This window comes from Phoenix dactylifera, chromosome 2, assembly GCF_051530095.1.
Source record: "Phoenix dactylifera cultivar Ajwa chromosome 2, Ajwa_hap1_PhDact_Kaust_v1.1, whole genome shotgun sequence".
Classification (NCBI taxonomy): domain Eukaryota; kingdom Viridiplantae; phylum Streptophyta; class Magnoliopsida; order Arecales; family Arecaceae; genus Phoenix; species Phoenix dactylifera.
In genome coordinates, this window is record NC_143191.1 from 49,845,896 (window position 1) to 49,917,984 (window position 72,089).

At 41.0% G+C, this 72,089-nt stretch overlaps 3 protein-coding genes and 1 non-coding gene across 5 annotated transcripts in view; 2 read left to right on the forward strand and 2 right to left on the reverse strand.

Moving 5' to 3' along the window:
- The first annotated feature begins 2,156 nt into the window (after positions 1–2,156).
- TRNAS-UGA (transfer RNA serine (anticodon UGA)) lies at positions 2,157–2,238 on the forward strand. The gene has a single exon. It is a non-coding gene; the product is annotated as a tRNA-Ser (tRNA).
- Positions 2,239–2,321: 83 nt separating this feature from the next.
- Positions 2,322–10,545, forward strand: LOC103716182 (tRNA/rRNA methyltransferase (SpoU) family protein). 2 transcript variants are annotated; one of them, XM_008804082.5, is made up of 4 exons: positions 2,322–2,645; positions 2,735–2,839; positions 2,945–3,071; positions 10,023–10,545. In XM_008804082.5, exons 1-4 carry the CDS (start codon positions 2,421–2,423, stop codon positions 10,241–10,243), a joined length of 678 nt encoding a protein of 225 aa, XP_008802304.1. In that variant the 5' UTR covers positions 2,322–2,420; the 3' UTR covers positions 10,244–10,545. The 2 variants fall into 2 exon arrangements, with proteins under 2 accessions (XP_008802304.1, XP_008802305.1); XM_008804083.5 differs by having other exon boundaries at positions 2,325–2,645; positions 3,005–3,071.
- A 53,897-nt stretch (positions 10,546–64,442) lies between these two features.
- On the reverse strand, positions 64,443–65,546 carry LOC108511432 (uncharacterized). Its single transcript, XM_017843745.5, has one exon. The coding sequence runs from the start codon at positions 65,481–65,483 to the stop codon at positions 64,680–64,682; it is 804 nt and encodes a 267-aa protein (XP_017699234.4). The 5' UTR covers positions 65,484–65,546; the 3' UTR covers positions 64,443–64,679.
- Positions 65,547–70,296: 4,750 nt separating this feature from the next.
- The window catches only part of LOC113461963 (protein DMP3-like), a 4,161-nt gene continuing 2,368 nt past the window's right edge, over positions 70,297–72,089 (reverse strand). The window contains exon 2 of the mRNA XM_026801965.3: positions 70,297–70,783. Coding sequence (XP_026657766.3) covers positions 70,297–70,783 — 487 coding nt within the window. The remainder of the gene's footprint in view (positions 70,784–72,089) is intronic.

Genomic DNA, 72,089 nt, shown 5'->3' on the forward strand with positions numbered 1-72,089 from the left:
CTTCCCCTCACCAGCGTCCCCGGTTTAAGGGAGCCAGAGCAGTCGAGCTCTATTTTCACCCTTGCGAAACCAAACCTCCGACCCTGTTCCGTAAACCCATCTAGAGCCAGTGGGTTTCCAGCCCTTGCGGAAATTTTATTGATTGTCTCCTTCCTCCAGTAATCAAGAGGTAGTCGTGGCAGCCGGAGCCAGACGACCACCCTACCCACCCCCACAGCACCAGGCACGAAGTTTGGTCGCCACCTATCCATCGCCAGAAGCTGCCCAGCCACCGTCCAGGGGCCGTTCATCACTGCAGCTTCGCGGTCACCCTCCTTAGCAAACCGAAAGACAATGAAGCCATCCATAAGCGGGAAGTACTCCACACTGTAGTCCAAGCGACCCACCCTCCTGATCTCCTTCGCGATCCAGTCACCTGGAACTGTCCTCCCCAGGCTTCTTACGATGACCGCAGTGCTCCGCCATTCCGCCCGTGCACCCTCCAACTCCTCCTCCGTGATGTCCACCACCTCGGAGAATCTGTTCTGCAGCAGCTCCAGCTCACAGGAAGATAGCTGGTGACAGGACCAAGCTGGCTGCCGGACGGTTCCTTTCGCAACGTCCGCCCAAGACCGGTCCTTCATCGCACCCCCCACACCCTGCGCAGCATATCCCCCATCCTTCCCCGCCCCCGGTCGAGCCGAAACCCCCTTCCGAGAGTCCATACCACCACCCCTATACTATTCGGCCCCACACCAGGTGTTTGGGGAAATACCCCACCCACCGCACGGAAATTGGCGCACCTAGGTACGCATCCCGAGTCACTCCCTCTCTCTCCTCTCAAGTTGGCTCTCCCTTCGTCCTCGCACTCCAAACAGGGCCTTACTTTGACCATTTGGGACTTTGTCTAAGGTGACGTGCACTATATGTGCATAAATACTGATAAAGGGCATGAAAAGAATCACCTAATAAATTAAGTATCCTAGGACACTCTTTTTGAATCTCCCTTTTCAATTAAAGTCAACATCTTCAAAATTCAAGAATTCTACCTTTACGATGTGGAGTCGGCAGTGCATGCTACATGTGGCTGCTCAAAATAAATTATAAAATTTATATTGAAACAATATTATCCATAAAATCTTATGAAGAGAACCTCCAAAGGTCATTAGTTAGGTTTGAATAATAAAATTGAGATCCATCGTAATTATTTATAAGTTTTAGGACCCTTTTATTTGAATATTACAAGTTCCTCTAGAATTTAACTGGACATTAAGATACTACAAAAGGAAGGGCTAAATCTATTCAAATTGACACAAAAAAAAATAATCTTATGGCAGGTCTAGCATCTAATAATAGACTTTTGGTTGTCAAATGCTTCTAATGGCCATAGGGTGCTATCAAGTAGCCTCCAACATCTAGAACTTGGAATAATATTTAAATTGTCTGGATCATATTATCTAATTGTCATCATGCAATGTCTAGTTAGCAAAAATAGCATGTCAATATAAGCTGCATCACTTTCACATTTGAAAATGTGCCTCATTAAAGCTTGACCTAACCAATTGAACTAAAAGAATGATGCATAAAGAAGCTCTTGAATCAATAGTGAAACTATTATAGATTAGTAATATGAGAATAAAAATGTTCTTTGTACGTGCAATATTCAAAAAATATGAATATATTCACCTTGTCTAAATTCAAAATAATAGTAGCCAAAAATCAAAACCAATAATCATAAAAAAGAGTCTAGCTAATTATTATGTACTTATCTAATCAAAATAAATGGAGTCTACCTCTTGTGCTAGAATATAGAACATTTTTTAGTAATTTTAATAGTTTAAACAAGCCCTTATGATTTGGAAGGTTAAACAAGCTATAAAGATCTATCGGTTTGTAATCTACATAATTGGAAAATAATGTGTATTCTAATTATTGATCCACTCTAGTTCTTGACATATGTAAATGGCTTCCTTTACAAATTTTTTTTTAGTAATATATGATTCTATATATAAATAGAAAGCTAAAGCCGAGGCTTGGCCCAATTTTAACCGAGCCTGCAAACGTCGGCCGTGCTTACTGCTTTCACCGTTGACCCAAAAGAAGAAGAGCTTAAGCGGCCTGTCTGGTTACCGAGTGGTTTCATCTGATCACCATACAAGTAATGACATGCAGCGGTCGTCGATATGTCCGAGTGGTTAAGGAGACAGACTTGAAATCTGTTGGGCTTTGCCCGCGCAGGTTCGAACCCTGCTGTCGACGAACTTATCGTTTTTTCCAAATTAATTTTTCTTATATATGATAATATTTTATATATACTATTTTTCCTGATGATAAAATGGAAAATAATGTAGAATTTTTTCGTTTAAAATCACTTTCGCTCTGGAGTCCAACCTCTCCCTTTCTCCCCGCCGCCGCCGCTTCTCCCACCACCACCATCCACCATGGCCGCGGCGCCGACGGCCGCGTTGGAGAGCCTGGTACTTGTGCACAACGTGGCGAAGCGGCACAACGTGGGGACGCTGGCCCGCAGCGCCACCGCCTTCGGCGTCTCCGAGATCGTCCTCGTCGGCCGCCGCGACTTCAACGCCTTCGGCAGCCACGGTTCCACCTCCCACCTCCGCTTTCGCCACTTCTTCTCCCTCTCCCAAGCCCGCCTCTACCTCAAGGCATCTCTCTCCCTCCCTTCCCCCTTCCTTCTTTAGGGTTCGTTTCTCCGTTCAATTCGTTTACACTTTGCTTGTTTTGATTTCATTAGGAGGAGAGGGATTGCGACATTTGTGGGGTGGAGATCACCGACGGCGCCATCTCAGTGACCCAACATCCGTTCAAGAAGAGTACTGCTTTCCTCCTCGGCAACGAGGTGCTGTTCTTGTTTCTTGATTTTTAGCATAAAGTTTGCTCCTTTTTTATTTATGGTATTTATTCCATTAGTTTTTACTGAGGTTTCTGTCTTGCTTCCGAGAAGGGTACGGGTTTATCGGAGAAGGAATGCGAGATTTGTGACTTCTTTATTTACATCCCGCAGTATGGTGGTGGGACTGCATCACTCAATGTTACGGTTGCAGCATCAATTGCTCTACATCATTTTGGAGGTAGGATTGATTCTTGATCTCATTCTTTTTTTTATTTACATCGACAGAATTAAATTGTGTTTATTGCTTTTGATCTCAAGAGCGGGCAAGGGTTGTTAATAAAAACTTGTTCTATGCAATTTCTGGTGAAAATAATAATTTCTCCCCCTCTTTCCTTGTATCAAATGGAGTGAGGTTGGAATAAGAAGCTGGTACCAAATGATAAGAAATTCTCTTCATGACATGAGGTCTTGCGACTTAGATAGGAATAAATTTCTATTGACAAATAAGAATCTTTTCCTCTTTTTTACTTTATATCAAATGAGGTTGGAAGAAGATACTCTTTATGACAGGAGATTTTGTAACTGTAATAGGAACAAATAACATCCAGTGGATATAATCATGTGAAAAGTGACGGTTACTCAGTTACCAAAATAAATTCAGAAGGAAATTCTGATGAAATTACTCATTGCTTCAACCTAACGTGTATAGGGTGAAAACAAAATTATACTAGAATGGAGCAATGCAAATCTGAATTGCATAATCAAATCTGAACATGTTAGCGATCGGAAGTAATCACATTTTGGCAAAACCTTTCTAGTGATTCTTAGCTTCTTTATCAATCTCTTCATTTTTGGGGTTCTTCGTAATCTCCCTCTCAGTAATGGATGTTCATAGAATGACAATTGGCAGCATACCAACCATGTATGCTGCATCAGGATCATTGAACTTTTTCCTTTGAGATCCACCTATAGGAGGCTTCCTTGATCAGCATTAAGGACCAACAGCTCAGCATTGTCCTTCATGCTGTTGCTGTTTAGGGGGGTTGGCAGACATGTATAAATCGTTGCTTACCAAGAGGTTGGTAATGCGGCTTCAGAACTAGCTTCCTAATGAATTGGAGGGTGAAAGCTTTTTCACTAGTTAAGTTTTCTTATGAAAAACCTGTGCATGCGGGACGAATTGAGTACTGGGTCATTGGTCACAATTTTAGTCATGTTGATAATGCAGTAGAGGGTGTTTGCCATTGTTAATTCATATCTTGTGTAAATTGTTGGACTTTCAACAGAGTCTACAATGATCATATCTGCTTAAAATGAAATAGTTGCTTAAATATTTGATTCTTTTAATCATGGAGTTCATACCTTTTCTTTTAAATCCTATCTTCCCAAGTTAGAGATGTGTCTGCAATGACTAATTTTGTTCATACCTTTTCTTAAATATTTGATCATATTTATTTAAAATGAAATAGTTGCTTAAATATTTGATTCTTTTAATCATCGGAGTTCATACCTTTTCTTTTAAATCCTATCTTCCCAAGTTAGAGATGTGTCTGCAATAACTAATTTTGTTCTCATGTACTTGTTTAAACCAAAGTAGTTGCTTGAATATTTGCTTCTCTTAATCATGGAGGTCATGCTTTTCTTTTTATACCTTATTTCTTCCAAGTCAGCATTGACTTTGTAATATCTAGTTTTAGTTCTTCTTTGTCTCTTTATTGGGTTTACCCTTGGGCTTTGAACTTATATTAATCAAACTCAACACACTGACAATCAGACATTGCAAAATCTATTGATAATCAATTAATCATCAGTAAAAACCAGCCTATCGAAGATCACGTCTAGGTTAGGTTTTTTCCCCTACACATTCAATCTGGAAACATGAAACACATCAATCCTAGCAGTTTGAGTAGTCAATCCTCCTAGAATTATTAATACATTGGCTTGAGTAAATGTTCATATTCTTGATCATCGTCATGCTGTCTTAAAAATGCTTCATGAGGGATTAAAAACACTGAGCTCCTTTTTGATTATGGGTGGGGATAAGTGGAGTTTATCCATTTACGCAGCCAAAGATGAAGCATTAGCCAAGAAGTCATTATTTTGGTCAACGGGTCATTAACACATCTAACTAGGCTAACTTTATCCTGTCTAAAAGGTCCTTTCCCTATTAATAGCTTATTCTCAAGTTAACCCTTATTCTGACCAAATAGCATTTCCACTTAACCTGCAATGGTTACCAGCAATTATATAACTCTGATGAAATATGATTTAGACTTAACCTAGAAATAGAAGCACTTCAAGGGGATATTTATGGCTATGCCACCTTTCATCTTGTAACCAAACACAACCTTGATAATTTTCTTTTGGGTTTACCATTCCTTATGTTCCTTGGGATAGTCAATGTAGGTAAACTTTCCACTATGTTGACTCATACTTTCTAGTTGAGCTATGCTTCCTCATATGTGCATGTAGTGGTTGGAATCATGATACAATGGTGAACCTATGTACTCATTGTGGGGTCCATAATGCACAAATACTATTAGACCACACTAGGAGTTTGTTGCTAGAAAGCTTGGTACTTTTAGAGCATGAGTCACTTGAATGTGTTGATTGCTTGCTTTAAGGCTAGGCAATAGCATCTCTTATCCAAATAACTAAGTATCGTGCCATGGCCAGACCATAATTCAATTGTTCTAGTGCTTACGTTTGATCAAGGATTACCACGTTGTGTCTAACATCCTGCCAGTGTTTGCACAATATACTTATTTTGCAGCATAATTCAGGTATATTACAAGCTCTATATGGAAAATAAGTATGTCTGTTAAAAGTTTCACAACTAGCATGCTGATATATACCACATATTCTGTTTTTTCAAACATTTAGCCTATAGACATGATCTATTAGTCTTAACTAACCTCTAGAAATATAAGATCATAAGTCATTGTATATATTTGTGATGGTTGCAGTTTAACATGTGCACTGCGCAGCTTCAATATATGTCATATAAAATGGTGTCATGCCTTTTTACATTAATAATAGAAGTAAGTTCAAATATGTGATAGAAACTACAAAGGAATGTAACTTGCTCTGCAGTGCAATATATCATTTGCAAAAAGAATACTTTACTATTAGAAACTCAGATAGTATGGAATATCATGTTTCATTTGTATATCAGATCCTTAAAGCCTCATGTTATATAAAAAGAATGAAATTCAAGAGGAGCCTTTGCCTATAGGGTCATAGTTTTGCAAAAATGCTAACCTTAAACTTGCTTTTAGCCAAAAGAAAATAAAAGGGTCCCTGTAATATTTTGTAATTCTCCTTAATGTTGTGATATTGAAATCAAGTCATAAATCATAGAGTCAGTTAGATTGAATCAGATCATGGATTAAGCTGCATACCGTAAGTTTTTTTTTCTAATTTTTCTAGTTTCTTTTCAAAATATCAAAAGTATAAAAGAAATTGTAAGAATTTGAAATCTGAGTCAACTATAAAATAGGTAAATAGAGGATAAGGGGCCATGCATATATGGTCTAATCTTCACCATCATAGACCCGTATATAGTATGTATTTAGAATCAACCATTTTCTTTGATTATTAAAGATATTTATATCCTACCTCTCAATTCAGTTATCCCTTTTTATTGGTAAGAACTTCAATTATTCATTTAAAACGAAGGTTTTAGAAACACAAGGATGAGATTTTAGAATATGGTTGTAAATAGTGTTATCAAAGGCACTCTCAACACTTGCCTAGGCGCTCACGTGAGGCAAGGAGGCCCTTGAAGCAAGTTTACAAGGGAGATGCCTAGGCAGGTGCCTAGGGCAAAGCAAGAGGTGTTTAGGCAAGTGCCTCTCCAATGTCCATTAGTGTTCTTTCTATCCAATTTTTGCCCATTGTTCTAGAGTTTATTAGCTTTATTTTGACAGTTATTTTGGTATATTGAAGTCCTTAAAAATAAAAGGGCTACTCTAGGTTATTCAATGATTTACCTTTTGGTATTATGTTTTGTTTGAAAACATCAAACTTGTCTTGGAAAGTGGTATTTACTATCATATTTGAATTTTGAAGCTACTAAAGGATGTCCAATATCTGATTGTTTAAAAACATGGCATAAGGAGTGATACTTTGTTGTGATACTTTGAAAGATGTGAAGTAAGATTTTTGATGCTGAAACTTGACTAAGTAATCTTATAATGTTTGTATCTTTTTCAAATGCATATAATATTTATTTCTAATATATTTTTTGAACATTTTTAAATTAGCATCTTGCAAGCACTTTTTTGGTGCCTAGCGCGTAAGGCAATTTGGTGTCCTGTAGCCTTAAGGGGACCGTTTGCTATACACAACCTTGTTTATAGAAGTACAAATGTTCACTTCTTACTTGTAAATCCATTAACTCCTATAACAGGTTTGCTAACTTTAGTACTCAAGAATTACTAGTGATAGGTAGGAGTGCAAACAAGTTGAACATGAGCAAGCTAGGCTCATCTCAAGCTCAGTTGTGAATAGATTATGCCTATATTGAGTGTAACTGAGCTAGGAAAATCATGCTTAACTCAGATTATTAGACAAACTAGCTTAAGCTTGGCTTGGTCAGGCTCAAATTAAAAAAAAAAATGCCAGGTGGTGGATAGCTTCATTGACGAAGTGGGCAGCTGTCCGTTAGGTGAACAAAGAGGGTTAGCATTGACTAGAGGCTATGTAAATCACTATGAACAAAAGAACAAGGTGAAGGAGAGGTTGAGAATGGAAGGCAGCGAACATGGTGATGGAGGAAGTGGTGAAGAGCCAGAGGAAATCTTGGGTGAGTGGAGATGAAGATGGCTAGGACCAGCATGCATTTGCTCCATTCTCTTTCTAAGAACAGGCTCAGCCATTAGATCAAAAGATCTAATGGCTGCAACATCTTAAGTTGTAAAGGATGATGACTAGGTTTATTTTTACACCGTTTGAGAGAGTGGAAAAGAGTAAGGTAGTTGGGTAAGGAAAATGATATCAGAATTTGGCTGAAGACCTCTAAAGATGAGATCCAACAATTCAGGAGCAACTTAGGATGAGGTTAATGCCATGAAGTCCAGTAATTCAAAATAATAGGTATATAATTTTATAATTAGTATATGTAACAAGAATGATCAAATGTGTTTTGAGATATATTGCGCCAGATACAAGCAAGCTAAGATTAGCTTGTGCTCAGCTCATCTACTAATTGAGTGAGCCCTTTTTGAGCTGAATTCGAGCCGATGAGCTGTTCACAAACAGCTTCCTCCACTTTGACAGCCCAAGTGACTAGATACTGTTAAAAGCCATTTAGCTAAAGTTATAGGAAATGGACTTGGGATGATATTTGTGTAAAAGCATGATCAAGTTGGACTTATGATCCAAGGAACTGTATAATCCATTATACAAATCTAGTTCCTATGATCCTAAGTCATAACTGATCCTAATCCAAGGATGAGATCCAGATTGGTTAGGGCGATTTGACCCAGATCATAAGATATGTATCATGCATTGTAAGATTTTGACAAGAATTGTTCGATCATTTATTTTTTTTAGTTTTTTCATCGTATTTTATTATTTGGTCTTCCTTTTTAGTTCCCTGCATGCTTGAAACCAGTTCATAACATATTGATTGTTTCAATAGCCTAGGACTAAATCCTAAGTCCCACAACTGCACTAGATTAACCAACTACCATGTGGGTCCCGTTGAAACTGCTTGTGTTCTCATCTTGTTTTCCAATCAAAGGCAAGCTCTATGAAGAGGTATATATAAAATAGTTGCTGACTATTCTTTTAATAATTCAGCCCAAAGGATAATAAAATACCATAACAAGAAAGATACACCATGCTGTGTTCTCTCAAAACATCATTGTTTGATGTCCTTGTAAACCAATTGAAGCAGCTGTACCAGGTAGTCTTCCGAAGTAAGTCTCCTTGGTATATATGTTGCCATCTCCTCTTCAAACCAGTGTTTTGGTAGGATAGTCAAGTGACCACATAGCACGGACGCAATTAGTATTTTTATCTATAAAACAATAAATAAAAGACATTAAATACAACAAAATAAGAATAATAGTTGCAATATTTTCTGGATAAATAATATCAGTACGAATAATAATAACAACAATCAGTGCTTAGTATTTAATACTAATAGCTTTATAACATAGTCAAAACCCACATCCAACCTAACAATCGGTTTTTACATGCTCCATCTACATAGGCCACCTAAGAGTGGACCACATATTTGGTCCCATAATGCTAAATGAGCCTTATATGCAGCTGCATAATGATAATCAATATTCGGCTGCATAGTATTAATTGGATTGCCTTTTCGGCTCATGTGTGGTAATGCCTAACATGCTAACCACACACAGGAAATTCAGTGCAGTCAAGAGTGGATCTACATATGCAACCATATGCACTGCACTTTAGAATACTGCTTCAAACTGTTCCAGTAAGCTCAATATCTGTTTTAATGTCTTTCATCTTGCCTGGCCAAACAGCTCTGCTATTAATGTAATAAATTACACCTTGAACACCAGATTCTAACCAAAATTTTCTCACAGCTAATTGAAGAGCTATTCTGAAGCCATCGTGCATATCAATTAGTTATTTTTTTTTAGTTTTCATCCAGAAAAGGTCAAATCTGCTTTTGCCCATACCAGCCTACACATTTCATCCCTAAAATTCCACCATATCTTGCTCCTTCATCTTGCATACATAGCACAATTACATCTTTCCATTTCCTCAGAAAATTTGATCACTTCTATCCTTCCAAATTTCCCAAAGGCCATGACCAACTATACATTTCAGACATAAGATAACCAAATGACTATTTGGCTGGGTAAAAGTTTGCTGAAACTTAATGTATGTGGATTATGGCTGTCTAAGATAGTGTTAAATTAGTTGGAAAAGCTGACTATGTAAGGAAGGCAAGAGACTGATTTGCATATTTGCCTGGGTTAAGGAAAATGCTGGTCCTGTAACATTTGTCTCCGAATTCTTTATGGTTAGCCATCAATAGTATCAAATAAAATATGATTTTTTTAAATACTAGCTATCAATGTCTTGTGGCCTCATCTTACTATTAAAATATTTAAGATGTTTAAGCTCCATGCCTTAGTGAATGGGCAATGTTCTGGTATGTTTTTATTTCCTATGTAATCCCCTAAGCATGGCTTCCTTCCAGTTTGGGCAGGCTTTCCTGAAAGAAGCCGAGAGGGAAACAAGTTCACCGTAGCTGAGAAACCTCTCAAGCAGGTTAGAAGGAACTATTGTGCAGATTCAATTGAATCTGTGATCGAGGAGAGGAAGAGTAGAAAGGAAATTGCTGCCTGTGATATTTTTGAAGGGAACGGCACTAATGACTTGCAGGCAACAAATCTTTTAGAAGCACTGTTTGATGGTTAAGTAGACCAACTGCTGCTTCAAGAATTTTGTATTCCAACTGCGGTGGTGAACTAAAGAAGGTGGCTGTGAATGTGATACGACAAGCCACATGGCAAGAAGGAGCTGCATATGCACTAACAAACTGAAGAATTATGCGTGTCGGTCATTCTAATCTGTAATGATATAGTATTATTTAATTTCTCATGTGTTATGTTGATGTCAGGTTTTTACATGTTTTAACATCAGGTTGATTCCTAAGGATTCAAATGACTATCCATGTTTTAACATCAGGTTGATTACTAAGGCTTTTACATGTTTATGAACTACACATGCCTTTTAACTTCTTACAGGCCTTCAAATGACTGATCCCTAAGGATTCATCCAATATATCATAAGTATTATTTAACTAGCAACTTCATTCATGTTTGTAGATTGCATATCAATATGTAGACCTGCTACTTTTAATTTTTAAAAAAAGAAAGGTCAGAAAAAAGATGACCATCACATGTATAATTTCCCTCAATTATTAAAAAAAAAAATCAGAGGACAAAATGTAGCATTTTATTTAAACTAAAAAAATTAATTTAGAATATAACTGCAAAACCTATGACTAAACAGGAAATTTCCTTAACTTTTGATACATAAAAATGCGATATGTAAGGTTGCTGTGGTGTTCCTTCTTCGCACAATGTCCTCCAATGTATTAACACGTCAAATACTAACTTGGAACATAATTGGACATGCGTACCTTGGCAAAAGCCACAGGACCAAAAAGAATTTAAGATAACAGAACTACGATTCACAACTGAACAACCAAAAGCATATGAAAAAACAAATAAATAAAGTAAAGAGGTAAGGCTGGCTAACTTGTCAAAACCTTCTCCATATATGCAGTGCCCGCATTTGATTTCATAATTTATATCAGAGGTCCTAGTTTCCTAGTTGTAATAGAATATAAATGGTATGTTACAAAACGGTGAATTTAAGCTGCAGGTTTTGGTTTCAATAATATCGAACTATAGTTGTCAGAATATCAATTTTTCTGACTGTACGTATGAGGCATAATAGTAAGTAAGAAGGTAAAGCGGGGGCAAATGTACATATTCATGGCTATCAAGAGATGGAAAAGATGTGCATGCTCCACTTGAAAATTGCTTAACCCCTCAGGAACCTTAGAATTTAAGAAATATAACCACCATCTCTGTAATAAACGGTTGTGTCTCTTGCCTTTTTTTCCCGAATTCAGTAAGTCATCTCCCTCTTATTGTTTTTAATATTTCCATTGTGATGGAGAATCGACACCTATCTCCTCGAACTGCATTTAATTGTAAAAGACTTAATACGGTCCAATCTAAACTGATAACTAAACAATATATAAAAACAGGAAGATAGTTCAATCTATGCTGATAATTTGTAACCTCTGATGGCTGCATAGAGATCAACATGGCTACTCATGCCTGACTCGATTGGTCTACCATAAATTGTATCTGATAAGTGCACTGCATCGCATGTGGACTCGTGCAGCAGAGTGCATGAACCATAAATAAAAAGGAAAAGAACTAAAAGTAGCAGCAGCAACGGCAACATAGAAAACATTACCTGAATTATGCTCTGATGTGCAAATTGCAAATAAGTTCAAACTCAAGGATTCAAGAAGTTATCAGGGTACGGATGAAGGTTTTAGCTGCTATTGCTACCATAACCATCTCTTCCAAATATAAAAAGAATTAACCATGATAGGCTGTGAGATAATCCTCAAATATTCATCATGCTCTTGTGCTTCCTCCACTTTGTAACTCCTCATATTATTTACTGGAAGCACTTGTTGGGAGAGTTTTTTTTTCTGAAAATTCTGAAGAGCCCTATTCAATTGAGCAACCCCTGACAACTACAGAAGCACAGCTTGGTGATATGTGCAGACCTCGCACTGCTTTTTTTCAGTTATGAAGCCTTCCAATTTCTTGATGCATCGGAGAAGCTAAATTTGTAATTTATCTCCAACAATTACTTTTTATCGTTCCCTTAATCAGGAATTGTGAATGAAGTATTGGGTGTATTATTTAAAACTTTTCCTTCAAAAATTGTCATTCAAGGTAAGATGGTTTGGTTCACCATGAAGATAGTCTGTGTAGAAGTGAACCTTCTGTTATATATGTACCAGTTCACACTTACCATGACAAGGTTTATCAGCCTTATTCCATATAAAGAAGAGACGACGAGCAACCTTGTTTGCTGCCTGAATACTCTATCTGGGGGCATTCTATACTTACCAGGCCTGAACTCTCTTTCTATAGGTTAGCTTCCATATTCAGTGCATCTGCATCCAAAGCCATATTTCTCATCCTAGCTTCCTCAAATATGTAGTACTTTTGAACCTATTGCAATCAATCAGCCCATACTTAGAATACAATGGCTAATGCTCAGAGGATTCACCAAATCTCCAAATGCAATAATTTCCTTTACCATGCCTAATCTGATTTTGAGCAAGATTTCAGGATATATTCTTTGCAGCCATCACACATCTTGGTTGAGATCCTTCTCCTGCATCCGAAAATCTAGAGATTCACAAAAGAAGAGCTTCAAATTCTTCCCAACATATTTGTTTATCCAGATCTGGCCCCTCCCCTAACCATATCCTCCCTCCCCTCATTCCTAAACTCGGGAATAGGTATTAAGAAAGTGAAAAATATTAAATCCGATATCTTTGATGGTAATCAACCATCCATGGTATATGCAACGGCAGAAATGACCCAAAAACATGGCACAAAATGATAATAAGAGAAGGAATCTCAGGATAAAAACTCAACATCAACATAAAAATAAATGTACGCATATATTCACGACAAATGAATCTATTACAGATATTCTTCTTACACATTGTAAGAGTACATTTGGAAATACATGGATCTCTCAATCGATATTCTTGATCAACTTGAATCCGAGCAACATCAACCAGAAGAAGAGACGAGATATGTCATGGAGCTGATGAAACTAGGGTTTTGCTAGAGATAGCTCCGGCGGTGCGACGGCATGGCGAGACGGAAACGGAGGCTAGGGTTTTGCAGAAGAGGATGCCTTGGCCTTCCCCTTGCCGTGTTTCCTTGCCACCTCCAATCCCTCTTGCTTCCGGACCTTGATTTCTTGCCCATCGCAGCTTTCATTGCCTCAGCGTTCAACCCTATATTTCCCCTCATGGAAGGATTTTTCTCCGTCGACATGAAGAGATAACAGGATCGAACCCTGAGCCTTACGGGGAAATACAGAGTTGCTCCTGCTGGTACGGAGACGGGCATACTCCATGGTCGCCGTCTCCAACATGGCCATGATGGAGACGGACGGAAGGACGGATGACCCTGACCTATCTTCCTCGAATTCTCGTGTTTCGTAGGATGAGAAGTCCTGCCCTAAATTTTATGGCCTGCTCGGGAGGGGTGGCAACAAATCTGATATGGTCGTGTCCATGCCCAACTCTTAGCAAATCAAGTCTAATATGGTCGAATCATGACTATCTTTTATTTTGCCTTTCTAAGCAAATTTATTAGAAATAATTAATAACCTCATCAAAAATGGAAGCAAGCGATGGGCCCAAATCCAGATCCAAATCCAAGATGATGATACTCATGCTACATCCGACAATATACTAATCTGGTTGCATTTGGCCAGCTTGCATACAAGACCAACAAAAATTTTTGAAAAATTATAATTTCTCCAAGACATCCCCCGCTCTTTTAAAAAGTCTCAAACCGATCCTTCGGCTTGCGAAACTATTCCAAAATGGCCCTTTTCTTCATCTTCGCCGTCAACAATATGGTAGCAAATATCATGAAGCGGTTGTAGAACACATATATTAAATAGGGTAGAATCTTAAAGAATCTTTCGTGCGAAACAAATCTCGAAGCATCCTTAGTAGATGACTCATGGTTAAAAGTCATCAATGGCACACATCTCAAAGCACTCCAAACCACTTATAAACGGATCTCAAATAATCTTAGTATATGATCTGTAGTTAAAGATCGCCCACCGTGCATATTTCAAAGCACTCCAAACTCCTTCATTCATCCATCTGCAGAGATTTTGAAATATTCTTAGTATATGGCCTATAGTTAAGGATCACCCATGGCATAGATCTCAAAACACTTTGAACTTCTGCATTCTTCCGTCTGCATAAATTTTAAAGCATCCTCAGCATATAGCCCACAGTTAATGATCACCCGCAACACCAATCTCAAAGCACTCCAAACCCTTTCGTTCATCCACCTGCACAAGTCTCAAAGTTTGCTTAGGTTTGGAAATTGTAATGGGTGCTTAGTAAGTTGGAGCTGCATTTATTTTGGGTTTGAAAATTGTAATGGATGCTTAGTAAGTTAGAGCATGATTAATGCTTAGACTAGTATAAATAGACTATGTGGTAGATGGTGAAGGCCAGATTGTGATTACTAAACTATTTGATATATGATACAGCTTGAGCTTGTAGCTCACTTTATCCATCCTCTTCTCTTGTTGTGAATGATTGTTCATCCATTCATCCTTTCATTTGGCCTTTCCAACCCCCCACCCACCCTTATCATTTGGTACCAGAGCTTGTGATTATGCTCTTGGGTTATTCTCTTCCTTCTCATGGCGGCACGAGGAGGTAGAGGACGACGTGGCAACCAAATGAGGGACGAAAGGGATGATGAACTTCAAGCACTTCGAAGACAAGTCGAAGAACTTACTTTGCGTCTTGAACGCCAAGAAGCTCGTAATGAGCGAGGTGGTTCAAGCTGTGGGTCTTTTATTGACGAATCGGATGTGAATCCATTTGCCAATCATGGAGGACGAATGGAAAGGATGTTCCATCGTGATTCTGACACTTTGAAGATTGATTTACTGGAATTCCATGGTCGCCTTCAACCCGAAGAGTTTCTTGAATGGCTTAGCGCCATTGAAAAATTCTTTGAATACAAGGAGACACCGGAGATTCAAAGAGTGAAGCTTGTTGCTACAAGGCTTCGTGGTTATGCTTTAGCATGGTGGGATAGAGTTCAAGAGATGCGGCTTCGCAAAGAAAAGCCTAAGATTTCTTCTTGGGAGAAAATGAAATGTAGGCTTAAGGAGAAATTCCTTCCGGTGGATTTTGCTCAAATTGTCTTTTCTCAATTCAACAATTTTTGTCAAGAGTCTAGAAGTGTGATTGATTACACTGAAGAATTCTACAAGCTAATGGCTCACAATGATCTTCAAGAATCCGAAGAACAACTTGTGGCGAGGTATGTTGGAGGTCTAAGAATTCCAATTCGGGATGAAGTAGAAATGCATCGATTATGGAAACTCAATGATGCGTATCAACTAACCTTGAAAGTAGAGGCTAAGCTTTTTCGTAGTGGAAGGAAGAAATTGTGGAGGTACAAAGTCTTTACCCACCCTCCAAAGGAGACTCTTCTCATGGTAAGGGTACTAATTCAAATTTCTATGATCGTGGCAATAAATCTAATTCTTGTTTCAAGTGTGGAGAGGTTGGTCATTATCACTACACTTGTCCAAAGAAACAGGTTGATGTTCACATAAATCTTATGAAAAAAGAAGACCTTGATAGCTCAAAATAGCCCGTGTATGATGAAGAAGGTGACATTAAGCATGTGGAGGTTGAACTAGAAGAAGGTGAAAGTCTTATGATCTATAGAGTGCTTGCAACTCTAAGTTTTGATTCAAATGAAGTTTGGCATAGTTCAAATATTTTCAATCTTCAAGAAAATGTTTGTGACATTAAGAAAGAAGAATGTTGTGTGGATTGGAATTCTCCACCTGTATATGATGTTTATCCAGATGAAGAACAAATTCAGAATAATAGTCTAATATTCTCAGAGCATTTGTCTTTGTCATTAGAAGAAATTTATCGTGATACTAATGTCGTTGTCTTGGATGAGAGTAAGGACTTGCTCTTACTCTCTTCTCAAGGAGTAGACCTTTTCAATGAAGTCTTTCATAAGACATGTAGAGAACTATGCTTCAAAGAGCTTAGAGATTATTTCAACATAATGATGTGGAACCAAACTCCATCTTTCAGAAATCATGAGTTCAAATGCTTGAAGGGTTCGTTTGATTTCAGAAAGTTATTGAGTGATTTCCTTAATAACAATCCAAAGATCCTATATCAAGAGGAGATATTCATAGCACTTTCAATTGAAGATGATATTCTCAAGGATCTTTGGTCACGGTTCGAGGCTTTACCAGACTTTGGAATTTATTGGCAAAAGATGGACACGACATTTTTGCAAGCCAAATTGAATTATGGGTTTAGATTCTACATTCCTCTTGCATTTCATATGCATCACATATTGGCGTATCATAGCGATTTTGGATGACAACTCGAGGACGAGTTCTTTCTCACCCGGGGAGGATGATGTAGTGTAGAAGAAGCAACCTTTGGTCATGAAGTCAAAGTCTTATTTCTTTAATTTCTAGTAAGTTGTGTTTGTATTTATTTTGGGTTTAGGAATTGTAATGGGTGCTTAGTAAGTTGAAGCTGCATTTATTTTGGGTTTGGGAATTGTAATGGATGCTTAGTAAGTTGGAGCATGATTAATGCTTAGACTAGTATAAATAGACTATGTGGTAGATGGTGAAGGACAGATTGTGATTACTAAACTATTTGATATATGATACAGCTTGAGCTTGTAGCTCACTTTATCCATCCTCTTCTCTTGTTGTGAATGATTATTCATCCATTCATCCTTTCATTTGGCCTTTCTAAGCCCCCACCCATCCTTATCAACATGGCTCGTAGTTCAGAATCACTCATCATATAGATCTCAAAGCAGTCCAAACACTTCATTCATCCACTTGCACAAATCTCAAAGTAACCTTAAAGGATCACCCATTGCACAAATCTCAAAGCACTCCAAATTCTATTCATCTATCTACATGGATTTCAAAACATTCTTAGTATAGGTATATAACTTAGGATCACTCATTGTGCGGCTCTCAAAGCACTCCAAATGCCTTCATTTATTATCTACCTGCATAAATATAATTGCACGCATGGTATATAGCCCAAATTACAAGAACAAATACGTATATATTCAGAAAAACGAGATGTGGAGCTTTCGCAGGGCCATGTCGCTCATGAAGCTTTGGTTTTGCCGGAGACGGATCGATCCGGCGGCGCCACGGCATGGAGAGATGGAAATGGAAGCTAGGGTTTTGCGGAAGAGGACATCTGGAAATGCTCTTCCCCTTGACGTGCCTCTCCTTGCTACCTTCTGTCCTGCTTCCGGGCCTTAGATTTCTTGCGCGTCGGAGCATGGATCGTCTCAGCCATCACTGGCAAATTTCCTCTCATGGTTGAATTCTTCTCCGTCGACGTGAAGGGATAATAGGATCGAACCCTGAGCCTTACGGGGGAACACGGAGTTGCTGCTGCTGGTACCATCGCCCAAACATTGGAAGAGACGGACATACTCCATGGTTCCCGTCCTTAGATAATATCTATTTTATTTGATTATATGATTTATTATGTATTATATATAGCTAATATATCTAATCTAATATATATATATCCCGGTCCCATCACACATTATTTAAAGGAGTTGCGACGATGGTGTACACCGACCGGATGGGCGAGGCGTGCGGAGGCGACTAGGTGGAGCCAACCGAAGGTGGGACTGTCGAGTTACAGAGATCTAAACAAATTTTTTGATGAACCAAAGTGATGATGTGCCACGTTGGCCGTGGATCAAACTTTTTTACCTCATCTGATGTGGACTATACTGCCATTTTTCATTAGTTTAAAGGTTTATACGTACGCGCTGCTTTTGTGCAACGGGTGCACTCTGCTGTCGGGAGCGGCAGGCACTCTGCTGTCGGGAGCGGCAGCAGTGCTGGGATTCATTGCCAAATCTTACATGCATTTCTATTTAATTAGTCATTAATTTTAATGAGTTTAGAATTCTATTTTTAGTTTTATTTTATTTTTTTGAACAGTTATTTTATTCTCTAGCGATTGTAAATCTTATCTTTTAGTGAATGTTGATTTTTGAATTTTAGTAAGAATCAAGCATGCTACCTATATGATGATTTTTGTGTCTCATTTAATATGATATAAGAAAAAAGAAAAGCGAGTGAGAGTTTTAGTGGGGAGTGATAGATAGTATGACATAAGAAAAAGAGAGGAGAATGAGAATTGACTTTCTTAATAAGGAGTGATAAAGGGCCTTAGCATTTGTTCTAGACTTTAGATCGGCACAGTTGATCTACTCTGCATAGCGTGCTATTCTACAGATAGTGCCACCAGCTTTAGCAGCGATGGAAACTACTTTTTTTCTTTTCTTTGGGTACAAAAATAGAATGCTTCTTCTATGGCATGGAAGGTCTAGGGGATTAAATTTTAATATAGTAATCGAAAGTAATAATATTTTAATAAAAATAGTAAAATTAATAATATTAATTATACTATAGTATTTAAATAGAAATAATTTATTTGAGTAAAAATAATATTTTATTAGTAATATTTTTAAAAGCTTAATAATGTTTAATAATACCAGGAGGAGGAGATGTATCATTAAGGGAGGAAGAGAGGCAAAAAAAAAAAAATATGCTAACTCTTAATTCTAATAAAGAGAGAACATAAAGATGGTTTCTTTTAGAACAAACCCCCCATTTCTTTGCTCCTTCTATGCTGTTTTTCATCGATCTTTTCTATATATATGACAAGAAACATGAAATTACGCCCATAGATGAGGCCGAACAGCGTTGAGGAGCAGGGGAGAGATGAAAGGAATAAAACGGCCGGGGATGCTTTTGTCCAACCAGTGTCACACCCAACTGTGTATAAGCTATTCTCTCACCTGGTAAAAAGCCTGTTGAGATGAAGTTCTGCCAATTTAGGGTCAGATGAAACTGAAATTTTTCTTTATGGTTTGACAATTTACAGTACTGCAGTGGATAGCTTCGAAGGGGAGTACAGTGGGCGGCAGGTCTAGAAAATTATATTTTAATATATTAACTGAAAATAAAACTATTTATTTAAAAATTAATAAAATTAATAATATTGATAATACTAATAGTATTTTAATATAATAATATTTTTAGAATATTAATATTTTTAATAGTATATTAACAAATTATATTATATCAAAAACTAATAAATAATTTATTAATACAATAAATATTTTATGTATTAATAAAATATATATTATTTTTAAAAAACTATGTAACTAATATAAATAATATTTTAGAGGTAGAATATTTTCTAAATAAAAAAAGACATCCTGTGTATTGTGCAGGCTATATGCTAGTATATATAATAAATTGAAGGCTCTACTTGTGCATAACTCTCTATTCATCATTTGGATCTCGGTATCAATAATATCATGAATATGATGTTTATTTTGGATAATGAAAAAGCTCCTATACCCATTCTAATTAGTTATATAATTTATTATCTATTATATATATATATAATATACTAAAATGGAGGCTCTACATGTGCAGATCTCATCATATGGATTCTTATATCAACAATATCATTAATATGGTTTTTATTTTGGATAATAAATAAAGCTCTTATGGCAATACTATTTGGTTATATATTCTATTATTTGTTGTATATATATATATATATATATATATATATATATATATATATATATATATATATATATATATATATATATATATATATATATATATATATATATATATATATGTGCGCGCGCGCACGCGCATGTATGTATGTATTAAAATAGAGGTGCTGCTTGTGCAGAACTCTCCATGCGCCGCATGGATGTCTATATTAATGGTATCATTAATAATATCTTTATTTTGGATAATAAAAAAGATCTTATTTCTATTATATTTGATTATATAATTTATTATTTATTATATATTTATATATGTCTAATACTAAAATGGAGATTTTGCTTGTGCAAATTGCTCCATTTGCCATGTACGTGCCCATATTATTATATCCTTGATATGTTCTTTATTTTGGATAACATATACGATTCTTATATCTATTCTATTTGATTATAATTTATTATCTGCTGCATATATTATTAATTATATATAATTAGAATGGAGGCTCAAATTATACTAAGCTCTTCATTCGCCATGTGGACCTGTACTAACAATATTACTGATACAATCCTTATTTAAAAAAATAGTTGGGCTCTTAAATCTATTATATCCTATTATATTTATGTCATCTATTATAACTTATCTATTCTATATTATATTTCAAAAATAATTAAAAAAATAAGAAGAAAAAATTGCACCATGCACAGCGAGCGGGATATACGCTAGTTAAGATAAAAGTAGAACAAAACTCAGCATCCCAAGCCCAAATCCATATACAAAATGGTACCCATGCCACATTGGAGAATATGTCGGGTCTGGCCGCATTTGAACCAGCCTTGATCTAATATCAACAAAATTTTGCACTTCGCAGGAGCGTAGAGGGAGAATATATGACATGGATAGAAAGGGGAGGGAGGAGAAGCGGCAGAATCCAGCTGAGGTGGTAGGTGCGAGAGAGAGAAAGAGAGTGAGTGAGTGAGTGAGTGAGAGAGAGAGAGAGAGAGAGAGAGAGAGAGAGAGAGAGAGGGAGAGGAGGAGACCAGGGTGGAGTTGATGGGAAGCTAGTGGCATCCATACTTAGAGGAGGGGCGAGGGAGGGAGGGAGGGAGTAAAGGATTAGGACTCCATATTCTCCCTCCTTTCCTCTCTATTTTAGGTTCCAAAATTCAAAAATAAATTAAAAATAAAATAATAAATAGTTTTTAATATATAGCAAATTAAAATAAATTAAATATATAATATAATTTTGGGACTTATTTAGATAGAGGATATAATTCTGTCTCTGTCTTACAATATTATAACAAAACAAGCGAATATACGACGAAATAGAAATATGAGATTTTTGACTTACTTTATATTTATATTACAATTTGGTATGAAATTATGCATTTAAAAAACTTTTAATGCACGTTCACTTTTCACTCTTTTTATAACACTTGCAAAACCTTTGAAATGAAGTGTTATGCAAATTATATTTTTTCTAACAAATAATGCAAAAGTAAATACATCTAGTGTTGCTTCAAATTGGTATGAAGTAGAAAAAGTAATATGTTGTAACATCCTGAAATTTATCATTATAATATTTGCTCAAATCAGGCCAAAACAAAATATGTTAGAACTAAAAGAAAGGCGGTTGTTAGCTATTATTTGCAGTAAAATGGATAATAACAGCTAAACTGTAACGCGTTCTTATCATTATATATAGAATGCAATGATATTTTCCAAACCAACTTGAAAATGTAAATTTTAGAAAGATTTTTTATTCAAACAATGACTGCTCCTGGTGCCATACTAGAGTGATTATAACAAAAAACACCTAAACAATCTTTCAAATAATGGTTTTTAGAATTGTGTACAATGGAAACTGTTGCTGGAAATTGGACCCGGGTGCGGCCGTCGACTGAGGAGGAAAAGCTTCGGCGAACTCTGGCGGGCGGCGATCTATCGGCGAGCGGCGTCCTCCGTGGAGGGGGGACCTGCAAAAAGCCGGTGGCCGGGGTTTCCGGCGCCGGCCCTCCGATGCTTAAGTTAGAGGGGGTTTAAATTTGGGAGAGAGGAAGAAGGAAGAAGCGTTCTGCCTCCTTTCTTCTGCCTTCAACCCCCCATTGAGAAGGAGGGGTTCCTCTTTATAGGGGGGTCGGATTACCTGTGATGTGATGGGGCGAGGTCGCCGTACGGCTTAGCATGTCGCTTGAGTTGGTGCGCGATCAGGTGAATTAATGCTTCGATGTCGGAGGTGAGGCCGGGATCAGAGAGTTGTCACGGCTGACTGAACGCTGCCGAGCCGATTTGCCGTGGAGGATTGAGGATCCGTAGATAACAAGAGCCACGCGCATTGATTGTTGAGTGAGCCGGCGATACACATTAATTGTTGAGTGAGTCGGAGATACACATTAATTGTTGAGTGAGTCGGGGGTTTGCAGAGGTCATGCGCATTAAATGCCGGGGGCGGTGGCAGGGTATGGCCCCTGACCAGACTTTGGCAGGATGCAACCGCGGCAGGTGGGCGGCGAGGGCGGACTTCCGAGGTCGGGAGCTCTTCGGGTCAGATGTTCCGGGGTCGGGCACCGAGCTCGGCCGCCCGAGGTCGGCCGTCATCCGATCCTCTGACGGCAAGGTTCTCATGCACTCGGGGGGAAGCTGCGCTCCCCCAACACTACCCCCCGATTTTCGAGTTCGAGCCGCTTGCGAGCTCGGGCGCGGGAAGTAGAAGTCTTTATTACGGTAACTGAGATCGAGGAGAGTTGAATTATGTCGCGCCCTCACGCATCCCGAAGTATTCATAATGGGGGGTTGCGCCTTTTGGCCCTTCGTGGTCGTTTCGTATGGCGAACTCATGATGGGGTCCCAGGACCCGATGGGGTGGCTCCTCGATCTTATAGTCAAGGCGTCTTCCCTAGATAAGTATGCTGTGTCGATCCTTGAGGCGGACACGTGGTGTGATCTGGAGATTTATTGGGTCGATCGCCTTGAGGTAGGGTGTTGGATCAGCCGCTCGGGATTTAAAGCCGAGCCGGTAGTCCGGGATCGAGGATTAGGCTAATTACTCGAGGTCGGATGCATTTAATCTCATATCGGTCGAACGGGGATTTGGGAGGCTAAGATTACATCGGCGCTCCACGCGTCCTGGGGCTTTTTAAATGAAGGGAGCGGGGGCGGCATCTGCTCGCCTTTCGGAGCAATCTGGCGCAGCGGATCCATGATGATGCTGCGAGATCCGATGGGACGGCGCCTCGGTTCTGCGCTCGAGGCATCGGTCCGGAATGAATGCGGTGTTTCGGCTTCCGAGGCCGACACGTGGCGTGATCCAGACGGGGGGTGGAAACCGAACCCGCCGATCTGGGCCGTTAGAGGGGTCTATATAAACCCCCCCCAAACCAGCCCTAAGAGGAGTCTTGTTCGGTTGCCTTCTCTTTTTCGCCGTCTCCACCTTCGTCCTCTTTCTCAACAGAATCTCGCCGGTGGTGCTCGGAGCGATTTCCGGCGACTCCCCCCTAGGTTTCTTCTTTGTGTTAGCTTGGGTGTTCTCCTTCTTTCTCCTTTTTCCCGTCTCTTTCGTCTTTAGGTTACTTCGGTTTTCTCCAAAATGGGTTTTGGTCCAGAGGAAGTCAGATCTAGTCTGTCGGGGGAGGAGCTGGAGTTAATCCGCTCCTGGTTCTTTTTCCAGCCCGGGTTTCGTCTCGAAACTGCAGGGCCGGAGGATAGGGTGACGCGGCCGCCCCCAGGTCGGATCGCGATTCATCGTGAAACGCTCTGGGCCGGCTTGCAGTTCCCCTTACACGAGTTCGTGAACAGCTTGCTGGTGGAGTACCAACTCGTCCCAGCACAGCTCGCTCCGAACTCGCGGAGGACCATAGTCGGATTTTTGTCCCTTTGTCTTGCACATGGGATCCCGACTTCGGTGAGCATTTTCCGCCGGTGTTTCTTACTAAAGACAAACCCGGCGGATGGAGGGTGGCTATACTTCGCCTTTCGGGGTGGTATGTCACTTTTACAGGGTGCCCCTTCCTCTATTCATGAGTGGAGGGAAAAGTTTTTCTTTCTTGCGTCCGAGGTGCCGTGGAGATTTGACCCGAGGTGGGGGCACCCCCGGCTGAAGGCCCTTAACAGGCTCTCCGAGCCCTCGGGGAGGGACCAGAGGGTCCTTGACGCTTTGCGGGGCCTCGGAAAGGGGTTCAACCTGACCGAGCTCCTAAGTGAGAGTGCCTTGGCGAGCGTTGGCTTGAGTTCAGTGCGTCCCGAGGTAAGAGTAGTCGTATTGTTTCGTCTTTGCCTCTTGCTCTTCTAACGTTGGTCTGATACTTAGGAAAAATCTTTTTTTATTTCAGACATTCCTCACATGCCGACCAGCAACACATCTCTCTTCTCCCGGTTGAAAAGGCGGGAGGCCGAGGCCGGCGGGGCTATTCCCCAGCCTCGGAAGAAGTCGAAGTCGGCCGCCGCTTCTACCTCGGCCGGGATGGGAGGCCCGGAGGCGGGGGTCTCCGCAGCTGCTCTGTCACGACCCCCGCCCCGTTTCCGGCGGGCCGCCGCGACGGTCCTAGGGTGCGGGTAGGCATAAGGCCACCAGCCACCGCGTAGAACCCTACTACCTATCAATCATCAATAAATCTTGAAAAATTTGGCATGATGCATGCACAAAATGATCACTTTTCCTATAGTGACCTGTCAGGATTATCTCAATACATACAACACACTACCTGTCAGAGCAGCAATCACATAATCCATCACATAATGAACCTGGATAATATATATCAATACATTATCTCAGGCATATAACTCATATGTATAAAAATCTGGTTCCCATTCCATCCATGGTCAAACCCATATCCACAACAGGATCTATGACTGTAACTATATACTATATACAACAGAAGGTTTATAATACACCAAAAGGGTATAAACCTCTATCTACATTATACTATACTATACTATGGAGCGGCACAGCTAGCAGGCAATCTCTAACCCTGCTCTTCTCTATACAATACCTGCCCTGCAATCAAAAACACCAAACTGGGGAGTGAGTATATAAATACTCAGTGAGTGGAGTAGAGAGTACTATGCACATGAGACCAGATATAATCATGGCTCGAGGTGAAATCTCAAGATCAATAATAAGATGAACATGATCTCAACATAGAGAATATGGAGTAAGTCATCAATATCACCACAATCAATATCAACTCATCTGAAGCATATATGGAATAATCAAGTCAACATATATGCTACTCATGAATATGCTCAACAGGTCATAGTACTGAATCATATAAATCAGGTGTCAATAGGCTGAATCATCAACAAGACAGCTATCGGGAGGTGGGTTTTACGCCCCAGGCGAACCAGCAACAACTCCCTACTGCCATATGCATACATCGAATATGACACCACACCAATATGTAAATCATCACTAGACAGCTGTCGGGAGGTGGGTTTTACGCCCCAGGCGAACCAGCAACAACTCCCTACTGTCACATGCATATGCAGGATAAGACACCATATCGATAATGTAAATGCTAGACAGCTATCGGAAGGTGGGTTTTACGCCCCAGGCGAACCAGCAACAACTTCCTACTGTCACATGCATATGCAGGATAAGACACCATACTGATGATGTAAATGCTGGCCAGTATCCAGAACAGAAATCCATCTCATATCTATATACTAAACGGCATCTCGCGGGAATTCTACATCCGCGGAAAGCCATACTGCACCTCGCGGGGTCTTACTATGCCCGGCGGCAAGCAGAATATAAGTCGTAGGACCGGCCGATCCTACGCCTAGGGCCGTGTCCCCCCTAGGAAGGGACTGGGCTCCGCCCACCCAGAAGGCTACTATGTGCATAAAGGCCGATGTTCAACCCCCATCGACTATAGGTGTCCTGCAGATACTGCCAAGCCATGCATAAATGCCATAATGCACCCTCCCAATACTCTACTAAAAATGAGTATAATCAAGACTACCACTCACTTGATCATGACCCAATCATAAACTAACATCAGGGTTAGGAGTGAGGGTCAAGGAAGTGCAATACAACTCAATATACCACTAAAAAGGCTCTACAAATCTTTGAAATAGAGGAAATGAAATCAATTTACAAAAGAAATCATTTCACAATTCGGAATCAATTTGATTACTCATCAACCCCTCGTAATTCCTCTCAATGTTCCCTCAAATGCATGTACAGAATAATCAAGCATGGAGAATCAAAATATAGAGGAATATACAACAACAATTAATCAATAGGCTCAGGTGGAATCAATTCACACCTGGCGACATTCATGAAAATGAATTAAGGATGCTCATGGTGCAAAGTACATGACTCCCACTCACCTGTCAATCCGGCACGGCCTCGATACGCCTCTAGAATTTTACAGTAGGCAGCAGGGGACTTCTTCCTCTTGTTCCCTAGCTTCTTGCCCAACTCTGACATGCATTTACAATACATTTAGTTTTGTATCAAGGGCTATAATCTACGTGCCAATTATAATATAGGGAACTTTAATTGATTCAACTCTCCCATTCCCTAAATCTTTTCTTTTCTTTCTTCTTTTTCTTTTTAATTAATTAACTTACCATTTATATGTATTAGGGACTCCCTTGCATGAGTACAAGGTCCCTTTTAGCTTGATCTAGGCTTAATACCCTATTATAGCATGAAATCCCCTATTTTCCACCCGGATGAACAGTAACCCGAACTGACAGTGGGTTACTTCATCCCGGTTTTGATCCACTTTCAGGACTCCAAATTTGATGAAATTTTTACCTAACATTCTACGCTCATAGGAAATTCCAAAGAGGTAAAATGCATTGCTATCGGAGGTCGTTTGACCCCCTAAATAATTCGCCGAAGTTGGGACTTCGACACAATTTTTTTCCGTAGTGCCAGAAAAATTTGTCAAAATCCGATTCTTCCTCTTTTAACCGCCTCTACAACCCTTATCCGACCCCTCTAGACTATATCCACCCTTTGTATAGCCTAATGTCATCAAAAGACTAGATAGGGATGGATATTTACCTTTTTCTTTTTGGAAATCGAGGTCCTTGCGTAGAGGGAAAGGAGATCTACACTTTTCCCTTCAGCTGGCAGCGCAACCGGGATCTCCTTCCTCTTCCTTTCTTCCTTTCCTTTCCTCTTCCTTTCTTCCTTTCCTTTCCTCTCCTTCTTTTTCTTCCTCTCTGTCCGTCTGAGACTCCCTCTGTGACTCTCTCTCGGTTTCCATCCCAAAAGCCAGCTCAAACCCTCCAATTAAATCACATCAAGATACTATTCATCCTTTTTTTAATATTATTAAATTTCCATTTTGTCCCTAACCCTTCAACATATCTACTGTTATGCCATTAACTTTTGATTCCTTCCAATTTTACCCTTACCACTTCAATGCATCTACAACTATGCCAATATCTTTTGATTCTTTCCTATTTTACCCCTTATATTAATTGAAAAGGACTATTCTATCCCTTTTTATATAAAAAAAAATATTTTGGGGTTATTACATCCTCCCCCCCTTATATAAAATTCGTCCTCGAATTTAAAAGAGTAAATTACCTGATTATTCAAAGGGATGAGTATATCTACTCTTCATATTCTGCTCGGTGTGGTATTGGGAATCAAATAAATTGGAAGTGTTTTACCTTCTATTTTTACCACACAGGTAGGATACACATACTTCGCTTTTATACTATCCCCTACAGGTGTACTAATAGCTAAGAGAATATGCATTAATATCTTATCCTTAGCTAACTTTTTAGCAAAATAAGGGGATACGAATGAATGGGTAGCTCCAGAATCAAATAACACTCTAGCTTTAATCTTATCAATGAGGAGCATACCTGTCACAGCTGCATTTGATGCCTGTGCCTCCTGTGGATTTACCGTGAACACCCTTCCTTGCCCTCTGCCTGCTGGAGCTAACAGCTGAGATGGTCCAACACTCTGCTGTGACGCTGGTGTCTGACCTCTGCCTCTGCCTACAGGCCCCCTACTACTAGGCCTGTCCATCTGCACAGAAGGGTAGGATGTTAAAGGCACAAACTGCTGGGTGGCACCCTGCGGGCATTCTCTGACAAAATGACCCGGCTGTCCACATCTGTAGCACACTCCCTGACCCATTCTGCATCTGCCAGAGTGCTGCTTCCCACATATGCCACACACTGGCCATGATTGGAACTTGGATTCAGTTCTGGCCATAGTGACCGGAGGACGAGGTGCTAATGGTAGAGAAGCATCCTGTGACTGACCTCTTCTCCTCCACTTCCTCTTACGTGGGGCAGGTGGAGCTGAGCGTACAGACTGCTCCGTCGGGCCCTCCGGGAGACTTGCTCCCTCAGATCTACCTCGGCTGCTTTGCCCTTTCCCCTTACTCATTTTCCTCTGTTCTCTTTCAGCCCTTTCCTCTTTGTTTCTGATCTCCCACTGTTTTGCTTTATCAATCAGCCTAGACAAGGTGGGGACCTCTACTGCCAGCACTGCATTATAAAGCGGGGAAATCAGACCCCGCCTGAATCTTTCTATCCTGGCAGCTTCAGTGGGGATGATGTAAGGAGCATACTTCCCCAATCTAGTGAACTCACGAGCGTACTCAGATACGCTCATTTCGGGCATCTGCTTCAGCCTCTCAAACTGAAGAGCCCGATTCTCCCTCTCAGCCGGAGACAAGAACTCATCCATCACTGCTTGCCTGAACTCTTTCCAGGTTGGAGGATTCCTACTGTACAATCTGTCCCCCACTTGTCTCTGGTACCAGTCCCAGGCATCTTCCTTCATTGTAAGCCCTACAAGTTCTATAGCTCTTGCATCAGAACAGGGCAGTCTCCGTATCATCTTTTCAGTCTCCTCCAGAAATCTCTGAGGATCTTCACCTTCTTCCCCCTTAAACTCCGGGGTTCTGAGCCTCAGAAACTCCTGTACAGTAATCCCCTCATCATCTAGAGCCCGCCTGGCCAAACTTCTTGGCACGGGTACAGGAGGTGGGATAGATACTACTGACGGGGCAGGAGGTTTCCCCCGAGCAATCTGCTCCCTCAGAGCCTGATTCTCCGCCAGTAACTGTTCCATTAATGCATCTCTACTTCCTACCTCTCCTTGATCATCAACCCTCCGTCTATCAGCAGGAGGAGATTTTTCTCTTTGGGGCTCGACATGTGCGGAACCCGCATCCAATGCTATATCTGGCTCCATCCTCCTTCCAGGACGAGCAGATCCTCTCCTTGGAGGTATTTTTTATATGTCTCTAAAAGAGTTAAAAAGAGAGGGCAGTCGTTACACACTGAGTCATAATATATTTTACTGAATTGTAAATGACTCATAAATTAACATACAGAAAAACCTTATGCTCCATAGTATAATCCTATACTTAATCCTGACTCACCCTATTGCTCTGACAGGACTCTTCTTAACCTTTGCTCTGATACCAAGCTTTGTCACGACCCCCGCCCCGTTCCCGGCGGGCCGCCGCGACGGTCCTAGGGTGCGGGTAGGCATAAGGCCACCAGCCACCGCGTAGAACCCTACTACCTATCAATCATCAATAAATCTTGAAAAATTTGGCATGATGCATGCACAAAATGATCACTTTTCCTATAGTGACCTGTCAGGATTATCTCAATACATACAACACACTACCTGTCAGAGCAGCAATCACATAATCCATCACATAATGAACCTGGATAATATATATCAATACATTATCTCAGGCATATAACTCATATGTATAAAAATCTGGTTCCCATTCCATCCATGGTCAAACCCATATCCACAACAGGATCTATGACTGTAACTATATACTATATACAACAGAAGGTTTATAATACACCAAAAGGGTATAAACCTCTATCTACATTATACTATACTATACTATGGAGCGGCACAGCTAGCAGGCAATCTCTAACCCTGCTCTTCTCTATACAATACCTGCCCTGCAATCAAAAACACCAAACTGGGGAGTGAGTATATAAATACTCAGTGAGTGGAGTAGAGAGTACTATGCACATGAGACCAGATATAATCATGGCTCGAGGTGAAATCTCAAGATCAATAATAAGATGAACATGATCTCAACATAGAGAATATGGAGTAAGTCATCAATATCACCACAATCAATATCAACTCATCTGAAGCATATATGGAATAATCAAGTCAACATATATGCTACTCATGAATATGCTCAACAGGTCATAGTACTGAATCATATAAATCAGGTGTCAATAGGCTGAATCATCAACAAGACAGCTATCGGGAGGTGGATTTTACGCCCCAGGCGAACCAGCAACAACTCCCTACTGCCATATGTATACATCGAATATGACACCACACCAATATGTAAATCATCACTAGACAGCTGTCGGGAGGTGGGTTTTACGCCCCAGGCGAACCAGCAACAACTCCCTACTGTCACATGCATATGCAGGATAAGACACCATATCGATAATGTAAATGCTAGACAGCTGTCGGAAGGTGGGTTTTACGCCTCAGGCGAACCAGCAACAACTTCCTACTGTCACATGCATATGCAGGATAAGACACCATACTGATGATGTAAATGCTGGCCAGTATCTAGAACAGAAATCTATCTCACATCTATATACTAAACGGCACCTCGCGGGAATTCTACATCCGCGGAAAGCCATAGTGCACCTCGCGGGGTCTTACTATGCCCGGCGGCAAGCAGAATATAAGTCGTAGGACCGGCCGATCCTACGCCTAGGGCCGTGTCCCCCCTAGGAAGGGACTGGGCTCCGCCCACCCAGAAGGCTACTATGTGCACAAAGGCCGATGTTCAACCCCCATCGACTATAGGTGTCCTGCAGATACTGCCAAGCCATGCATAAATGCCATAATGCACCCTCCCAATACTCTACTAAAAATGAGTATAATCAAGACTACCACTCACTTGATCATGACCCAATCATAAACTAACATCAGGGTTAGGAGTGAGGGTCAAGGAAGTGCAATACAACTCAATATACCACTAAAAAGGCTCTACAAATCTTTGAAATAGAGGAAATGAAATCAATTTACAAAAGAAATCATTTCACAATTCGGAATCAATTTGATTACTCATCAACCCCTCGTAATTCCTCTCAATGTTCCCTCAAATGCATGTACAGAATAATCAAGCATGGAGAATCAAAATATAGAGGAATATACAACAACAATTAATCAATAGGCTCAGGTGGAATCAATTCACACCTGGCGACATTCATGAAAATGAATTAAGGATGCTCATGGTGCAAAGTACATGACTCCCACTCACCTGTCAATCCAGCACGGCCTCGATACGCCTCTAGAATTTTACAGTAGGCAGCAGGGGACTTCTTCCTCTTGTTTCCTAGCTTCTTGCCCAACTCTGACATGCATTTACAATACATTTAGTTTTGTATCTGATGACCCAAAGATTGATTCATAGATTGATTTTGATGATCACAAAACCTTGAAGTATAGATACTAATGTTTATGTTGCAAGGAGAAAGATATTTATTTTGCAAGGAACATAGCAAGTTGGAAGAACACAAGAAGGCCTCCAAAGCTCTCAAGTTGGAAGAAAGCTACAATTTATTGGCCCAAGTTTAAAGTTCAAAGGATTCAAATTGGAGGAGTAAAATCAAAAGAAAAATTCAAAAGAACAGTCTTCGAGTCGACTCCAGTGGAATTCGAGTCGACTCCAGAGAAGTATGAGTCGACTCCGGAGAAGTATGAGTCGACTCCTAGGAGTCACAGGCAGAAAAGTCAGAGAGCAGTTTTCGGGTCTGAGATTCGAGTCGACTCCAGTGGAACGCAAGTCGACTCCGATGGTTGGTAGGTCGACTCCAAAGAAAGCAAGAGTCGACTCTCAGCGGAACACAAAGAAAAAGTCAGAGAGCATTTTTGGGACTCTGAGATTCGAGTCGACTCCCGCATTGCACGAGTCGACTCCGAGACTCCGCGACCATCAACAGACAGAAAACCAAGTTACTGCCTCTGAGATTCGAGTCGACTCCCAGACAGCTCGAGTCGACTCCAAGGCAGCGCTACACCAAGATGGCAGAAGGCTGTGTTTCGCAAACTGAGAGCCGTGTCGACTCCAAGGAAGTTCGAGTCGACTCCAAGACTGGACGAGCCAAAAGACAGAGGATCGGGAGTTCGGGCTCTGAGATTCGAGTCGACTCCCAGGACAGTCGAGTCGACTCGAGAGGACAAAATTCAAAATTGGATCCACGGACTTCAGTGGATGAGCCGACTCCGAAATTGCCAAGTCAGCTCCAGAAGTTGGCGAGTCGACTCCAGGTTAAGACGAGTCGACTCCCAGTCGAGGCAAGCACATTAATTCAAATTTGGAACAGTGGCCGAGTCGTCTCCGGTAAAACACGAGCCGACTCCTGCAACAGGCGAGCCGACTCCTGATCGCGCGAGTCGACTCCGATCCCAACGGTAACATTGTCAGGAAATGCAGACTGTGTCCAACGGCTCTTTTTCTTGTCTCTAACGGCTATATTCTTGTTTCCACGCCATCTAAAGCTATAAAAACAAGAAGAGAGCTAGGAGAGAACTCATTGAAGTGGGAGAGATCATCTAGGAAAGAGATCTCAAAGAGATTACAAAGGAAATCTCCCATAAGCACAAAAGGGCCATCCAAAACGAAATAGAGAGAAGAAGAGCATCCAAGTGAATCCGAAAGCTTCCTCTCCATCCGTGTGCTGCCTCGGGGATCCTCTACTTCATGCCAAATTAGAGGAGGATCAAGTAAAGAAGAAGCCGAGCTCCTCCATCTTCAAAACTCGTTTGAGGGCTTCTCTTTACTCTATTTGTTTATATTGTCATATCTGCTTGTTTAAGAAGCTTTGATTTGTTTTTATTCTTTGTTTTAATATCTTGTAACTTGATTCAATCAAGGGATTGAATCAAGGGGTTAAAGGTTTGTTGGTGAGCCAAAGGGAAAATCAACGGTGTAAGGTTTGTTGGTGAGCCAAAGGGGAAAACCAACGGGGTTTAGGGTTGTTGGTGAGCCGAGGGTAAAACCAACGTGTAAGGGTTTGATTGTGAGCCCGAGAAAACAATCGGAGGAGGTTCTAGTCGGTGAGCCTGGGAAAACCGACCGAGTTCGTTGTGCGCTCGTAAAACAACAAGTTGGGTTGTGAGCTTGTAAAACAACCGGCTGTAATCGGTAGGATTATAGTGAAATTCCCAAGAGGTCTTGGGGAGTGGATGTAGGTGCTGGGGTGCACCGAACCACTATATGTCCTTTGTGTTTGTAATGCCTCTAGTTATTGTCTAACTAACACACTTACTTACTTAGATAAATTGCTTGCTTAATTCTTATCCGCACATCCTTTAGTTGCAAGCATATTTAATCAAGTCAAAGTCTATACATCAAACCCTTGCTAAGTTTAACTTTTACTGTGCATCTATACAACTTAGCATAGTTAATCAAAAAGTTTTAGAAGTAGCATAAAAGTTTTAAAAGACCCAATTCACCCCCCCTCTTGGGTTGTATCTACTGGGCAACAAGTGGTATCAGAGCAGGTGCTCAAATATTATTTGTAGTCTTAACCGACTAGAGCCAAAGATCATGACAACTCAAATAGATAGTTTTCTAGGAGAAGGACAATCAATTGATACACCTCCACTGTTTAATGGTATAAACTACCCACATTGGAAAATACGCATGCGCATTTTCATTCAATCACAAAACTACTATCTATGGAAAATCATAATAAATGACCTTCACACACTCTCTCATATTAATGGGAAGGACTTAGCACAATTAAATGCTAATGCTATGAACATATTATATTGTGCTATTCAAGAAACAAAGTTTAATGAAATTTCTGCATGCTTATCTGCTAAGGAGATCTGGGATACTTTAGAAAATATTTATGATAAATCTCAGATTAGCTCTCATATGCTTCAATTATATACTAACAATGAGACTGCAGAAAAGGGTGATGAATCTCCCTCAGTCGAGTCGACTCCAAGTAGCTCAGAGTCGACTCCCAAGTTAGTCGAGTCGACTCCAATAAGGTCCGAGTCGACTCCGAGGCAAATCAGCTTCCTAAAGACAAAGAAAAAGAGGAAGCAAGAAGAAAGGAAGAAAGAGATAAAAAGGAAGAAAGCCTTGACCAAGAAAGAGTCAAGCCAAAAAATAAAGGTTAGGAGCAACAATGATGATATTAGCTCCAAGAAACTACAAGAGGTAACTGACTTGTGCTTTATGGCACAAGAAGACAAGGTAAAATCTGAATCTACTCTTACCTCAAATGATTTTCAAGAAGAATTCTCTTATGATGAATTATTAAATGCTTTTCATGAGTTGTATAGTGAATGTGGAAAATTATCTGTAAAGAATAAAAATCTTAAGAAACTAAATTCTGAAAATGAAAGCTTAAAGTCATTTTCAGAAGAATTGATTCAGAAAAATCATAGCTTAATTAAAGAAAATCAAAACTTAAGTAAAGAAATTAACCAATTAAGATGTTTTATTAACAAATTCACTATAAGTTCAGAAAGATTAAAAATGATGTTTGAAAGCCAACATGCTGATTTTGATAAATCAAAATTTAGCTTGACTCCTTCAATTAGCCATAAATCTCTAGAGAAAAAGGTTATCAATTTACCAAGCAAACCATTAAATAAGATAACTTATTTCAAAAATGAAAAGGATGGGAATAACAACTTTACCTATCGTTCTAGTATAATTAAATCAAATGGTAAAGTTATTACTATTAAACAGATATGGGTTCCAAAAGGAACCATATGTCCTAACTCTCAAGGACTCAAGCAAGCTTGGGTACCCAAAATGAGAAAATGAGGATGTACACATAGGTGTACCAAGGTACCCATGGAACATAAAAAAACTTAAAAAGTTATTAACAAAAAAAATAATAATGAAATCAGTAATTCTTGCATCTCATTATTATTTGTGCTTTAGTATTTGATATGATTTGCTAGTAGTGATCAATTTTGTGATATAGAAAATACTTTTGGAAATATAATCAAATCATTTCATTTTACTCACTATTGGATAAGGTGCTAAATGATTAATCAACTTATTAAGAATAACTCTATGAATTCTCTATATGCTTGATTGAGAGTTTTTATCTATGGCATTATTGTTTATTGATCATAGATATGATAATGTGTACTTGGTATGCTTTTGAATATATGCACTATGAATACCAAGATTAAAGAAACCATATTTGGCATATGAAATCAGCTCATGCTAGTATGTACTTAATCTCAAAAGACCTTGCCATAGGCTTACTTAGATTATCCTCTTAAAGGTCAAAGTTTTACTATGCATGCTAACTAAGGAAACAAACAAAAATAATTTCTAAATCTAGAGATGTTGTTTCCAACACTAATTTTTCAAAAGCTTACATTAGCCTTGTTCTTGGCACTCAAATTGAAATATTTTCTGCATTGGCACAAACTCACAAAAAGCGATCAAATGATAAAGGTTTGCAAACTATGAATCACGGCATAGTTTTGAAAACCAATTTTTGTGTTAAGTTGTGCACAGAAAATAATATTGAATACAATTCTTTCTGCACCAAGAACACTATAGGTAAAATAGGATTAATAGAATCTTTGAAGAATTGAAAAAGGCAATGTTGTATGATAGTCATCTACTTAAAATGATTTTTAAAAGCTATCATCACTGCTTGCCATACATATGACTTCTATTAGATCTATCTTTGATGAAAACTTCTTTTGATCTTCTGAAAAATGAACCATTGCATATCTTTCATATTTTTCAGTCGTACATGTTATTATGAAAATAATGCCAAATCTGATAAAGATACTTCTATCCTTGGATATCATTCATCAAGCAATGCATATAGAACATTCATGAAAAATTCTAGTTGTAGAAGTATCAATTCATTTTATTCTTTATGAGACTAATGATTTATTATCAAAATACTAAAATCAAATTATATGGTTAATCTTTTACATATGCACTTAATGAAGAAAAATTGATGACTACTAAAAGACTAAATCAAGAAAAGAGGAAATAGATCTTGATAAAGATTCTTGCATGATTAGAAGTAAAGATCATCATTATCATGTGCTTGCTTCATGAGCTTTATATTCTGTCAAATGAATGTGTAGAAGTCACTCCTATGTGGTTACTTTATTAAAAAGGAGATCTATGAAAAATAACCACCATATTTAAAAATACACATTACATATATGATAAAGCAATATGTGATTTAGAACAAGCATCAAAAGCATGATATATAAAAGCTTAAGCAACCTTTTTGATAGAAAGTAATAGTGATAAATCTATGCATCGAAAAGATGAATTTGTGATATCTTATTTGCTCAAAGTATGCATTGATGACATCATTTTTGGTTCTACTAATGAAGAGTTATATTGCAAAGTGAGTTTGAAATATGATGAATGAATTAACATCTTCTCTCAAACTCCAAATTAAGACAAACAGGAAAGGGGATCTTCATTGACCAACGTTAGTCCACAAGAAAACTCTTATAGAAGATTGGCATGAAGAAGGTATATCTATGACCCCATCTTGTAGAATTTGAAAAGGATGAGCAAAGTAGATCTATTGTGTTAAAGCTGTATTGAAGCATGATAGAATAATTATTTTACAGCTAGTAGACCAGATTGTATGCTCATTATGTGACCTTGTGCAAGACTTCAATCTAACTTTAATTAATCATATTTTATTGATGACAAATAAATCATAATCTGAATTTTGATAGAAATAAATGTTTAAGATAAATTGATTAAAACATAGTTAACATATCTTATTGATAATTATCTTAAGCAAATAGAATCTAAACTAAATTGACTTAAACTATCTTGGTTAATGAATCTATCTCTTTAGTTCAAATGATATGTGCTTGCTTATATTTAGGCAATCTCTTGAGTAAAGTGACTCAACATGCAACTATTGTCATATCTTATATTGAGTCATCTAGTTAAAAAAATATATATGTTGGATGAATGCTTTGTATCTTAAAGAAACTAATGACCTTCCTTCAAGAAAGAAAAATGAGAAATTTCAACTTGAAGGATATCTTCATGTAAGATACACTAAACATTCACATGCAAACAAGAGAGAGGATCTTCTTCAGCCAAAAGTTCACACATAAGAAATCTAGTTTGGCTTGAAGAACATATAATGAATAGGTAATTTTAGATACCTTTCTCACAAATTAATTGAGCAAAGTCAATAACTTAAATCCTATTATGGCATGATTAAATTCTTTAATTATTAATTTTTGATATCATGTCTATATGTGTATTGACTGACTTATACTTTTAGAAATTGTTTCATGGTTTGCCCAAACTAAAATATATCTTTGCCTATGTCATAACCATGAAATACACAAGTATATGCTTAAAATTTTGATGTAAAATAACTTGTGAGAAGTTATGAATCCTTGAGCACAATGAAAATGTTGTTTGCATAATATACATCTATATGATACATAAGATTATCTCTTTATTCTACTCTTTCATGTAAATTACTTGAGAATAACAAAAAGAGAGAGAGATAAAGAAAAGAAAATGGACATTATTCAAGAGATGAAAAATCTTAGCAAAGGCAAGTACTTCAATCTTAAGGAAAAGCAAAACAAGCATAATATATTCGGCACACTTGGAAGGGATAAAATCTATAATTAATTACACTCAAACAGGGAGAGTTTGGAGTGAACATTTTAACCTTTCTATATTGCTCATCATAGGGATGGTGCCAATGGGGAGGCTAGTGGTAGTACCCGGCACTATTTGACCCAACTATTCGGTGTAGGGCATATTAGGGACGGCACAAGAGGGAGGCTAGTGGTAGTACCTCGTGCCCCTTCCCAACTTCACCGGATAGGGAGTAAATAGAGTATAGAGCATAAGAAAGTAAAAATGAAAGACAAAGTAAATGAAAGTATACAAGAAAGAATCAATTCAAATTTTTAGTCACATGGAAACACACTTTAAGGATGAAATCAGTGCAAAATTATATTTAAATAGGGGGAGTTTATTTGAAAAGAATTGATTTTGATACTTGACATGCTTGTTCTTAATATTTTAATGTATGACTTAACACACACTATATTTTGCATGTGGCATGATATTTTAAATTATGGGTTCTCAATATCTTTTGTAGTATCCCATACTTGGACAACTTGATTGAATGTTTGAAATACTACATAACATTTTTTGTTTAGTTTTATTGAAAAGAAATTTCAGATTTGTTGTTAGCAATCATCTCTAAAATCTGAAAGTTGAATAAAGAAGAAGAGAAGGATATCTCTATTTAGGGAAAATAAATTTTATTCTATCCTTCAACTTGCCTAAATTTGGTATATAATGTTCAAATTCGTACCAAAACTCAACATTTAATACAAAGATTCTGAATATGCTCTTATATGTTTGAAATATGTATTTCCAATCGTAATCATTTAAGATGAGCTATAATGCGGAAGATACATATCTCAAAGTATGAGTTTGAGAGCCTCTATTGAAAATCCTAGGTAATTCAGAATCTGATTTTGTATAAAAGCTTAAACTAAATGTGATTTTTAAATAAAGTCTTACTTTAAGAAAAACAGAATTAATTTTGATGCCTTCGGTGATTGCTCCGATACGCATCCGAAACATATCATTTCTTATCTTCAAAGTATACTAATATTGGTTCAAATGATGTGTCTTTCGATGATCTTGATTGCAAACAAAAATTTCTAAATATATGATTTTATTTTGATATTAAAAAGATTTATTGTGCTTCATGTATACATTGCTGAAAAACTATGATTAAGAAATTGAGTTCTAAAAATATATATATTTCAATAATCATCTATATGTTTTTCTCTCCTACATTATTAAACACTTTTATCAATAGAGTGAATGATCTTAAAGCTAGAAATATTTCAGCTCACTCAAATGATTCTAAAAGAAAGAAAATGTAAATGCGGTTGAAAGAAACTAAGCTTCAAATGAATCATTTTCTGATTAATATTTCTATACATTTTCTCTAAGATTATGAGAAAGCATAACTTGTTCGTAAAGGATTAGAAAGAGTAATTACTACAAATTTTGGAATAATACTAGATTACTCTACATTCTTGATATTACAGAATTTCAGTGTTATTCACGTTTATCACTAAAATCTGAAATTCAACAATTAAAATGATTAAAGAAGAATGCATCTTTTGAGGGAGAGCTTTAGATATTCAGTATCCTATCCCAAAGACACTTTATTTTGATGCATACTTTGAATTTTATGGATTGATTTTGATGAACCTCCTTATATTGCAAGACATGCTTTAATTACCTTGAGATGAGTTCTATAAAGGTTGTCTTATCTCAAACCTTGAGTCTTATGAAAATAAGCTGAAACTTATAGAAAATACATTTTTGAGATTGACAATTTTGTTGAACATTATCTTAGGATTCTAAACTCTTAAATGGAATGATCAATTGAGGGGGAGAAAGAAAATTTCAGAAGGAGAGGTCTTATTGGACTTAATTGCATAAATTTATAGCTAAAGGAGAGAGAAAGAATACTAAATGAAAAGTAATCCTAATACTCTCCAATATGTATCATCTGAAATTTAAATCTGAAAATCTTTATGATACACCTTGAGGCATGTTATTTGGTTAATATATCTTCTGCACAAATCATGAACCAAATTGCAATTCAAATAGTTGATCTTAAGAGCCTCTAATTTAATGAAAAAAGGGGAGAATAACGTGTTAAATTTTCTTGAGTATCTCGTAGAAAATCTATTTTGGAATTCATTAATGAGTCCTAATTGGCTTGCTCTTTAGAACTTCAATATTGTGCCAATTCATATTTTTATATATGTATCAAATCGTGCTTATTTTCTAAAGGAATAAAAGAAAGTCCTTAAAAGAGCTCTAAGATATATCATAAATTGCATGAATTCATATTTTGGTATTTGTGCCCCAATGCTCTTATTATCATAAAAAGAACTTTGAAGTCATGATCCAACATAATGATATGTTTTTCAAGTATATAAGTTTTGATCTTTTACTCTGAAAATCAATTAAATTGCTCTCATGTTGATAAAATACTTAATAGATTGGGCAAAAGGTCTTAAATGAACAAGCTTTCATACTTAGTGAAGAGAGGTTAGATTTCCACTCATATTTTTTCCTTGAATATCATTTGTGGTACTTCTTGAATTAACCTAAGCAAGATTCCACCTACACTTGATTAGAAAACTATCTGTGGTATCAAATTAAAAAATCTCTTGAATTCACACTCGATGTGTTCTGCTCTGATCTTTGTACTTAATGTTTCACTATCTTTTTGATGTTGTCAAAAAGGGGGAGAAATATCTAAGTATATGCTATATACTCAGAATGCTTTATTACTTTGAATTGAATACAAATCAGCTTAAAATTTAAATATGTTGATTGTGTTAAGCTGATTAAATCTAAAGCATTATCATGAAGTATGTTTTTAAATATATATGTTTTCCACTTCATGCAACTTAGCTATGTATTACTTCTAGAAATCAATATCTTTTATATTGCATATACTCCAAGTTTTGTCATCATCAAAAAGGGGGAGATTGATGACCCAAAGATTGATTCATAGATTGATTTTGATGATCACAAAACCTTGAAGTATAGATACTAATGTTTATGTTGCAAGGAGAAAGATATTTATTTTGCAAGGAACATAGCAAGTTGGAAGAACACAAGAAGGCCTCCAAAGCTCTCAAGTTGGAAGAAAGCTACAATTTATTGGCCCAAGTTTAAAGTTCAAAGGATTCAAATTGGAGGAGTAAAATCAAAAGAAAAATTCAAAAGAATAGTCTTCGAGTCGACTCCAGTGGAATTCGAGTCGACTCCAGAGAAGTATGAGTCGACTCCGGAGAAGTATGAGTCGACTCCTAGGAGTCACAGGCAGAAAAGTCAGAGAGCAGTTTTCGGGTCTGAGATTCGAGTCGACTCCAGTGGAACGCGAGTCGACTCCGATGGTTGGTAGGTCGACTCCAAAGAAAGCAAGAGTCGACTCTCAGCGGAACACAAAGAAAAAGTCAGAGAGCATTTTTGGGACTCTGAGATTCGAGTCGACTCCCGCATTGCACGAGTCGACTCCGAGACTCCGCGACCATCAACAGACAGAAAACCAAGTTACTGCCTCTGAGATTCGAGTCGACTCCCAGAAAGCTCGAGTCGACTCCAAGGCAGCGCTACACCAAGATGGCAGAAGGCTGTGTTTCGCAAACTGAGAGCCGAGTCGACTCCAAGGAAGTTCGAGTCGACTCCAAGACTGGACGAGCCAAAAGACAGAGGATCGGGAGTTTGGGCTCTGAGATTCGAGTCGACTCCCAGGACAGTCGAGTCGACTCGAGAGGACAAAATTCAAAATTGGATCCACGGACTTCAGTGGATGAGCCGACTCCGAAATTGCCAAGTCAGCTCCAGAAGTTGGCGAGTCGACTCCAGGTTAAGACGAGTCGACTCCCAGTCGAGGCAAGCACATTAATTCAAATTTGGAACAGTGGCCGAGTCGTCTCCGGTAAAACACGAGCCGACTCCTGCAACAGGCGAGCCGACTCCTGATCGCGCGAGTCGACTCCGATCCCAACGGTAACATTGTCAGGAAATGCAGACTGTGTCCAACGGCTCTTTTTCTTGTCTCTAACGGCTATATTCTTGTTTCCACGCCATCTAAAGCTATAAAAACAAGAAGAGAGCTAGGAGAGAACTCATGGAAGTGGGAGAGATCATCTAGGAAAGAGATCTCAAAGAGATTACAAAGGAAATCTCCCATAAGCACAAAAGGGCCATCCAAAACGAAATAGAGAGAAGAAGAGCATCCAAGTGAATCCGAAAGCTTCCTCTCCATCCGTGTGCTGCCTCGGGGATCCTCTACTTCATGCCAAATCAGAGGAGGATCAAGTAAAGAAGAAGCCGAGCTCCTCCATCTTCAAAACTCGTTTGAGGGCTTTTCTTTACTCTATTTGTTTATATTGTCATATCTGCTTGTTTAAGAAGCTTTGATTTGTTTTTATTCTTTGTTTTAATATCTTGTAACTTGATTCAATCAAGGGATTGAATCAAGGGGTTAAAGGTTTGTTGGTGAGCCAAAGGGAAAACCAACGGTGTAAGGTTTGTTGGTGAGCCAAAGGGGAAAACCAACGGGGTTTAGGGTTGTTGGTGAGCCGAGGGTAAAACCAACGTGTAAGGGTTTGATTGTGAGCCCGAGAAAACAATCGGAGGAGGTTCTAGTCGGTGAGCCTGGGAAAACCGACCGAGTTCGTTGTGCGCTCGTAAAACAACAAGTTGGGTTGTGAGCTTGTAAAACAACCGGCTGTAATCGGTAGGATTATAGTGAAATTCCCAAGAGGTCTTGGGGAGTGGATGTAGGTGCTGGGGTGCACCGAACCACTATATGTCCTTTGTGTTTGTAATGCCTCTAGTTATTGTCTAACTAACACACTTACTTACTTAGATAAATTGCTTGCTTAATTCTTATCCGCACATCCTTTAGTTGCAAGCATATTTAATCAAGTCAAAGTCTATACATCAAACCCTTGCTAAGTTTAACTTTTACTGTGCATCTATACAACTTAGCATAGTTAATCAAAAAGTTTTAGAAGTAGCATAAAAGTTTTAAAAGACCCAATTCACCCCCCCTCTTGGGTTGTATCTACTGGGCAACAGTATCAAGGGCTATAATCTACGTGCCAATTATAATATAGGGAACTTTAATTGATTCAACTCCCCCATTCCCTAAATCTTTTCTTTTCTTTCTTCTTTTTCTTTTTAATTAATTAACTTACCATTTATATGTATTAGGGACTCCCTTGCATGAGTACAAGGTCTCTTTTAGCTTGATCTAGGCTTAATACCCTATTATAGCATGAAATCTCCTATTTTCCACCCGGATGAACAGTAACCCAAACTGACAGTGGGTTACTTCATCCCGGTTTTGATCCACTTTCAGGACTCCAAATTTGATGAAATTTTTACCTAACATTCTACGCTCATAGGAAATTCCAAAGAGGTAAAATGCATTGCTATCGGAGGTCGTTTGACCCCCTAAATAATTCGCCGAAGTTGGGACTTCGACACAATTTTTTTCCGTAATGCCGGAGAAATTTGTCAAAATCCGATTCTTCCTCTTTTAACCGCCTCTACAACCCTTATCCGACCCCTCTAGACTATATCCACCCTTTGTATAGCCTAATGTCATCAAAAGACTAGATAGGGATGGATATTTACCTTTTTCTTTTTGGAAATCGAGGTCCTTGCGTAGAGGGGAAGGAGATCTACACTTTTCCCTTCAGCTGGCAGCGCAACCGGGATCTCCTTCCTCTTCCTTTCTTCCTTTCCTTTCCTCTTCCTTTCTTCCTTTCCTTTCCTCTCCTTCTTTTTCTTCCTCTCTGTCCGTCTGAGACTCCCTCTGTGACTCTCTCTCGGTTTCCATCCCAAAAGCCAGCTCAAACCCTCCAATTAAATCACATCAAGATACTATTCATCCTTTTTTTAATATTATTAAATTCCCATTTTGTCCCTAACACTTCAACATATCTACTGTTATGCCATTAACTTTTGATTCCTTCCAATTTTACCCTTACCACTTCAATGCATCTACAACTATGCCATTATCTTTTGATTCTTTCCTATTTTACCCCTTATATTAATTGAAAAGGACTATTCTATCCCTTTTTATATAAAAAAAATATTTTGGGGTTATTACATGCTCGAGGGCGGGTGTCGGCCGCCGGTGATGCAGGCTCGGCGGCCCCATCTTGTCCTGTCCCTGTCGCCCAGCAGGGAGGGCCGACAGTAATCCAGCCGCAGCGTTCGGGGCCCGAGCCGAGCAGGGGCCCCGAGGTCCCCAGCTTGGACGAGCCGAGCTCTTCAGGGGGCCAAAGGGGGGAATCAGCCGAGCCAGGGTCCCCACTCCTTGAGGGGAGCTCGGCCTTCCACGATGCCGATGTCGCGCTTGTAATGTTTCGGCGCGCCATGCTTCCAGCGGACCGGGCCGAGTTCCGGAACTTATCGCTGGAAGAGATCGTCGACGGTACCTATCGCAATACTGTTCGGGTAAACCATTCTCTTAATCTTCCTTCGGCTACTAGTGTACATATTGTATGTTTTTTACTTATAATTGCTTTCTCTCTTTTCTCTTGCAGCACATTCACGAAGTCGACACCTTGGTATTCATCGCCCAAGGATGTCAGGAGGAGACTCGGCGACTCAGCCGGCAGTTGGAGCCGGCCAAGAAGAGGGTCGCCGAGTTGGAGGCCGCGCTGGCTGAGGCCGAAGCGCGGAGGGAAGCGACGGAGGCTGGGCGACTGGCCATTGTTGAGGAGCTCGAGGAGAAAAGGGCTGCTCATTCCCTGGCCAAGTCGGCCCTGCGCGCATCGGAGGCGCGTCTGGCGGAGGCTCAGTCCGAGGTTGCGGGCCTCAAATACGAGGGCGGGGTCTTGCGCCTGAAGGTCGAGCAACTTGAGGCCCGGAAAAGGAGGGCACTCGAGCGAGCTGAGCATGCCGTGGACTTCTTCAAGGACTCGGATGAATTCCGCGACATGCTAGAGGAGGAGACCGTGGATGGGTTCCTCCGTGGCTTCGACAACTTTCGGAGGCAGATGGCTCGGTACTGCCCCCAGCTCGATCTCTCAACGATTTGTCCAAGGATGAGGTTGGGCGCCGACTCCGACGACAATGTTCCTGCTGCCCTCGCGTCCGAGGGGTCTGCCGAGGCTGAGGCGGACGTAGCCGCGCCGGCGGTGACGGAGGCTCTCCCTCGCGAAATCACCGAGGACGCTCCCGAGGCGCCCGCCGAGGTCCCCGCCGCAGACCCCGAGCCCGTGTCCGCCGAAGGTCCCCAGGTCATCGCCATAGATGACCCCGAGGGTGACGCTAACGCAACTGCCGTCCCTTAGGACTTGGACTTTTATCTTTCTTTTGTTGTAAATGAGGTCGGCTTTCAAATTTGTTGAACGGCCGACCTCCAATTTTGTACTTAGCCTTCCGGCACTTTACTAATGAAAAGGTTTTCTTTCGCCCTTCTGCGCTTATTTTTCCCTTTTATTTTCTTCAATTGTAAGCGAGGCTGGTACTTCAACTTATTGTTTTACCGACCCTCGACTTTGTATCCTAGCCTTTGGGTTGCTTGTCAATGAAGACATGCTTCTTGGCCGTGTTTTGTTTTTCTTTCCCCTAACTTGTTTAAGTGTCTGAGTTCCGATTACGCTGATTAGGGGAGGCTCTGAGCTTGGATTCTAGGAAGCTTCACCAAGTCTTGGAGCTCGGATTTGAAGCTCGCAGAGGTCGCCGGGTTTGGTTTTTGGATTTCTGAGGCACCAAGCTCGGGCCTCGGACCCCCGAGAGGGGGCCTTGTTAGATTTGCATAGGTCGCTATCGGGGTATTTGGCCAAGCTTTTGAGTTTGGCTTTTTGGAGCGTAGGTCCGAAAAAATGTTATGGCCATTCCCTGAAGGGGAGCATGAGCCAATAGTCAAACTGTCATCGGGGTTTTTATGGTTATTGCCCTCGGGCTCTGCCGAGATTCTGGCAAGCGGAGTCGGAACCTGTAAAGAGTAGCTCGGCCCTCTTGATCTCGATCAGCACGCCGTGATCGAGGTCATCTTCACAGGTCGACATCGATGTCTCAACGTATGGGGGCCGAATCAGGTCCTTACTCAAAAAGGTTTGCATGAGTTGTCATGGGGGCCACCGGTAGAGGAAGCGTGCACGAGGTCGGGGGGACCTCGGTCTTGGATCAACTCGTAGGGGCGACCCGGCCTTGGCCGGGATGAGGTCCCGATCTCAATCGGGATTTTGTTGGCAATACATGGGTAGATGAATATAACAAGGCGGGTGTCAAGTGGGATGTACCTCTTGCACCTCCGAGATTGCGTGCCTCGTAGCGGAGTAGATCGCTTTGTTTCCTAGCCGGTCTTCGAAGTCACCCTTTAGCTTGGGGTCTATTTCGGGAATACCAATTTGTTGCCCAGTAGATACAACCCAAGAGGGGGGGTGAATTGGGTCTTTTAATTCTTTTAAGCTACTTCTAGCACTTTTTGATTAATTATGCTAAGTTGTATATATGCGCAGTGAAAGTTAAACTTAGCGACAGTTTGATGTATAGAATGTGACTTGATTGAGTATGCTTGCAACTAAAGAATTCGCGGATAATAGTTAAGCAAGCAATTTATCTAAGTGAGTAAGTGTGTGAGTTAGATAATGACAAAAAAACATTACAAACACAGCAAACATATAGTGGTTCGGTGCACCCCAGCACCTACATCCACTCCCCAAGACTTCTTGGGAATTTCACTATAATCCTACAGATTACAGTCGGTTGTTTTACAAGCTCACAACCCAACTTGTTGTTTTACGAGCGCACAACGAACTCGGTCGGTTTTTCCAGGCTCACCGACTAGAACCAACCCCGATTGTTTTTCCGGGCTCACAATCAAACCCTTACACGTTGGTTTTACCCTCGGCTCACCAACAAACCTTAATCCCGTTGGTTTTCCCTTTGGCTCACCAACAAACCTTACACCGTTGGTTTTTCCTTTGGCTCACCAACAAACCTTCAACCCCTTGATTCAATCCCTTGATTGAATCAAGTTACAAGATATTAAGACAAAGAATAAAAACAAATCAAAGCTTCTTAAGCAAGCAGATATGACAATATAAACAAATAGAGTAAAGAGAAGCCCTCAAACGAGTTTTGAAGATGGAGGAGCTCGGCTTCTTCTTTACTTGATCCTCCTCTGATTTGACATGAAGTAGAGGATCCCCGAGGCAGCACACGGATGGAGAGGAAGCTTTCGGATTCACTTGGATGCTCTTCTTCTCTCTATTTCGTTTTGGATGGCCCTTTTGTGCTTATGGGAGATTTCCTTTGTAATCTCTTTGAGATCTCTTTCCTAGATGATCTCTCCCACTTCCATGAGTTCTCCCCTAGCTCTCTTCTTGTTTTTATAGCTTTAGATGGCGTGGAAACAAGAATATAGCCGTTAGAGACAAGAAAAAGAGCCGTTAGACACAGTCTGCATTTCCTGACAATGTTACCGTTGGGATCGGAGTCGACTCGCGCGATCAGGAGTCGGCTCGCCTGTTGCAGGAGTCGGCTCGTGTTTTACCGGAGACGACTCGGCCACTGTTCCAAATTTGAATTAATGTGCTTGCCTCGACTGGGAGTCGACTCGTCTTAACCTGGAGTCGACTCGCCAACTTCTGGAGCTGACTTGGCAATTTCGGAGTCGGCTCATCCACTGAAGTCCGTGGATCCAATTTTGAATTTTGTCCTCTCGAGTCGACTCGACTGTCCTGGGAGTCGACTCGAATCTCAGAGCCCGAACTCCCGATCCTCTGTCTTTTGGCTCGTCCAGTCTTGGAGTCGACTCGAACTTCCTTGGAGTCGACTCGGCTCTCAGTTTGCGAAACACAGCCTTCTGCCATCTTGGTGTAGCGCTGCCTTGGAGTCAACTCGAGCTGTCTGGGAGTCGACTCGAATCTCAGAGGCAGTAACTTGGTTTTTCTGTCTGTTGATGGTCGCGGAGTCTCGGAGTCGACTCGTGCAATGCGGGAGTCGACTCGAATCTCAGAGTCCCAAAAATGCTCTCTGACTTTTTCTTTGTGTTCCGCTGAGAGTCGACTCTTGCTTTCTTTGGAGTCGACCTACCAACCATCGGAGTCGACTCGCGTTCCACTGGAGTCGACTCGAATCTCAGACCCGAAAACTGCTCTCTGACTTTTCTGCCTGTGACTCCTAGGAGTCGACTCATACTTCTCCGGAGTCGACTCGGTAAACATTGGAGTCGACTCGAATTCCTCAGGAGTCGACTCGAAGACTATTCTTTTGAATTTTTTCTTTGATTTTACTCCTCCAATTTGAATCCTTTGAACTTTAAGCTTGGGCCAATAAATTGTAGCTTTCTTCCAACTTGAGAGCTTTGGAGGCCTTCTTGTGTTCTCCCAACTTGCTATGTTCCTTGCAAAATAAATATCTTTCTCCTTGCAACATAAACATTAGTATCTATACTTCAAGGTTTTGTGATCATCAAAATCAATCTATGAATCAATCTTTGGGTCATCAATCTCCCCCTTTTTGATGATGACAAAACTTGGAGTATATGCAATATAAAAGATATTGTTTTCTAGAAGTAATACATAGCTAAGTTGCATGAAGTAGAAGACATGTATATTTAAAACATACTTCATGATAATGCTTTTAGATTTAATCAGCTTAACACAATCAACATATTTAAATTAAGTTGATTTGTATTCAATTCAAAGTAATAAAGCATTCTGAGGTATATAGCATATACTTAGATATTTCTCCCCCTTTTTGACAACATCAAAAAGATAGTGAAACATTAAGCACAAAGATCAGAGCAGAACACATCGAGTGTGAATTCAAGAGGTTTTCTAATTTGATACCACAGATAGTTTTCTAATCAAGTGTAGGTGGAATCTTCCTTAGGTTAATTCAAGAAGTACTACAAATGATATCCAAGGAAAAACATGAGTGGAAATCTAACCTCTCTTCACTGAGTATGAAAGCTTGTTCATTTAAGACCTTTTGCCCAATCTATTAAGTATTTTATCAACCATGAGAGCAATTTAATTAATTTTCTTAATGACTTCAAAGTTCTTTTATGATAATAGGAGCATTGGGGCACAAATATCAAAATATACATTCATGCAATTTTTGATACATCTTAGAGCTCTTTTAAAGACTTTCTTTTATTTCTTTAGAAAATAAGCACAATTTGATATATAAAATAATGAATTTGCACAAAATTGAAGTTCCAAAAAGCAAGTCAATTAGAGCTCATTAGTGAAGTTCCAAAAATAGATTTTCTAAGAGATACTCAAGAAAATTTAACACATTATTCTCCCCCTTTTTCATTAAATTAGAGGCTCTTACGATTTGCAATTTGGTTCGAGAGTGATGCATGAGATATACTAACCAAATAACACGCCTCAAGATGTATCATACAGATTTTCAGATTTAAATTTCAGATGATACATATTGGAGAGTATTAGAATCACTTTTCATTTAGTGTTCTTTCTCTCTCCTTTAGTTATAGATTTATGCGATTAAGTTCCATAAGACCTCTTCTTCTAAAATTTTCTTTCTCCCCCTCAATTGATCATTCCATTTAAGAGTTTAGAATCCTAAGATAATGTTCAATAAGGTTGTCAATCTCAAAACTATATTTTCTATAAGTTTCAGCTTATTTTCACAAGACTCAAGGTTTGAGATAAGACAACCTTTATAGAACTCATCTCAAGGTAATTAAAGCGTGTCTTGTAATATAAGGAGGTTCATCAAAATCAATCCATAAAATTCAAAGTATGCATCAAAATAAAGTGTCTTTGGGATAGGATACTGAATATCTAAAGCTCCCCCTCAAAAGATGCATTCTTCTTTAATCATTTTAAATTGTTGAATTTCAGATTTTAGTGATAAACGTGAATAACACTGAAATTCTGTAATATCGAGAATGTAGAGTAATCTAGTATTATTCCAAAATTTGTAGTAATTACTCTTTCTAATCCTTTACGAACAAGTTATGCTTTCTCTTAATCTTAGAGAAAATGTATAGAAATATTAATCAGAAAATGATTCATTTGAAGCTCAATTTCTTTCAAAAGCATTTACATTTTCTTTCTTTTAGAGTCATTTGAGTGAACTGAAATATTTCTAGTTTTAAGATCATTCACTCTATTGATGGAAGTCTTTAATAATATAGGAGAGAAAAACATATAGATGATCATTGAAGTATATCTATTTATAGAACTCAATTTCTTAATTATAGTTTATCTGCAATGGATACATGAAGCATAATAAATCTTTTTAATATCAAAATAAAGTCATATATTTTAAAAATATTTACTTGCAATCAAGATCATCGTAAGACACATCATTTGAATCAAAATTAGTATACTTTGAAGGTAAGAAATGATATGTTTCGGATGCGTATCGGAGCAATCAAAATAAATTCTGTTTTTCTTACATTAACATTTTATTTAGTAATCATATGGAGTTTAACCTTTTATACAAAATCGGATTCTGAATTACATAGAATTTTCAATAGAAGCTTTCTAAGTCATAATATGAGATATGTATCTTTCACAATGTAGCTCATCTTAAATTGTTACGATTGAAAAATACATATTTCAATAACATTAAAGCACTTTCAGAATCTTTGTGTTTAATTTTGAGTTTCGATACAAAATAAAGGATATTTTAACAAGTATTAGGACATTATGTATCAAAGTTAGGCAAGTAGAAAGATAGATCAATATCAATTTATTTTTCCTAAATAGAGATGTTCTTCTCTTCTCCTTTCTACAATTTTATTTAGCTTTCAGATTTTAACAATGATTGTGAATGACAAATCTGAAATTTCTTTTCAATAAAACTAAACAAAAGATGTTATGTAGCAATTCAAACATTCAATCAAATTGTCCAAGTATGAAACATTACAAAATATTGAGAACCCATAAATCAAGACATCATACCATATGCAAAATATACCATGTGTTAAGTCATGCATTAAAATACTAAGAACAAGAATGTCAAGGATCAAAATCAATTCTTTTTCAAATAAACTCCCCCTATTTAAATATAATCTTGCAATGATTTCATCCTTAAAGTGTGTTTTCAAGTGATTAAAAATTTGACTTAATTCTACTTTCATTTACTTTGTTTTTCATTTATAACTTTCTTATGCCCTATACTCTATTTGCTCCCTATCCGGTGGAGTTGGGAAGGGGCACGAGGTACTACCACTAGCCTCCCTCTTGTGCCGTCCCTAATATGCCCTACACCGAATAGTTGGGTCAAATAGTGCCGGGTACTACCACTAGCCTCCCCATTGGCACCATCCCTATGATGAGCAATATAGAAAGGTTAAAATGTTTACTTCAAAACCTCCCTGTTTAAGTGTAATTAATTATGAATTTTATCCCTTCCAAAAGAATGCTCACACAAGTCTCACAAATATGTCGAATATATTAAGTTTGTTTTGCTTTTCCTTAAGGTTGAAGTGTTTGCCTCTACTTGGATTTTACTTCTCTTGAATAATATCCATTTTCTTTTCTTTATCTCTCTCTCTTTTTGTTATTCTCAAGTAATTTTCATGAGAGAGCAGAATAGAGAATTAATCTTACGTATCATATATATGTATATCATGCAAACAATATTTTCATTATGCTCAAGGTTTCATAACTTCTCACAAGTTATTTTACATCAACATTTTAAGCATATACTTGTGTATTTCATGGTTATGACATAGGCAAAGATATATTTTAGTTTGGGCAAACCATGAAATAATTTCTAAAAGTATAAGTCAGTCAATACACATATAGACATGATATCAAAAATTAATAATTAAAGAATTTAATCATGCCATAATAAGATTTAAGTTACTGACTTTGCTCAACTAATTTGTGAGAAAGGTATCTAAATTACCTATTCATTATATGTTCTTCAAGCCAAACTAGATTTCTTATGTGTGAACTTTTGGCTGAAGAAGATCCTCTCTCTTGTTTGCATGTGAATGTTTAGTGTATCTTACATGAAGATATCCTTCAAGTTGAAATTTCTCATTTTTCTTTCTTGAAGGAAGGTCATTAGTTTCTTTAAGATACAAAGCATTCATCCAACATATATATTTTTTAACTAGATGACTCAATATAAGATATGACAATAGTTGCATGTTGAGTCACTTTACTCAAGAGATTGCCTAAATATAAGCAAGCACATATCATTTGAACTAAAGAGATAGATTCATTAACCAAGATAGTTTAAGTCAATTTAGTTTAGATTCTATTTGCTTAAGATAATTATCAATAAGATATGTTAACTATGTTTTAATCAATTTATCTTAAACATTTGTTTCTATCAAAATTCAGATTATGATTTATTTGTTATCAATAAAATATGATTAATTAAAGTTAGATTGAAGTCTTGCACAAGGTCACATAATGAGCATACAATCTGGTCTACTAGCTGTAAAATAATTATTCTATCATGCTTCAATACAGCTTTAACACAATAGATCTACTTTGCTCATCCTTTTCAAATTCTACAAGATGGGGTCATAGATATACCTTCTTCATGCCAATCTTCTATAAGAGTTTTCTTGTGGACTAACGTTGGTCAATGAAGATTCCCTTTCCTGTTTGTCTTAATTTGGAGTTTGAGAGAAGATGTTAATTCATTCATCATATTTCAAACTCACTTTGCAATATAACTCTTCATTAGTAGAACCAAAAATGATGTCATCAATGCATACTTTGAGCAAATAAGATATCACAAATTCATCTTTTTGATGCATAGATTTATCACTATTACTTTCTATCAAAAAGGTTGCTTAAGCTTTTATATATCATGCTTTTGATGCTTGTTCTAAATCACATATTGCTTTATCATATATGTAATGTGTATTTTTAAATATGGTGGTTATTTTTCATAGATCTCCTTTTTAATGAAGTAACCACATAGGAGTGACTTCTACACATTCATTTGACAGAATATAAAGCTCATGAAGCAAGCACATGATAATGATGATCTTTACTTCTAATTATGCAAGAATCTTTATCAAGATCTATTTCCTCTTTTCTTGATTTAGTCTTTTAGTAGTCATCAATTTTTCTTCATTAAGTGCATATCTGAAAAATCCAATTTTGATTCTAATTATTAACAAGTTTTCAGATTGTTATATGTAAAAGATTAACGGTATACATATATAATTTAATTTTAGTATCTTCATAATAAATCATTGATCTCATAAAGAATAAAATGAAATGATACTTCTACAACTAGAATTTTTCATGAATGTTCTATATGCATTGCTTGATGAATGGTATCCAAGGATAGAAATATCTTTATTAGATTTGGCATTACTTTTTAAGAGAACATATCAAGCATAACATGTACGACTGAAAAATATGAGAGATACGTTTTTTTTATTTTTCAGAAGATCAAAAGAAATTTTCATCAAAAATAGATCTAATAGAAGTCATATGTATGACAAGTATTGATGATAGCTTTTAAAAGGCATTTAAGTAGATGGCTATCATACAACATTGCCTTTTTCAATTCTTCAAAGATTCTATTAATCCTATTTTACTTATAGTGTTCTTGGTGCAGAAATAGTTAATTTCTGCATAAACTTTATCAGAATTTTGGTTTTCAACACTGTGCCATGATACTCTTTATCTTCACAGTTAGGAAACCTTTATCATTTGAAACACTTTTACAAGATTCAGCAAATACAGAAAATATTTTCAAGTTTATTTTCCAAGAACAAATCCAATGTAAGCTTTTGAAAACTTAGAGATGGAAACAACATCTTTAGATTTAGAAATGATTTTTGGTTGTTTCCTTAGTTAGCATGCATAGCAAAGCTTTGACCTTTAAGAAGATAATTTAAGTAAGCCAATGGCAAGGTCTTTTGAGATTAAGTATATACTAGCATGAGCTGATTTCATATGCCAAATATGGTTTCTTTAATCTTGGTATTCATAGTGCATATATTCAAAAGCATACCAAGTACACATTATCATATCTATGATCAATAAACAATAATGCCATAGATAAAAACTCTCAATCAAGCATATAGAGAATTCATAGAGTTATTCTTAATAAGTTGATTAATCATTTAGCACCTTATCCACTAGTGAGTAAAATGAAATGATTTGATTATATTTCCAAAAGTATTTTCTATATCACAAAATTGATCACTACTAGCAAATCATATCAAATACTAAAGCACAAATAATGATGAGATGCAAGAATTACTGATTTCATTATTATTTTTTTGTTAATAACTTTTTAAGTTTCTTTATGTTCCATAGGTACCTTGGTACACCTATGTGTACATCCTCATTTTCTCATTTTGGGTACCCAAGCTTGCTTGAGTCCTTGAGAGTTAGGACATATGGTTCCTTTTGGAACCCATATCTGTTTAATAGTAATAACTTTACCATTTGATTTAATTATACTAGAACGATAGGTAAAGTTGTTATTCCCATTCTTTTCATGTTTGAGATAAGTTATCTTATTTAATGGTTTGCATGGTGAATTGATAACCTTTTTCTCTAGAGGTTTATTGTTAAGTAAAGGAGTCAAGCCAAGTTTTGATTTATCATAAGCAACATATTGGCTTTCAAACATCATTTTCAATCGTTCTGAGCTTACGGTGAATTTGTTAATAAAAGATTTTAATTGATTAATTTCTTTACTTAAGTTTTGATTTTCTCTAATTAAGCTATGATTTTTCTGAATTAATTCTTCTGAAAATGGCCTTAAGCTTTCATTTTCAGAATTTAGTTTCTCTTGTATTTCATCATTAGAATTTCTTTCTTTTGAAATTTTCAGATTTAGTTTCTTAAGATTTTTATTCTTTACAGCTAATTTTCTACATTCACTATACAAATCGTGAAAAGCATTTAATAATTCATCATAAGAGAATTCGTCTTGAAAATCATTTGAGGTAAAAGTAGATTCGGATTTTACCTTGTCTTCCTGTGCCATAAAGCACAAGTCCGTTACCTCTTGTAGTTTCTTGGAGCTAATATCATCATTGTTGCTCCTAACTTTTATTTTCTGGCTTGACTCTTTCTTGGTCAAGGCTTTCTTCCTTTTTATCTCTTTCTTCCTTTCTTCTTGCTTCCTCTTTTTTTTTGTCTTTAGGAAGCTGATTTGCCTCGGAGTCGACTCGGACCTTATTGGAGTCGACTCGGTTATCTTGAGGGTCGACTCTGAAATACTTGGAGTCGACTCGACTGAGGTGGGAGATTCAACACCTTTTTCTGCAGTCTCATTGTTAGAATGTAATTGAAGCACATGAGAGCTAATCTGAGATTTATCATAAATATTTTCTAAAGTATCCCAGATCTCCTTAGCAGATAAGCATGCAGAAATTTCATTAAACTTTGTTTCTTGAATAGCACAATATAATATGTTCATAGCATCAGCATTCAATTGTGCTAAGTCCTTTTCATTAAAAGTTTGAGAGAGTATGTGAAGATCATTTATTATGATTTTCCATAAGTAATAGTTTTGTGATTGAATAAAGATGCGCATGCGTATTTTCCAATGTGTATAGTTTATGCCATTAAATGGTGGAGGTGTATTAATTGATTGTCCTTCTCCTAGAAAACTATCTATTTGAGTTGTCATGATCTTTGGCTCTTGATCGTGAGATCAATAATTAAACTTAGAGCACCTGCTCTGATACCACTTGTTGCCCAGTAGATACAACCCAAGAGGGGGGGTGAATTGGGTCTTTTAATTCTTTTAAGCTACTTCTAGCACTTTTTGATTAATTATGCTAAGTTGTATATATGCGCAGTGAAAGTTAAACTTAGCGACAGTTTGATGTATAGAATGTGACTTGATTGAGTATGCTTGCAACTAAAGAATTCGCGGATAATAGTTAAGCAAGCAATTTATCTAAGTGAGTAAGTGTGTGAGTTAGATAATGACAAAAAAACATTACAAACACAGCAAACATATAGTGGTTCGGTGCACCCCAGCACCTACATCCACTCCCCAAGACTTCTTGGGAATTTCACTATAATCCTACAGATTACAGTCGGTTGTTTTACAAGCTCACAACCCAACTTGTTGTTTTACGAGCGCACAACGAACTCGGTCGGTTTTTCCAGGCTCACCGACTAGAACCAACCCCGATTGTTTTTCCGGGCTCACAATCAAACCCTTACACGTTGGTTTTACCCTCGGCTCACCAACAAACCTTAATCCCGTTGGTTTTCCCTTTGGCTCACCAACAAACCTTACACCGTTGGTTTTTCCTTTGGCTCACCAACAAACCTTCAACCCCTTGATTCAATCCCTTGATTGAATCAAGTTACAAGATATTAAGACAAAGAATAAAAACAAATCAAAGCTTCTTAAGCAAGCAGATATGACAATATAAACAAATAGAGTAAAGAGAAGCCCTCAAACGAGTTTTGAAGATGGAGGAGCTCGGCTTCTTCTTTACTTGATCCTCCTCTGATTTGACATGAAGTAGAGGATCCCCGAGGCAGCACACGGATGGAGAGGAAGCTTTCGGATTCACTTGGATGCTCTTCTTCTCTCTATTTCGTTTTGGATGGCCCTTTTGTGCTTATGGGAGATTTCCTTTGTAATCTCTTTGAGATCTCTTTCCTAGATGATCTCTCCCACTTCCATGAGTTCTCCCCTAGCTCTCTTCTTGTTTTTATAGCTTTAGATGGCGTGGAAACAAGAATATAGCCGTTAGAGACAAGAAAAAGAGCCGTTAGACACAGTCTGCATTTCCTGACAATGTTACCGTTGGGATCGGAGTCGACTCGCGCGATCAGGAGTCGGCTCGCCTGTTGCAGGAGTCGGCTCGTGTTTTACCGGAGACGACTCGGCCACTGTTCCAAATTTGAATTAATGTGCTTGCCTCGACTGGGAGTCGACTCGTCTTAACCTGGAGTCGACTCGCCAACTTCTGGAGCTGACTTGGCAATTTCGGAGTCGGCTCATCCACTGAAGTCCGTGGATCCAATTTTGAATTTTGTCCTCTCGAGTCGACTCGACTGTCCTGGGAGTCGACTCGAATCTCAGAGCCCGAACTCCCGATCCTCTGTCTTTTGGCTCGTCCAGTCTTGGAGTCGACTCGAACTTCCTTGGAGTCGACTCGGCTCTCAGTTTGCGAAACACAGCCTTCTGCCATCTTGGTGTAGCGCTGCCTTGGAGTCAACTCGAGCTGTCTGGGAGTCGACTCGAATCTCAGAGGCAGTAACTTGGTTTTTCTGTCTGTTGATGGTCGCGGAGTCTCGGAGTCGACTCGTGCAATGCGGGAGTCGACTCGAATCTCAGAGTCCCAAAAATGCTCTCTGACTTTTTCTTTGTGTTCCGCTGAGAGTCGACTCTTGCTTTCTTTGGAGTCGACCTACCAACCATCGGAGTCGACTCGCGTTCCACTGGAGTCGACTCGAATCTCAGACCCGAAAACTGCTCTCTGACTTTTCTGCCTGTGACTCCTAGGAGTCGACTCATACTTCTCCGGAGTCGACTCGGTAAACATTGGAGTCGACTCGAATTCCTCAGGAGTCGACTCGAAGACTATTCTTTTGAATTTTTTCTTTGATTTTACTCCTCCAATTTGAATCCTTTGAACTTTAAGCTTGGGCCAATAAATTGTAGCTTTCTTCCAACTTGAGAGCTTTGGAGGCCTTCTTGTGTTCTCCCAACTTGCTATGTTCCTTGCAAAATAAATATCTTTCTCCTTGCAACATAAACATTAGTATCTATACTTCAAGGTTTTGTGATCATCAAAATCAATCTATGAATCAATCTTTGGGTCATCACAATTGAACCAGGGGGTATTGCCGTTGTCGAAAGCTTTCACGAGCGTTGCTCCGTTGTTGCTGTTGAATGTCCCGGAGGACCGTCAAGGCACTGTCCCCGATTTCCTCGGATTGAGGGGGGGGGGGCGTGAGCTCGTCGTCAGCTTGGCAGTACTTTCCGAGGTCGAGAGAGTTCGGAACTCTACGGTCGACTCACGGGGCATCCCGACCTTGGTCGGGGTATCGAGCGCGAGGTCGAGGGGCTTGGGTTTGCTATCAACCTGGCGTCGCTTCCCGAGGTCGAGGGAGTTTGGATCTCTACGGTCGGCACTCGGGGCATCTCAAACTTAGTTGAGGGATCGTACACGAGATCGAGGGGTCTGGGGCCGCACTCTCGACCCGTGACGCTTTCCGAGGTCGAAGAAGTTTGGGACTCTACGGTCGACACTCGGGGCATCCCGACCTTAGTCGAGGAATCATGCGCCAGGTCGAGGGGTCTGGGGACGCTCTGTCGACCTGCGACGCTTTCCGAGGTCGAGGAAGTTTGGGACTCTACGGTCGACCCTCGGGGCATCCCAACCTTGGTCGAGGAATCGTGCGCCAGGTCGAGGGGTCTGGGAACGCTCTGTCGACCTGCGACGCTTTCCGAGGTCGAGGGAATTTGGGACTCTACGGTCGACACTCGGGGCATCCCGAACTTAGTCGGGGTATCAAGTATGGGGCCGAGGGAGTTTGGGCTCATCGTCGACCTGGTGGCACTTCTCGAGGTCGAGGGAGTTTGAGACTCTACGGTCGACGCACGGGGCATTCCGACCTTAGTCGGGGTATAATCATTGTGAGAAGACAAATTATTGTAAAGAGGAGACAGGATCCATGTTCCTGATCGCCCGGAACCCCTTGGAATTTTATTGGTAATACATCCGTAGATTCTCGGAATTCCAGCTTCGCGGGATAGGGGTTCCTTCAAGAAATTTCAACTTGTACGCTCCGGGTCATTGCACTCGAGTGATTTGATACGGTCCTTCCCAGTTCGGGTTGAGCTTTCTTTGCTCGGCGGGCTGAGAAGCTTCGACTCTCCTGAGGACGAGGTCCCCCACTTTGAAGAGCTTGGGCTTGACTCTGGAGTTGTAGTACTGGGCCGTTTTCTGCTGGTACCTTGCCATGCGGACTCGGGTAACCTCTCGTGTCTCTTCGACGAGGTCCAAGTTATTCCTGAGCCGGGAAGAGTTGGAATCGGCATCGTAGTGCTCCACCCTTGAGGAGGAGAGGCTGATTTCCAGCGGGATAACGGCCTCCATGCCGTATGCCAGGTTGAAGGGGGTCTCACCAGTGGGTAATCGGAAAGTAGTCCGGTAAGCCCAGAGTACGTTGTACAGGTCCTCGACCCACTGTCCTTTGAACCGATCAAGCCTAGCCCTGAGCCCCTGCAAAATAGTTCGATTCGTTACCTCGGTTTCTCCATTTGTCTGAGGATGCGCGACCGAGGTGAAGCGGTGGTCGATGCCAAGCTCGGAGCAGAACTTCCTGAATTGAACATTATCGAACTGGCGGCCGTTATCTGATATAAGGATACAGGGGAGTCCGAATCTGCATATTATGGATTTCCAAACGAAGTCCTGCATTTTTTGCTCGGTGATCCGGGCCACAGGTTCAGCTTCGACCCATTTGGTGAAGTAGTCGATGGAGACGACCAGAAGTTTTCTTTGCCCGGTGGCTAGGGGGAAGGACCCCAGAATATCAATTCCCCACTGGGCAAATGGCCAGAGGGCGATAATTGAGGTCAGCGGGGCCGAAGGTCGGCGCTGGATGTTGGCGTTCCGTTGACACTGGTCACACTTCCGGACGAAGTCCGTTACGTCTTTCTGAAGCGTGGGCCAAAAGTATCCTTGCTGCAGGATCTTATGGGCTAGTGCCCGGCCTCCCAGGTGGTTTCCACAAATCCCTTCATGGACCTCTCGGAGGGCATAGTCTGCCTCCGAGGGGCGGAGACATCTAAGGAGCGGAGAAGTAAATGACCGACGATAGAGCTTGTTCTCATATAGGACGTACCGGGGAGCTTGACGCCTGATCCGGCGGGCCTCCAGCTCGTCGTGAGGGAGGGTCCCATCCTGGAGATAGCGGACGAACCCGTCGATCCAGCTTGGCTCGATGTCGATGCACATGGTTGGTTCAGGTTCCTCTGTGCTGGGTGTTCGGAGATATTCGAGCACCGTTGTCTTGGAAAGCTCACTCATGCGGGAGGTCGCCAGCTTAGACAATTGGTCCTCCCTGAGATTCTCCACTCTGGGAATGTGCTGGATGCTGAAGGAACCTAGGGCGGACGTAAGTTCCCGCACCTTTTGGAGATATTTCTGCATCGATGGCTCCTTTGCTTCGAAGTCTCCCTGGACCTGGCTTACTATTAGCTGGAAGTCACTGAAGGCCTTTAGGTCTTCCACCTTCAGCTCCTTTGCCAATTTGAGTCCGGCAATGAGCGCCTCGTATTCTGCCTCGTTGTTTGAGGCTGGGAACTCGAGGCGTAGGGCTTGCTCAGCCACCACCCCATCCGGGCTGGTGAGGATGAGTCCCGCTCCGCTACCCCCCGAGGTCGAAGAGCCGTCCGCATATAGGACCCATGGCAGCCTCGGGGTCTCCTCTGTGGGTGTGAGTGGCAGCTCAGGGTTGTCCGGCAAGGTTTACTCCACGATGAAGTCGGCAAGTACCTGAGCTTTAATGGCTGGTCTGGGGCGGTATTCAAGGTCGAACTCTCCGAGCTCAACCGCCCATTTGGCAACCCTTCCAGCACGATCCGACTTTTGCAATATTTGCTTCATAGGCTGGTCGGTCAGTATGGCTATGGTATGTGCTTGAAAATAAGGCCGGAGTCTCCGAGCTAAAATGATCAGGGCAAAAATTGTCTTCTCAAGCTTAGAATGTCGGATCTCAGCATTCTTGAGGACCCGGCTGGTATAGTAGACTGGCTTCTGGAGCTTGTCCTCTTTCAGGACCAGGACTGAGCTCACTGCGACCGGGGAGACGGCCAGATACAAGTAAAAAACCTCGCCCCGCCGAGGCTTGGTGAGTAGCGGGGGAGAGGCCAGAAGGCGCCTGAGTCCTTCAAAGGCTTGCTGGCATTCCTCCGACCACAGGAAGTTCTTTGGCCGCTTAAGGATCTTGAAGAAAGGGAGGCAGCGCTCGGCCGACCGGGAGACAAATCTCCCCAAGGCGGTGACCCGCCCGGTGAGCCGCTGCACTTCTTTAACTGTCCTTGGAGGTGTCATCTCTTGCAGCGCTCTGATTTTCTCGGGGTTGGCTTCGATTCCACGCTGTGTTACTATGAAGCCGAAGAATTTGCCCGAGGTAACTCCGAATGCGCACTTTGCGGGGTTGAGCTTCATTTGATATTTCCGGAGCTTGGAGAATGTTTTGTTGAGGTCGGCCACATGGCGTTCCGCCGCTCGGCTCTTCACCAGCATGTCATCCACGTAGACTTCCATATTTCGGCCGATCTGGTCTTCAAAGATTTGGCTGACCAACCTTTGGTATGTGGCTTCGGCATTCTTCAGCCCGAATGGCATCACTTTGTAACAATAGGTGCCTTTGTCGGTGATGAAGGTCGTCTTCTCCTCATCTTCTGGCGCCATTTGGATCTGATTGTACCCCGAGAAGGCGTCCATAAAGGTCAGCAGCTGATGTCCCGAGGTGGAATCGACGAGCTGGTCAATACTGGGGAGGGGAAACTATCCTTCGGGCAGGCCTAGTTCAGGTCGGTGTAGTCCACGCACATACGCCATTTCCCGTTGGCCTTCTTCACGAGGACTATATTGGCAAGCCAGTCTGGGTAGGAGACCTCCTGGATGAAGCCGGCCTCAAGGAGCTTATTCACTTCCTCGGCTGCGGCTTGCTGCCGTTCCGGGGCAGAGCCCCGTTTTTTTCCGTTTCACAGGCCTGCAGGTCGGCTTCACCTGGAGTCGGTGGATCATGACCTCAGGATCGATTCCTGGTATGTCGGTGGGCGACCAGGCAAAGACATCAACATTGTCCCGTAGGAAGCTGATGAGGCGATCTCTCTCGCGAGCACCAAGGCCGGAGCCGACCTGCACGGTTAGCTCGGAAAAATTTTCTTGTAGAGGAATTTGAATAAGAAGCTCACCGGGCTTTACTTGCTTCTTCCAGAGGTCGTCCCTCGCGTCCAAGATTTCTATGGGCAGCGAGCGGCCCATTGCTTGAGTTGGCGCCTCGGCTGATAGCTCTTGCCGACTCAACTCTTCAGTTGATTGCTTTGCTTTACAGCTCGCCATATAGCACCGTTTAGCCATCAGTTGGTTCCGTGGACCTCGCCTACTCCTTGGTTGGTAGGGAATCGCACGAGTATGTGACAAGTTGAGACCACGGCCCGAAGGGCATTTAGCCCTGGTCATCTGAGGATGGCGTTGTAGGACGAGGGTAGGCAGACCACAAGGAAGTCCGTCCTTACTGTACTTTCTCGGGGGGCGAGGCCGACCGTCACAAGAAAGCTGATCTCGCCCTCGACCGGGACCGAGTCCCCAGTAAATCCGACCAGCAGGGCATTTATTTTCCGAAGCTGGCTTCCAGTTGACCCCATTTTTAGTAGGCGTGGTAATACAAAACATTAGCTGAACTTCCATTGTCAACCAAGACACGTTTTACATCAAACTTATTTACAATCATAGAGATGACCACAGCGTTATCGTGAGGGGTCTCAACCCCTTCCAAGTCCTCATCCGAGAACGAGATAGCTTCAGAAGTGCGCTGGCGCTTTGGGAGGATTCCTTCCCGGGCTGGCTCTCCAGCCGAGGTCCCTCCAATTACATTGATGGTCCCGGCGATGGGCCTGTTGTCATTCGGGTTTTCGGGTGGTATGGCTTTTCCCACCGGCCTTCTTTCCTCACGTCGGTTCCTTACGAACCGATTGAGTACTCCGCGGCGAATAAGCGCCTCAATCTCATCTCGGAGCTGAAAACAGTCCTCCGTGTCGTGCCCGTGGTCTCGGTGGAAGCGACAGTACTTCCTGGGATTGCGGGGAACTCCTGTATCCCGCATAGGAGGCGGAGGTCGGAAAAAGTCCCGACCTTCAATCTCCATCAGAATCTCGGCCCGGGGTGCGTTGATAGGAGTGTAGTTTTCATACCTCTCCAAGTGCATCCGAGGTCGTAGCGGGGACCCCGGCCTAGGCAGGGACCTCGGTCGAAACTGTCCCCGCTGTCGAGGCGGGCTTCTCAGCCGGGGGAGGTTCTTCTCTCGGCGGGGGGACCGGCTTCTTTGACGGCCGCGCTCTTCGCGACGTTTCTTCTGCTTCTTTGAAGCTTGTTCCGTTGTACCCCGCCTGGAGGCAATAGCCTCCTCGGCCTTAGCATACTTCCGAGCTCGGGCCAGCATCTCGGTGAAGTCAGCAGGAAAGCTCTTCTCGATAGAGAGGAGGAATCTGTAGAAACGAGCCCCAGTTTTTAGTGCCGACATGGCTATTGACTGGTCGAGCTCGCAAACTTCCCACGTGGCGGCGGTGAAGCGGTCAAGATACTCCTTGAGGGATTCCCCCTCCTTCTGCTTGATATCTAGGAGGGAGTCCGACGTCCGCCGCTGGCGTCGGCTCGCAGCAAAGTTGGTGGCGAACTGCCTGCCGAGCTGCTCGAAAGAGGATACCGTGCTTGGCTTCGGCCCGGAAAACCAGAGCCGGGCTGTCCCCCGGAGGGTCGCTGGGAAGGCCTTGCAGAGCACGGCCTCCGAGGAACCTTGCAGGGCCATGAGAGCCCGGTAGCTTTCCAGGTGGTCGAGGGGGTCGGTGGTTCCACTTGAGGCATCTTGAACCTCGAGGGGACCGGCTCGTCCTCAATCTGGCGGAAAAAGGGGGACTTGGTGGTGAATTCAAAGTCCCCCTTATGCTTTGCTTTTCCGCTGCGGAGCGCTTCAATCTGGCGCTCCAGGTTCTCGACTTTCCTGTCGAGCTCCCCAGCCCGGGGAATTGTCGCTGTAGTTTGCTCCAGCTCGCGGTGGTCCGGTGCCGACTCAGCTTCGGAGAGCTGGGGTCTTCTGTCTGAAGATCCCCCCGGCAGCTCTCTCCGGGGAGACACTTGCTCTTCGTTGTTGGCCCTGGAAGAGCCGTGAAGGTTCTGACCTTGGAGAATCGGGCCGTTCGGAGGAAGCACCGGCGGGACCTGGGCCTGCGGGATGAGCGTAGGCAGGGCTTCCTCGCGCCGCAAGCCTTGGACGGCGGCGGCCAAGGCCTGGACTTGTTGTACCAGAGCATTGAACTGTTCCGATAGAACTTGGGGATTCGGATCAGTCGGAGAAGGCGAATTCTGGACAGAGTGTCCAGGACTATGCGGGGGACGCCGGGAAGCATTGGAGGCTCCCTTACTTCTCAACTTCATGACCGCGACTCGGTCCCTTCCTCTAGCACCAACTGTTGCTGGAAATTGGACCCGGGGGCGGCCGTCGGCTGAGGAGGAGGAGCTTCGGCGAACTCTGGCGGGCGGCGATCTATCGGCGAGCGGCGTCCTCCGTGGAGGGGGGACCTGCAAAAAGCCGGTGGCCGGGGTTTCCGGCACCGGCCCTCCGATGCTTAAGTTAGAGGGGGTTTGAATTTGGGAGAGAGGAAGAGGGAAGAAGCGTTCTGCCTCCTTTCTTCTGCCTTCAACCCCCCATTGAGAAGGAGGGGTTCCTCTTTATAGGGGGGTCGGATTACCTGTGATGTGATGGGCGAGGTCGCCGTACGGCTTAGCATGTCGCTCGAGTTGGTGCGCGATCAGGTGAATTAATGCTTCGATGTCGGAGGTGAGGCCGGGATCAGAGAGTTGTCACGACTGACTGAACGCTGCCGAGCCGATTTGCCGTGGAGGACTGAGGATCCGTAGATAACAAGAGCCACGCGCATTGATTGTTGAGTGAGCCGGCGATACACATTAATTGTTGAGTGAGTCGGAGATACACATTAATTATTGAGTGAGTCGGGGGTTTGCAGAGGTCATGCGCATTAAATACCGGGGGCGGTGGTAGGGTATGGCCCATGACCAGACTTTGGCAGGATGCAACCGCGGCAAGTGGGCGGCGAGGGCGGACTTCCGAGGTCGGAAGCTCTTCGGGTCAGATGTTCCGGGGTCGGGCACCGAGCTCGGCCATCCGAGGTCGGCCGTCATCCGGTCCTCTGACGGCAAGGTTCTCATGCACTCAGAGGGAAAGCTGCGCTCCCCGAACAGAAACAAACAAGCGAAACATCAACAATATATATATATATATATATATATATATATATATATATATATATATATATATATATATATATATATATATATATATATATATATATATATATATATATATAGCGAGATTGAAGTGTAAACATTCCAAAAAAAATCTATTTATTGATTGCCAAAATCGTTGGGCCCCTAAAATTTTATCATTTCTTATTCTTTGTAGAGAGAGTAAAAATTATATATTACAGAGACCAGCCATCAACCAGAAGGTCCAAAACCAAGTGAATATCGGCACACGTTGTTTGTCCCGTTGTATTCGGCAAGCTGTTTCAGCAGCCTTCCCTACGACCTACGACCTCGAAAGCCCCACCGACTCTGCCAGCCTGGCAAAAAGAGGTGATCACACCGCGACCCGCTGACCTCACGCCGTCGTCGCGCGGTGACTCCACCATGGCGGCACCACCTCGTAACCGCTCACGGACTCTTGGCACCGCCGCACCCCCTCTATTTCCCCCATCCTCCACTCCCACCTCTCCACCCTCTCCCCTTCCTCCTGCTCCGCCGACGGCGCCGCCTCCGCCTCCCTCTCCTCCTCCTCCTCCTCCATCTCCGGTTCGATCAGGTGCAATACGAGCCGCCTGTCCTCGCGCGTCACGGCGAAGATCTCCGGCCGATCGACGGTCGTCAACTTGATCACCAGCCGTCCGTCCTTCCTCTCCGGCACCAGACGTTTACTCCGTCGGCCCCCATTACCCGCCAGCCAACTCAGCGGCGGCGGGAACACCATCTCCTCCCTCCGCCACCCGGATCTCCCCCTCCTCGATCTCCGCTCCGCCTCCGCCTCACCGGCGCCGGAAGAGCTTTCCTCTAACTCCACCGCCGCCTCCTCTTCCCCGGCCACCACGCTGCCGTCGCAGCAGCTCTCGGACCCGAGACTCTCGGTGCAGAGCCCGAGGCCGTCGTCGTAGCAGCACTCGTGGAGGCCCCGGGCGCCGGGATCGGGCTTCTCCGGCGCCGGCCTCCCTGGGCCCGTCTTCTCCACCACGTTCGCTGGCTTCGCCGTCTCCCTGGCGAGGATCCTCAGACCCTCGCCGTCGCGCGATGACATACTCCGGCACCGCAACAGTGGCGATGGCGGCAGCGGAGCCGCCGGCGGGGTCCGCCGTCCCTCCGGATCTGGAAACCCTAGCCAGGTATGTACGCTCTTACAAAAATATATCACCATTTCCCCCTTCTTTTGGCAAAAAAAAAACAAAACGAAAACAACTTATAGGTTAGAATGTCGAAGCATTGGAGTTTCGACGGGAAACAAAGACGGGGAATGGGAATATATATAGGGCTCGGGGGAAAAATTAATTAATTTAATTTAGAATAAAAAGTTGGAGAGCAGTGGAATTTTACTAAAACTGGGGAAATAGCAATGGGGATTTTGACTGGGGGAGAAAATGAGCTGGAGATAGGAATCCAGAGGTATCCCAGCTGGCTGTGCAATGGCGTAAGGGATGGTACACGTGGATATATGTAGGGCCACTGGTTTCAAGTGGGTCCCATGGGGAATAACCGGTGGGCCCCTGGCGGATGACACGTTTGGCGAGGGTATCATAATCCGAGATCGGCTAATTACGGATGGTTAATGATATTTGGGATTTGAATCGGTTTGGATTGTTTTGGCAACCTGTAATTTGGATTGGGAGAGGAATATATGTGATGTTTGGCTGAAAGCTGGATCGGAATGTTCGTAAATGAGGGGCCGGTGAACGCATTCCCGCTGTTTAGGGCATTTATAATGAATCAAATGATTCTCAATATTAATAAAATATCCGACATGGGTGATGGACATGAATACAACAATCCATGGTTATCCATAAAATCAAATGTTTCTCAATATTAATGAATCAAAGGATTTAATCAATTGATTTTTTTCATACATATCCTTCTAAATATTAAAATTCGTATGAATATCGCTTTAAAATTGATATTTGTATAGATATTTATTTTGCGTGTATACTCTTTATTTTTTCTTTTTCTTGTATATGTGTCCCCACCATCTAACACCCTCAAAAAAATTAGCTGTTTAAAATTAAAAATAACTAAAATATCCTTAATAGGTGGATATGCAAAAGAAAATATTTATAAAGATATATATGTAAATAATACTTTGTGAGGGTATTCATGTAATTCACATATTTAGAACGATTTATATGTAAAAAATTTTAATTTTATTTATTTATTTTTAGTTTGTTTTAACGCTTGGATTGAGAAGGCTATATATGTAAATTTTAATATTTAAGAGAGTATGTATGGAAAAAAAACCCTAAAATGAAATCAAAGATTGGAAGGCTGACACCATGGTAGAGGTCTAGTAGTTGCTCGCACGTTTATCCTTATTTTGGCACATCATCATGAACCTTTCCTAATTATATTTTTGTAATTGTTAAATACTTACTATCCAAATATTCATATCATAGGAAGTGCCTAAGAGTTGAGTTGGTAAAATCTTCTAGTACTAATGGGCTCAACACAAGCAATTAATTTCTATTTGATTGGTTGGCAACACAACCTATTTTTAGGTGAGGTTTTAACCCCTCCTACTTTCTTGATATATTTTTTTTTCTAAAAATAGATTGTGGATTGATCGGTGACACATCATAAACTTTTACTCCTTGCACTCTTTGCTTGATCCTTCTCATCTCTTAACTCATCTCTAACGTATCGTGTTGTATTACATCGCATGTGCTATGCTATCATTATTATTTGTTATTTCAGCTATTTTGTATCAATCCAAATTTCCAAAAGCACTACTTAGGAGACAAACTCATATTCTCCAATAAGATTAGGGGATCCCTTCTAATGCCCGTTTGCTTTGCCCAATATGTCTTAAGATTCCTTTCATGAGATTACACGTCAATGCGGGATCGATTTAAATATTGTTGCATGTTAATTGATGTGGGGTCGAAGTTTTTTGTCGTTGAAGAATCGTTCCAAAAATACTTTGAAGTGGGATCCCACTCTGCACCCAATTCCTTCCAATCATAGTTTTCAATAATTCAGACTCTCTCAGACGTATGGGGATTCTAATCCCCACGGATGGTCTTCTGTCATAAAAAAATTAGAAGGAAAAAACAAGAATTCCATAACATTGGCTCAAAGGACATACGAACGGTGAGCAGCGATGCTCCCTGGTTTCGTATAACCTGGCGAGTGATGTACCAATTGACCCCTTTCCATGATAATGAATTGTCTAGGATTGCCGCTTTGCTTCAAACTTTGAATTGAAAACCGAGAGCCTTCTTTACTCGACAAAACAAAGCCTCCATAATGGAGCTGGCATTTATAGTTTTTTAATAACAGCAGTTATGATATTGTAAGAAGCATATGATGAAGCAATCCTAGTGGGCACTCAATGTCAATTTGTTTCCACCACGATTCTCCAGCAAGTTGGTGTAAGGAAACTACTTAGATTGTGGAGTTTCACTAAAACAATTTCATAAAATTTAAAATAAATGAGCTTTATAAAAACAAATTTTACTTGTTTTTTCTTTTTTTTCGTCAAAATTGACAAGTAATGAAATCTAAAAAATAGGTTTTTATAAAAAAACAGATTTCTTCAATTTTCTATAAAACATATTTATAAGAATATATTTTATGGTTATATTTTTTAATTAAAAATTATATACAACCAATCTGTCTGGAAAAAGATCGCCATACTTCGCATAAATGGGTATGACATGGCAAGTTGGTTAGCTATTAAGTTTGGCTTTTTGTGCTCAGTCATCATTAACTTTATAGCAAAAATAACAGATAATTTTTGAAACTTTCTTCTTTTAGAAATATGGTGGGATTATCATACACAGAATTTGAACATATAACTCCATCAGTGGAGAGGGATATCGAAGGACTAATGAAAGGCTAGTTATTCTTTTCCTTTTTCCTTGACTTTTTCACGATTTGAAATTTTGAATTCAAATCTGCATGTCAGATTAGAAAATAATAATTTATGATGCAAATGGTAAGTAACTAAAGAAAAAATTGGTTCGGTCCCTTTGTTTGACTAATTTAAATATTTACAAATTAGAATTTGTTGATCGACAATTTTACTTCAACTCTTTGATTTTCATTGCTTTTTTCTTTTTTGGTTCTTTGTCTATCCATAAGTAGGAGTGCAAATGGGTCGGATCGGACCGGATCATGAGTGACTCCGACCCAATCCAGTTTTTTATTCGGATCCTAATATTGGGTCCAGACCCAACCTAATAGATGATCAGATCGGATCAATGGCTATAATTTTTGACCCAACGGGTCATTTAGGTTGGGTCAATCCATATATAACCTGGTCCCAATCTAAAACAATTGTGTCCGAGTCAAAAAAAACAATTGTGCAATAAGATATTAATTATGCACAAAAACAAGGTAAAATGTAAATGAGAATTGATGGTTAAAAAAAAATGATCAAGAGCTAATCCTAACATAGCAATTAAATCATTGTTATACCATTTTATTTGTTAATTAATGTTATAGTAGATAATAGTGGCCATTTTAAGATGTTATGGTATTCCTAGGAAAATCCAGTGAAGAGCTTGAGGAAGTAAACAACGGTTAATGTTTTCTTTATTATGGTACATATGATGAGATAAGTCATTTGGGATAGCCAGCGTTATGAAAAGTTCCCAGCAAGATAGAAAACTTTTGTTGCAGACCCTAGCAAAGCTAATGTGGTCAGAGAAAGAAGAAGTTTTGATGCAGGAGGACGAATCCGAGCCATTATAGGCGTTAAGTAGAGTTCGGCTCATACTCACGGAAGAGGGCAACACATAATGAACGAAAAAGGGACTGTAGTTAGTACCCTCCGCGCGCGAAAGAAGGATTCACCATCCTTCGCGCCCATCCACCGTAAGATCATCTTTGGACTCATCTTTCGAGGCTGGAGCCTCGGCCCTCCTTTTTCATGCAAGCCAAGTTCCAGCCTTTTGGGGGTTAATTGGAAATTTGAGTCCAAAATTCAGGCTCCAATAGAAGAAAACAAATAGTTGAAAATGCTTATTTTTTGAATTAACTAGAGATCAAGCCCGATGTCCTTTTTTTTATTTTTTTGTGATGTATGACTAACCAGTCTTGCTAAGTAAGAAAAAAATTCACATCATATGCTACTATTCAAGAAGTTATTGGATATATGACCATTAAAGCACACACACTTGTTGAAAATTCAGGCTCCGAACAAATAGTTGAAAATGCTTATTTTTGAATTAACATGAGATCAATCCTGTCTTTTTTTTTTTTTGACGTGTATGACTAACCAATCTTGCTAGGTAAGAAAAAAAATTACATCAAGAAGTTATTGCATAATATACTCATTTAAAGCACATATACTTGTTGATACAGTCCTAGAAGTGGGCATTGGGCCAGGCCGCCCATGGCTCGGCACGAAGCGGGCCGTGGCACGGCCCGCTTGCTACAGTAACGGGCCATGCTAGACACGGCTCATAAAAGGAGGCCGGGCTGGGTTAAGAATTTTAGGCCCACGGGCCGAGTCCGGCACGATCAATAAGGGCCTGGGCTGGCACGATTTGTGAGCCAGGCACGGCATGGCCCACGGGCCAGCCTGGAACGGCTATTTTTATGGCCACAAAATAGCCGTTTTATGGCTGTTAGGAGGGACAAAATGGGTAAAAAGCCACAAATAGCCGTTATGGGCCAAAAAAAATAGCCGTTATGGGCCATAACGGCTATTTTTTTTGGACAGACGGGCCGTGCCGGGCCCGGCATGGCTCGCCACCCCACGGGCCTAGGGCCGTATCGGGCTTAGCTTTTAGGTTAAGCGGGCCGTGCCAGGCACGGCCCGTTTAAGAACAGGCCGGGCCAGGCACGGCCCGTTTGGTCTGTGGCCCGGTGGGCCTCGGCCGGACCGGATCCGGCATGGCCCGATGCCCATTTCTATAAAGTCCTCCTAAAAGAATATATATAGGCTAATCTTATAGTAAATCCTTTACGTTTCACAACATCTATTAGAAAAAGGATCCGAACATAATAACCAAAACCGTTTACTGTGAATGAGGCGCCGTTTTCGAATATCCAATCCCCCTCCGAGCGGTTGGAAAGATCAAAAACACCATGCTCGACAAGAACCCGGCCCCAAGCGGCAAATTCTGGAGGAGCTGCTTCGAGTTTGCCCCAGAATCTGGAAAGAAGCAGTGCTGTATATTGGTATCACTAAAGGTTAGAGCCAAGAACACCAGCACCGAGAAGAAGGCATGGACGTAGTCCAACCACTGTATCCGAAACCTCGACAATTGCTCCAACACCTTGCTTCGATCCCCATCAGAGGGCTGGTAATTGAAAACAATGAAGCTTTTGGACGTGGCCATGCCATAGTACAACTTTCTGTTGGAAGTGTAGCAGATGCCGTGGTTGGAGAAGGAAGGGGAGAGAGCTTGGAAGGCGAGGACGGTGCCGGTCGGAAGGAGCTGCGCGAGGTTCGACGCAGTCGCCAGGGTCTTGTCGTTCCCCAATGGCCTCTGGCTCGTCAAGCTTTAGCTGGGAGTAGTGCCTCTTACTGGGGTCGACCTATCCAATTCTCTCAGTTCTGAATCCTGGCTATGTGCAATTGGGATCGCAGATGATGGCTCTGTCATGGAGGATAAGAAGGGGGGAGAGAGAGAGAGAGGTTGTGGTTGTCTTGAGAAGTATATTATTCAACAGAAGCTTGGCAGTGGCTTTCTTTAGCCTTCTTCTCGTGTTTAGAAGGCTAGAGACTTTTGTGATTTTATGTGGTGCCTATAGGAGTAGTGGGATTTATACAAACGAAATGTCATCTGATAGTGGGACTGCTGACCATTCAAAGACGGAAAATAGGTGGTGGTGAAGAAAGAGAATAAGAAAAAATGATTGGTTTCTGTTGTGGTTCAAATCTGGCCCGAGGGTGACCACGCTCGAGGAGTCAGGGGAGCGGCCGGAGTACAGAGGAAGACGGGGAGAACCACCTCCTGGGATCGACGGTGTACCTGTACAAAGCCTCACCGGTGTTTTCGGTGAGGGCCCTCTGACGCTTATGTTTGAGTGGAGCTTAGTTGATCCAGCCAAAAAAGGTCCCTTAGGCGTTACCTGTTGGAGTTCTTTGTAGTCCTGATAGGAGTGCTTAGGTGGTGGAGGTATAGCCCGTTTCCATCATGAGAGGGAGTGGCACGCAGCTTGAGCTTGCTTGTGGCGTGCGGTGGAGTTCGTCTTTGGGAATGGCGAGACGTTGACAAGCCGTAGTAGGGTATGGCCCGCTGTCATCATGAGTGGGAATGGCGCGTAGCCTGAGCTCGTTTATGGCACGCGGAGGAGTCCGTTCTCAGAAACGGCGTAGGCAGGCACATGGGTGTGGCCGTTGGTGAGGCCGAGCTTATTGAGGTCGCATCAGACATTTGGCGAGGCCGGCTAGACGGGTGCTGAGGCTAACCTTGCATTTCGGGATCAAAGGTGTGCTTGGTGGAGTGCCCCGAGCCCAAGGGTCGGGGCGCATTACTGGAGAGAGTGCCCGAGCTTGGTCGGAGCGCGTCGGCGAATATTCAAGGTTAAAGGAGCTTTCGCCGGAGTCCGAGGTCGGGCTGGTTCTGGGCCGGACCGAGGACACGTCCGGCCGACATTGGTATCTGTTAGGCCGAAATTGGGTGGCCCTTTTGATGTGGGTTGGACGATCTATTTTGCCCCCCATCATTTGCCCCCTGACTTCCGAGGTCGAGTCGCTCTTCAACTCAGACGAAGAAAGTAGTCGAATTGTCGGTCGTCCTGCAGTGTGGCCTAGTGCTTGTGAAGACGCGCATGCCGAGCAAGGGACACTTGATGCATTTTA

What these genes read in the sequence shown, in the direction of transcription:
- LOC103716182 (XM_008804082.5), top strand. Translation starts at nt 2,421, where the DNA reads ATGGCCGCGGCGCCGACGGCCGCGTTGGAGAGCCTGGTACTTGTGCAC. An exon ending in AAGCCCGCCTCTACCTCAAG is followed by an intron (nt 2,646 to 2,734) that starts GCATCTCTCTCC and finishes TGATTTCATTAG; the next exon opens with GAGGAGAGGGATTGCGACAT. An exon ending in CTTTCCTCCTCGGCAACGAG is followed by an intron (nt 2,840 to 2,944) that starts GTGCTGTTCTTG and finishes GCTTCCGAGAAG; the next exon opens with GGTACGGGTTTATCGGAGAA.
- LOC108511432 (XM_017843745.5), bottom strand. Translation starts at nt 65,483, where the DNA reads ATGGTGATATATTTTTGTAAGAGCGTACATACCTGGCTAGGGTTTCCA.